Genomic DNA, 72,089 nt, shown 5'->3' on the forward strand with positions numbered 1-72,089 from the left:
TTTAGAGAACTCAATCTTTTTGTCTCCCCCCTCTTTCTTCTGGGGGAAACCCTGTCCGCCTTTCGAGCCATCTCCCCCGGGGCCCTCGTGAGACACCCGGGTGCTCACCCAAATATCTGCCTCCTCCGCAAGCTCACGGGGATCCATCAACTTGCGGTCCACCAGATGTTGGCGCAGCTCCGGAAAGCACTTATCCAAGAGGTGCTCCCGTAAAAAAAGATTGTACACCCCTTGGTAGTCCTGCACCTCGCTGCCACGCACCCAACCATCTATTGCCTTTCTCGCATAATCAAAAAAATCCACCCATGTCTGTGTGGACAGCTTATGGCTGCCACGGAACTTCTGCCTGTACCTCTCGGGGTTAAGACCAAACTTTTTCAGTAAAGCCTCTTTCATGGGGGCATACCTGACCTGATCCGCCTTGGCCAAATATAGCAGGGTGTCCCTGACATTGGGAGGTATATACCGATATAAACCACCTCCCCAATTACTCTCGGGTACCCCATGGGCAGTCAAGGCTACCTCATATGCCTCCAACAATTTAGCAATGTCGTCCCCCACTGTGTAATTGGCAATGACTTCCTTAGGTAGGTAGAATTTTGACTCGTGAGACTCTTTAGGTATGCTGCCACCATTGTCCTTATTGGACGCATTCAATTGGAGGGCGCGCAGCTCCAACTCTTTCAGCTGAAGCTCGTGCGCCAGCTTCTTTTCCTCCATTGCCCATCTCCTGTTTTCTCTCTCTTGTTCCAATTTGGCCAGCTCCCACTTTAACTGCCTCTCCTCCCTCCTGTCCTCATACTCCTCTGGAGACGCGCTCCTCCTAGACCCTGTCCTACTACTGGCCCCAGAACGTCTCCCTGGGGGCACATTTTCAGACATATCCACATTAAGTATGTCTAGTACTTCTTGGGTGCTCTCCTCCTGAGGTGCATCTGGCGCCTCCTGTCCCTCATCCTCTGTCCCTTCTGGGTGGGCCTCTACCCATGCCCTTATGGCGGTACGGAGTTCCGGTCCTTTGGCCCTCCGCACCCCAGGCACCCCCATCCCCTGCCCGAACTCTCTCAGTTGCTTCACCGAGTACCCCTCGAGGTCAGCTAACCGGAATTCCATCTTGACAGGTGGGGACCTAGATACTAAGGAAGAAATTCCTAGGATATGGGTGACAGTTACCAGCTAACCAGGATTCTTTTACACTCTCAGCCTGGACAGTGGAATCAATAAATACAGCCAATAATAGTTGCAGAGCTTTGAAACAACAGGCATTTAATTGTGGCGCCCTCCGCTTCACGGAAGGGTGCTGTATGGTCACAGGTCCTAATATCCCACCGCTCGCCAACAATGTAAGACCTGGGGTCTCCAGGCCCTAAGGGGGTAACGTGACACGAGCGGCTGGGCACCCAAAGGCTTGTGTGTAAAGCGACCATACAACACACAAATCCACTGAAGCCAGGAACGCACACAATAAGGGACGCCACACTGTAGAGATTTATGCAAATAACTCAAGTTTATCCAAGCAGTTTGAGATAAATGCAGTTCATGGGATAACAAGGCAATTCATAAGATATATATGCACTTCAGGAGATATAAATTCAGTTAAGGAGATGACAATGGCAATTCACTTATGTTAGCGTTTGATCCGCCAGCACCATATTCACCAGTATGATATTCACCAGTATGATATTCATCAGTATGATATTCACCAGTATGACATTCACCAGTATGATATTTTACTCCTCGTGGTAGGGTTTGGGGATTGTAGCGCCACTCCTAGGGGCGTGCAGAGACCCAGGGCAGACCTCGCGGGCCTCCCGTTACCTTGGGACAAATCTGACGAACACCTTCAGAGCAGAGCATTAGAACATAGCGCCACTCGTAACCAGGACGCAGTGCATTCTTCAGAGCAGAGCATTAGAACATAACGCTACTCGTAATCAGTAAGCAGTGAATACGTCAGCACTAAGCATCGGAACATAACGCTACTCGTAATCAATAAGCAGGGAATACGCCAGCACTGAGCATTCGAACATAACGCTTCTCGTAACCACTGGCAATGTATACTTCAGAACGGAGCATTTAGAACATAGCGCTTCTCGTAATCACCAGCAATGTATACTTCAGAACGGAGCATTTAGAACATAGCGCTTCTCGTAATCACTAGCAATGTATACTTCAGAACGGAGCATTTAGAACATGGCGCTTCTCGTAATCACTAGCAATGTATACTTCAGAACGGAGCATGTAGAACAGCGCAGTACTCGTAATCAGTAGCAATGAGTACTTCAGAACGGAGCAGTTCACGGAGCACAACAAGCCGCGCGAAGTGAGCCTCTCGTACTGCGGTGCCGTTCGGGAGGCACAAAGTTCCGGAATAGTCAGTGGGGAACAAGAGGCGAATCACTCGGAGGCGTCTCTCTTTCGTGGTGACCAGGGGACTCCCACGGAGAGGGAACCCGGGCTCAGGGTGCGGTGTGGCTCCCAGCCTGTAGGGGGCGCACCGGGGTCAGTCCCAAGCCTCCGGGCTTACCTTGCTCGACGTCGGAAGGCGCCACACCGGCTCCGAAGTCCGCAGGCGATCCTGTTGCGACGGGGGCCGGCCACGGCCTCACGCACCTTCACCACAGCTGCGACGGCAGGGACGGGGCCCCGGGCTTCTCCTCGGGCCTCGCGACAATGAGGGGCACTCTTCCGGCGTCCGGGCCGCAGCGGTGAGCGCGCTTCAGCCTCCACACCACAGGGGGGGCTTAAATTAGGCTAGGGGCTCCGCGCTTAACGGAGCACGCTGCCGGGGATCCCAGGCCAGGTCAGGGAGCGCAGGGGTCACAGCGCTAAGACCTGGTTGATCCTCAGCGATACCACAATCGGTTAGGTATGTAGTTTCAAGGTTCAGTCTGGACACGCAGTCTCAGCATTCAGTTCTGGCAATCAGTTGCTCTCGAAAGTCTTGATGGCGCAGATGTATCTGGCGCCCTTAAGGGGTTCTGTTACAGGGGGGTAGGGGGTGAGTTGGCGACTAGGTCCTTCCTAGTCAGGCTGGGCAGAGGTTCCCTGGGTCCTCCTACTGCTGGGCAAGATCAGTGGGTTTCACAGGATCCCTCACTCACTTAAGAGGCAGCACCTAAATCCTGTCACTCTCAGAGGCATAAGTCCCTGGCTAGGCCCTACCGCCTACACTCCTGCATGGATTCTCCAGCTCTGCTTTACCCCACTGGCCAACTGACTAGAAAAAGTTCCCCCTCTCACTTATGTATCCCTAGGTCAGGTGACCTCTAGCCAAGGCGGCAAAAGTAAAACCACACCTCCCTTCTAGAAGGTTCCAGCACATTCCAGGAGCTTCCCCATTCTACCTATGGGACAAAAAAGGCGGGCTGGTGTCGCAACATTGTTGTGGGGTTCCAGCCAGCTCCTGGCAGCTAGGGTGCTACTAATAAAGACCACTCTGCAGTAGCAGGGGCCTGTGGCAGCCATCTTGGGAGAAGGGAGCACCTGCACCTTAACACTGATTGGCAATGAAAAGGCGCCCGGAGACCTAAGTCCAACATCAAAATGAGGGTGGAAAAATGAGGCACGATCAAAAATAAATGGGGAGAGCACCCTAGGGCTGACAGGTCCAACACTACTGCTTGCTCTCTACTACTTGCTCTCTACTACTCACTCTCTACTACTCTCTACCACTCACTCTACTACTCACTCTCTACCACTCACTCTACTACTCACTCTCTACTACTCACTCTCTACTACTCCACTACTCTCTGCTACTCTACTACTCTCTCTACTACTAACTCTCTACTACTCACTCTTTACTACTCTCTACTACTCACACTCTACTACTCTCTACTACTCACTCTCTACTACTCTCTCTTTACTACTCTCTACTACTCACTCTCTACTATTCACTCTACTACTCAGTCTCTACTACTCAGTCTCTACTACTCACTCTCTACTACTCTCTCTCTACTACTCTCTACTACTCACTCTACTACTCACGCTCTACTACTCTCTACTACCCTCTCTCTGCTACTCACTCTCTACTACTCACTCTCTACTACTCACTCTCTACTACTCACTTTCTACTACTCTCTACTACTCACTCTCTACTACTCACTCTACTACTCACTCTCTACTACTCACTCTTTACTACTCTCTACTACTCACTCTCTACTACTCTCTCTCTACTACTCTCTACTACTCACTCTACTACACACTCTCTACTACTCTTTCTCTGCTACTCACTCTCTACTACTCACTCTCTACTACTCTCTACTACTCTCTACTACTCACTCTCTGCTACTCTACTACTCACTCTCTACTACTCACTCTTTACTACTCTCTACTACTCACTCGACTACTCACTACTACTCTCTACTACTCACTCTCTGCTACTCTCTTTATTACTCTCTACTACTCTCTACTACTCACTCTCTACTCTCTGTTACTTACTCTCTACTCTCTACCTCTCTACCTCTCTCGCTACTACTCTCTACCTCTCTACCTCTACCTCTCTACCTCTACATCTCTACCTCTCTACCTCTCTCTACCACTTTGTACACCCACACATATGCACATTATCTACTGGCGGTCGCCAGTAGATAGTTATAGTTAGGACCGTGTTTCCATAGGAAATCTCAAAATTCTATTTTGAATAACTTTGGCGCCGGTTGACGAATCCTCGCGAAATTTTCAAAACTAATGGGGCGCTCCGCTCAGCTCCTACCCTGAAAGTCTCGGGGGGATTTGTCAAGCGGGGGCTGAGAAAAAAGGGGGGTCCCAAAACGCGTTTTCCCCATGCATTTTCCCATAGGACCTTTAGTCGTAGGTACAGACCGAACGGCTGAACAGAATTACTTGAAATTTGGCAGAGAGGTAGTCCTCAGGTCAGGGATGTGCCTTTTGCATATATGGAGTCAATCTGTTCAGTAGTTCCTGAGAAAATTGCAGTTAAAAGCACATACATATCTATAGCCGCGCACTGTGCGCGCACCGTGCGCGCACCTTAACGTGCGCGAGCGTAATTCTGATTGGTTGTTACATGTCAGTCAACGTTCGAATCGGTCGAAATCAGGAAGTGTCGGCCACCATTTTGTTTGTTTTCAGTGCGAGAGTGGAAAAGGAAGGTGGCGAACGTGAAAAGGGGGCAGGGTAGAGAGTTCCTGACCCCCTAGCCTTTGTCAGGGGGTCCCTGAAGGACCCCGAAGGCAGAAAAAAACATTTACATTTTTGTAAAAAAAAATCGCGGGGGTGCGCGCTCCGTGCGCGCACGGTGAAAAACAATAAAAAAAAAAAAAATTAATATGTAGTTTATTGTAAAATAAATATATGAAAAAAATAATAATACATACATAACTTAGCATTTAAAAAACCGTACAAATTCACTGAAAAAACCATAGGTTTCACACACGTTATAGTTAGGAATTAGCATTTAAAAAACCTTGCAAATTCACTTAAAAAACCATAGGTTTCACACATGTTATAGTTAGGTGGATATTTCACTCGTAAAAAACCAATGAAATTCCCCCGTTATAGTTAGTTGAGATAACTATAACTCGCGCGACCGCCACTCTATCACAAGGATGATGTCATCAGTGATGTCATGAGTGATGCCACTGACCATGTCATGAGTGATGTAATATGTGACGTCATGAGCAGAGGATTGCGGGCGCGCGAGTTATAGTTATCTCAACTAACTATAACGGGGAAATTTCATTGGTTTTTTACGAGTGAAATATCCACCTAACTATAACATGTGTGAAACCTATGGTTTTTTAAGTGAATTTGCAAGGTTTTTTAAATGCTAATTCCTAACTAGAACGTGTGTGAAACCTATGGTTTTTTCAGTGAATATATATATGCATATATATGCATTTATATATATGTATGTGTATATATATTACCTACTGGCGGTAGCCAGTAGGTAGATATAGTTAGGACCTATTTTCCATAGGAAATTCGCAACATTCTATTTGGAATAACTTTGGCGCCGATTGATGAATCTTCGCGAAGTTTTCTAAACTTTTGGCCAGCTCCGGTCCGCTCCTATCCTGAAAGTTTCACGGTGATTCGTCAAGCGGGGGCTGAGAAAAATGGGGGGTCTCAAAACGCGTTTTCCCCATGCAATTTCCCATAGTACCTTTAGCCGCAGCTACAGCCCGAACTGCAGAACGGAATTACACCAAATTTGGCAAAGAGGTAGTCCTTAGTTCAGACTCATGCCTTTTGCTTAAATAGTATAAATCCGTTCAGTAGTTCCTGAGAAAATGACATTTGAAAGTACATATATATCTATGGCCTCGGAGGGTCCGCGTACCCTAAGGGCACCCTGCCGTGCACAAGTTCCATTCTAATTGCCTGTCAACACTCCAAATCAGGAAGTGTTGGCAGCCATCTTGTGCCTCGGTAGAACCGAGGCCCAAGAAACCTAAGAAACAAACACGCAAAACGCGAAAAGGGGGCAGGGTAGAAACACCCTGACCCCCTAGGCCTGCTCAGGGGGTCCCACAATGACCCCCAGGGCCAAAAAAAAGCATTTCTTTAAAAAGAAAATCGGCGAAATTCGCGCACCCAGCGTGAATTTCGGCCAAAAAAAAAAAAAAAAACGAAGCGCGGGCTTCCGCGCTTCGTTGCTATTTAGCCCCCGGGTGGGCCAAATCCCGGGGGCAAAGTTTTAATTGTTATGGGGGGTCCAAAGGGGCCCCCCAGCCCAGGGGACTGCCACCCCTGGGGCTTTTTGCTAATGTATGCAGGGGGCTCATGGCCCCCCGCAGTCCCGGGGACCGCCACCCCGGGCTTAATATGATCATTTTTGGGGGCCCTCTAAGGCCCCCCAAGTACCAGGGACTGCCACCCCCCGGGGCTCTATGTAATTAACATTGTGGGGAAGGCACAATGCCCCCCGCAGCCCTGGGGACCAGCACCCCCTGGGGCTTTGAAGAAGGTGGGAAGGGGGCCGCGTGGCCCCCCTCCTGGAGCCCTCGAGGGCCCTGGGGACCACCACCCCCCAGAGACGGCTCCTGCAGTGTCCCAGGGTGCCCACCCCCCGGACCACTGTAGTTTGCTATGGCAGGGTGGGAGCGGCTCCCACCCTTCCATAGCAAACTGCTTTGCTATTTGGAAGAGAAAGCAGGGAAACCTGCTCTCTCTTCCAAATAGTAAAGCAGATTGCTTTTCCACAGGGGGAGCAACATGTTAGCTGCTCCCTGTGTGGAAAAGCAACGCCGGCTCCCGCAGGATGCGGGGAGCCGGCTGGGACCATGGGGGAATTGGGGACCCCCACAAGGTCCCCAACGAAGAGGGAAAGCCCCGGGGAATGGGGTCCCTGGGGCTAGAAATGGCCCGGGAGGGGGGCCACGCACCGCCTCCCCAAAATGGGATTTAAAAAAAGAATAACATTTTTTAAAAAGGCCTACGGAGGGGGGCAAGGCAGCCCCCCTCCTAGAAGTAAACTTTTTTTTCAAAAAAGGGCCATGCCCCGGGGGATGGGGTCCCCGGCCGATTATGGCCTGTGGAGGGGGGCCACGAGGCCCCCTTCCAGAATTTTTAATAAAAAATAAATAAAAATAGGGGCCAGGCCCTGGGGGATGGGGTTCCCAGGGCCAAAATATTAGGAAAAGAAGGGGGGCCACACAGCCCCCCTTCTTAAGTCCAAAAAAAAAGAAAAAGACCGGCATCGCCCGGAGGCCACGCCCCCTACCAGCCCCCTGGCGCGTTTGCAGAGGGGGAATGAATACACCTTGAATACTGGGGGTCCCTGGGGGCCAACTAGCCTGCCAGGTACTTCCAGTATGCGCCAGGGAGCTGCATTGCAGAGAGGTGTTCTAAGGCCACGCCCCTTTTTACACCTCTCTGCAACGCAGCTCTGTGGCGCTTACTGGAGGTAGCTGGTGGGCTACTTGCACCCCAGGGACCCTCAGTATTCAAGGGGAGTTAATCCCCCAACTTAAAACACGCTACGGGGTGTGTTTGCACAGTGGTGAAGGGAGGGGGCGGGCCTGAGTTCACATGTGTGCAAACACGCCCTGTGGTGCGGTTTAAGTTGGGGAATTAATTCCTTGTCAATACTGAGGCTCCCTGGGGGCCAACTAGCCCACCAGGTACCTCCAGTAAGCGCCACGGAGCTGCGTTGCAGAGTGTTGTAAAAAGGGGCGTGGCCTCTGAACACCTCTCTGCAATGCAGCCTCCTGGCGCATACTGGAGGTACCTGATGGGCTACTTGGCCCCCAGGGACCCACAGGATTGAGGAGGAATTAATTCTCTAACTTAAAACGTGCCACAGAGTGTGTTTGCAGACATATCACCTCAGGCCACGCCCCCTTCCTTCACCACTGTGCAAACGCGCCCTGTGGTGCGTTTTAAGTTGGGGAATTAATTCTCTTTCAATACTGAGGGTCCCTGAGGGCCAAATAGCCCAACAGGTATCTCCAGTATGCACCAGGGAGCTGCGTTGCAGACAGGTGTTCAGAGGCCACGCCCTATTTTACACCTCTCTGCAACGCAGCCTTGTGGCGCTTACTGGAGGTACCTGGTGGGCTAGTTGGACCCCCAGGATTCAAAGGGACTTAATCCCCCAGCTTAAAACGCGCCACAGGGCGCGTTTGCACAATGGTGAACGTAGGGGGCGGGGCCTGAGGTGATATGGGTGCAAACATGTTCTGTGGCGCGGTTTAAGTTGGGGAATTAATTCCTTGTCAATACTGAGGGTCCCTAGGTGCCAACTAGCCCACCAGGTACCTCCAGTAAGCGCCACGGAGCTGCGTTGCAGAGTGTTGTAAAAAGGGGCGGGCCTCTGAACACCTCTCTGCAACGCAGCTCCCTGGCGCATACTGGAAGTACCTGGTGGACTAGTTGTCCCCCAGGGGACCTCAGGATTGAAGAGGAATTAATTCCCCAACTTAAAACGCGCCACAGGGCGTGTTTGCACACATGTCACCTCAGGCCCCGCCCCCTTCCTTCACCATTGTGCAAATATTCCTCTAAAGTCAGCCGAACTACGAATTCCGATTTACTCACCTGTTATCAGGAGAGAACCCAGTGCTGCATCTTTTAGCCCAGCACTGAACCTGAAAAGTAATTCTAAGCGTACTTACCAGTAACTTGTATTTCCTTCCATAGGAATCCATTGTGTGGTTTTCAGCAGAAAAGTTTCCAAGTGTCTATTTTCACAAACTAAAAATATTCCTAAAAAATCGTCTGTATGACTTAAACACATTCTTTCAACTATTTACATGAGATTCACCAGTGCTGGATCCAGGATCCACCACTGAGTAAGAAAAAGTAACAATAACACTACTTACCTGCTAAGTGAATTTTGTGCCATAGGATAACATTGGTGATTATATGTGAAAACATTTCTAAGTGTCAACTTTTTAAATACAATAATATTCCTTAAAAATCACTACTGTAACCAAAATGCTTTTGCTCAACTGTTTACAGGAGATGTCCAAGGACTGAATCTAGGATCCAGTCCTGTGGTTAGAAAAGTAATCCATAAAGTAACTAATTGCATTTGACTAGATATTCACATTGAGCTCAATGTTGCATTGTGTTTGAAATTGTGTTGCCCATTGCAACAACTGTAACTACTGTACTAAAAAGTCTATTGCCTATTTGCAAAGTATTTAAACTAAAGTAATTCATTCTGAGAAAGTATATTTTGTATTGTAATGTATAATGTAATTATAATGTAATTAAAAAAATAAAATATCTAAAAATAAATAGTTAAAAAAATGCAGTAAATCAGTATCAGAAAAATCAGTATAACAATTAATACATTAAAAAATGTCAATTACAAAACCTTTGACATTCACTGAAAAAACCATAGGTTTCAGGCCTGATATAGTTAGGAATTAGCATTTAAAAAACCTTTGAAATTCACAGAAAAATCCATAGGTTTCAGGCCTGATATAGTTAGGAATTCGCATTTAAAAAACCTTTGAAATTCACTGAAAAAACCATAGGTTTCAGGCCTGATATAGTTAGGAATTAGCATTTAAAAAAACCTTAGAAATTCACTGAAAAAACCATAGGTTTTAGGGGTGTTATAGTTAGCTGGACATTTCACTCGAACAAAATCATTGAAATTCCTCCGATATAGTTAGTTGTACTAACTACATCTTGCGCGCACGCAATCCACTGCTGATGATATCACATATTACATCATTCATGACATGGTCAGTGACATCACTGATGATATCTCAAATGACTCTCTACTACTCACTCTCTACTACTCCACTACTCTCTACTACTCACTCTACTACTCACTCTCTACTACTCACTCTCTACTACTCTACTACTCTCTACTACTCACTCTCTACTACTCCCTACTACTCACTCTCTACTACTCTCTACTACTCACTCTCTATTACACACTCTCTACTATTCTCTACCACTCACTCACTACTACTCTACTACTCACTCTCTACTACTCTCTACTACTCTCTCTCTACTACTCCCTCTCTACTAGTCACTCTCTACTACTCACTCTCTATTATTCACTCTTTAATATTCATTCTCTACTACTCACTCTCTATTACTCGCTCCCTACTACTCTCTACTACTCACTCTCCACTACTCACTCTCCACTACTCACCCTCTACTACTCGCTCTCTACTACTATCTACTACTCACTCTCTACTACTCACTTTATACTACTCTACTACTCTCTACTACTCACTCTCTACTAATCTACTACTCACTCTCTACTACTCTCTACTACTCTCTCTCTACTACTCACTCTCTACTACTCACTCTACTACTCTCTACTACTCACTCTCTACTACTCTCTCTCTACTACTCACTCTCTAGTACTCTCTACTACTCACTCTCTACTACTCACTCTCTACTACACACTCTCTACTACTTGCTCTCTACTACTCACTCTCTACTACTCTCTCTACTACTCACTCTACTACTCACTCTCTACTTATCACTCTCTACTACTCCACTACTCTCTACTACTCACTCTCTACTACTCCCTACTACTCACTGTGCTACTCACTCTCTACTACTCACTCTCTACTACTCTCTACTACTCACTCTCTATTACTCTCTACTACTCACTCTACTACTCACTCTCTACTACTCTCTACTACTCTCTCTCTACTACTCTCTACTACTCTCTCTACTACTCACTCTACTACTCACTCTCTACTACTCACTCTCTACTACTCTCTACTACTCTCTCTACTACTCTCTACTACTCACAATACTACTCACTCTCTACTACTCTCTACTACTCTCTCTCTGCTATTCACTCTCTACTACTCACTCTCTACTACTCACTCTCTACTACTCTCTACTACTCACTCTACTACTCACTCTCTACTACTCTCTACTACTCACTCTCTATTACCCACTCTCTACTACTCTCTACTACTCACTCTCTACTACTCACTCTCTACTACTCTTTACTACTCACTCTCTGCTACTCTCTCTGCTACTCTCTACTACTCACTATCTACTCTCTATTACTCATCCTCTACTCTCTACCTCTCTACCTCTCTCTACCTCTCTCTCTACTACTCTCTACCTCTCTACCTCTACCTCTCTACCTCTACCTCTCTACCTCTCTCTACACGCACACATATGCACATATTTATATGCATATATATGCATATGCATTTATATATATGTATGTGTATATATATATATATACATACATATATAAACATATATAATCTGCATATCTATATAATACAAATATAAATGCATGCATACATATACATATACATATATGCATACATATGCATGTTATGTACATGAAAGTTTGAAAAACACTAATAAAAGCAAAGCTAAAAAGCCACCTACTTACAAACAGAATTGCTTTAACTTAAACGAGGACGAGACCTGTTGCACTTTCAATGCTTGTTTACTTTGGTTCCATCAAGAAGGCATTCAGATGTGTCACACATTTGCCATAAATTCTGAATGTTAGCACTCTAGTTGCTCATTAGATCACTGTAGTAAAGCTACTGCTCACCAGGGAAGTCTGCTGCTGGTATTGAAAGTGCATGTTTCAGTCTGCATGTCAGAATTTTTTTATGAAATAGAAGAGGAGTTGAGAAGTCACTCAAACTGTGCCTTATTTTTTCTTTCTGCAGCACTAATCATACTTTCTATGGCAAAATGAACCCCCTCATTTTGTTCTTTTTGAAATTAAATGTTTTAAGATTTACCACTTTATTCCAATCAAGATGGCTTCAGGTGTGCCATACGTTTGTCATAAGTAGGACTGCTAGCAATCTAGTTGTTCTTTAGAACACTCTGGGAATCTGCAGTAGAACACAAAGGAATCAACTGACAGTCTCTGCCCTTGTTGGATGTACATGTTTTACTGAGAATGTCAGACTTCATTCTCACATGACTGAGAAAGATAATGTGAATTTACAGAAAATATGCTCTCAGTTTAGCTTAAAGATCACCTTCCAAACCTCTGTGCGAAAAGCATGAGAAAATAGTTTTCTCTCACACATGATTCATGATATCCGAGCAGAAGGCTTTTTCACATGGTAAAATCACCTTAGAACACACCACAATTCCTCAAATGAGTATGGTACCATCAACAAATGATTTATAATGTAACTAAAGTCTTAAAACCGTCTATTAACTGCAATGCTTTTTAATGAGGTGCTATCATGTATATTGGTCCCAAGATGGCTGCCAACACTTCTTGGATGTCAGCACAATCAGATCTCACGATTAGATGTGTGGTTAGGCTCTGCCCAGATATATCTATGATTTTACTTTTAATTTTCTCAGGAACTACTGAACGGATTTACGCCATTTAACCAAAAGGCACAAGTGTGAACCAAGGGCTACCCTTTTGCCAAATTTGGTGTAATTCCGTTCAGCAGTTCGGGCTGTAGCTGCGATTAAAGGTTCCTATGGAAAATTGTTTGAGGAAAACACGTTTTGGGACCCCCTTTTTTCTCGGCCCCTGCTTGACGAATCACCCAGAGACTTTCAGGATAGGAGCAGACCGGAGATCCCCACCAGTTTTGAAAATTTCGCAAAGATTCGTCAACCGGCGCCAAAGTTATTCCAAATAGAATGTTGTGGATTTCCTATGGATAATAGGTCCTAACTATAATTACCTACTGGCGACTGCCAGTAGGTAATATATATATATATATATATATATATATATATATATATATATATGTATATATATATATATAGCAATCCTCTATCCAAAAGTCCAAAATACGTGCGCTCTCAGTCCACAAACCACGCTCTCTCAGTAATGATGTGACTAGAAATTTATTACACGACGCGTTTCGACTGTATCCACAGCCTTGCTCACGTGAATGGTGCACTGACTCGAAAACTCACATTAAGTAATAACGGAAATCTCGTCATCATCAATAGACATAAAGGAAGGACATTTCTTGTAAACAAAGTAGCAGCCATGTTGAAAGTAATATCACAGTACATAAGATATACAAGATACATCAAGATCCATGTGGAACACTAAAGAGGGGGGGAATGTACTGGCTGTTGTTTACAAAGATTCCTCACACTGAAACGAATACCAGAATTCTTCCGCACTAGTATATATCAAATGGCTGCCAGAGGCACTGACACGTAATGACCGTATAATTCGTAAAGACCAATGAAAATACCCTCATGCCTCAAATGGCAGGATAGGGGAACATGCTATCATAGTGCGTTTGCAAGAAAAGGCTTACTAATTGTAGTCTGCAATGTAAACGGAAGCGTGGGCAAGTGCCCAAACATTACAGCTTGCAAGTAGATGTTGACAATGAGCAGAACTACAAAATAAGCAGGCAAAATACATTTCTTATGTAAGAAAAAGGGGGTGAAACATACCGGCGTAGTGCGCTAGAGGTTAATAGTCTCCCTTTTTGTAATCTGTAGTGTGAACCAACTGAGGGCAAATGCCAGAGCACTGCAAATAATAACTTGATGTAAACAGAAGAGCAAAGCAACCCGATGTAAAGACATCAATATGCAATGAATGCATATACAATCATTGTTAGTTATGTAACATTTTAGAGATATCTTATTAAGATTACTGCAATTGCTTAAACTCTGCTGTGCCTAATGCAACAAGATCCCCTAGTCCGAAGCTTGAACTGGTCTATATATACAAAGTGCTAAGGCGTGTCAAAACCATATCTAGACAACCAACAAGAGGAACCACCTAGTTACCAATGTATAAGTGGAATACTTGCTGCCTTCCTCCAATGTAATGAATACTTTTTGTCCGTGGTACAAACATGAGTGCCAGAGTCATCACATGTCTCACTTAGTGATAACAAAAGGTGAAATCGAAGAAAAGGTTGGGCAACCTGTGTAGTGATTAGGTGCCTTCCTTCCCTCCTGCAAAAGAAACAAAATAAATAAAGTTATACTTCAAAAAAAGTAAAAAAAAAACACAGTTTCAAATGCACTCATATCATGGATACAGGAGGCTATCCAATATAAAACTTGATCTACTATCACAAGATACTCAATAAAAGTCTCTTAAGTCCGAAGATTAGAACAGTAAGGAACACAGAAGGGGAGAAAACAGAGTTACAACATGTAGGAGAAACTTATTCTTTTCTAAGATGTATCAACAGTTCTTCGTCCTGATTCATTCCTCCAAGAATCTGTAGGTGTAAAATATACCTGGACTCTTTCTGCCTAAGTCTTAATGTTCTATTGCCTCCCCTATGATCCATCCGGATCTGCTCAAAAATAAAATATTTCAATAGCGCGGAGTTAGAAAAATGTCTATCTTGGAAATGGCGAGCCACTGGGTATTTTGGATCTTTATTGGTAATGGCTCGTTTATGCTCTAAAATCCTCTTTTTTGCCATCAGAGCGGTACTCCCAATGTAATATAGCCCACAAGGACATTCAATGGCATATATTACGAATGTGGTACTGCAGGTTAGAAATTATGTGATTTCTCTCTGACTTTGGCCACTAGTGTACTCCTTACGGAAAGTGCTAGCCGGACAGGCTTTGCAGTGCCCACATGGGAAGAAACCTCTAAGATTCTGTATGCTGTTATCCTGGATCTGAGGGATGTCACTATGTACTAGAAGATCTCTGAGGTTTCTCCCCCTTCTGTAAGTGATACTGGGTCTGTCTTTGATGGTATGACCTATACTCCCATCATATTTAAGTGTGTTCCAATTACGTGCTAGAATCCGTTTGATGTTGTCCGATTCAGCATTGTACGTGAGGATAACCCTGGTGTCAACATCCATGGTGTCTGCAGATTCAGATGTTTTGTCTAGAAGAGTATCACTCCTTTCAATACCCTCTACTCTGTCAATAGCTTTTTTAAGGACCCACGTAGGATACCCTTTCAGTCTGAACCTTTCAATCATTTCTGCACTTTCTTTGTCGAAAGCAACTCTGCTGCTGCAATTCCTTTTTGCCCTCAGGAGCTCCCCATAGGGGATACTCCACTTCAAAATTTCTGGGTGGCCACTGAGGGCATGAAGGATGCTGTTGCCTGCGGTGGCCTTACGAAAAAGGTTTCCCCCCCTTTTTCTTACATAAGAAATGTATTTTGCCTGCTTATTTTGTAGTTCTGCTCATTGTCAACATCTACTTGCAAGCTGTAATGTTTGGGCACTTGCCCACGCTTCCGTTTACATTGCAGACTACAATTAGTAGGCCTTTTCTTGCAAACGCACTATGATAGCATGTTCCCCTATCCTGCCATTTGAGGCATGAGGGTATTTTCATTGGTCTTTACGAATTATACGGTCATTACGTGTCAGTGCCTCTGGCAGCCATTTGATATATACTAGTGCGGAAGAATTCTGGTATTCGTTTCAGTGTGAGGAATCTTTGTAAACAACAGCCAGTACATTCCCCCCCTCTTTAGTGTTCCACATGGATCTTGATGTATCTTGTCTATCTTATGTACTATGATATTACTTTCAACATGGCTGCTACTTTGTTTACAAGAAATGTCCTTCCTTTATCTCTATTGACGATGACGAGATTTCCGTGATTACTTAATGTGAGTTTTCGAGTCAGTGCACCATTCACGTGAGCAAGGCTGTGGATACAGTCGAAACGCGTCGTGTAATACATTTCTAGTCACATCATTACTGAGAGAGCGTGATTTGTGGACTGAGAGCGCACGTATTTTGGACTTTTGGATAGAGGATTGCCAGCCGCTCCGCTGGCGTGTACGCCACTTTCCACGGGTGCCAGCTGTCCGGAAGGGGCTTTGTTTTGGAGGATTAAAAAGAGGACAGCGCTGCACCGGCCGTAAGAAGTTGACCGCAATGGATTTCAGCACGCATCGAACAGGCTGTGTACCAGTTTCTGTGTAGAGGTAAGCCCGCCCTTAGTATCTTCCGTCCCTTGAGTTAATTGGGGTGAACGCGCATTGGAGGATGAGCGTAACAGCTCGATCTACCGGGGCAGCGGGGACCTTTGGCGGGTGGTTACCGTCTATGCGGCATGGGCACAAATACTGACATATGAAGATTTTGAACAAATGATCAAGATTGAAGAGATACCGACTAAGGCGTACGAGTAGGAAATTCCGCTCTAAACACGTTTTTCGTACTGTCTGCTGTGTGTTTTGGTTTCTCAACCCCCCCCACCCCCCCTCTTAAACTTCTCTCTGACCATCAGAGTATACTCCGGTGAGAACGCTATTAACACTCTCAACACACAGATTCATGTAACACTAAAAACTTGATTATCTTCCGAGTTATCGGCAACTTTATATCGCATGCCTGTGACGATGTATTTTGATTACAATATAATTTAAGAGTCCTCGTTCGGCAGAAAGAACCCTGTATTCTCAACAGGGGGTCCATTCCACACTTTTCTCTCTTTGAATTTTCACGGCGTGACTAGTAGGGGTACGATGGAGGAGGAGGCAGAAAGGAGAGCGGCTGCTCTCACGTTGTTCGCCAGAAAGCCGGGGCAGAAAATACAAACAGAAAACCTCAACCCCGAAATCAGATCAAAGGAAGAGAAACTAAGAAAATTTGAGAAACTGAAGAGGGCAGAGATATCCAAATGGTGGGAGGCCATCTCATTACAAAATTATGTTGATCAAGAGATGGCGCCTAGAGGTTTGAGGATTTTCATCACTCCCTCTTATGAGAAACCCAACCCAAAAATGTTAGAAGAATGGTCTCTCAATTCAGCATTGAGCTCCAGACACATGTTGGAGATACTTATCAAGTATGCCTGGAGCGACCGAGAGAGCCTACTACAGGACATCAAAGACTTGCAGGATGACCTTCTGAAAACTATGGGGACTGAGACGTACAATAAGGCCATGGCTGATATCAAGGAACGTTTGATAAAACATGAAGAGGACATAAAGGGACGCAAGCAGAGGAAATTAAACAGAGATTATGCGGATTACGAGAGTGGCCGTATTTTAACATTTAGCCACAAATACGACCACCTGTACAAAGAAAAATACATTGTGATAACCACAAATACCATCACTCCTGAAGGGGACATATCGGAAGCATCTACAGCCAGTGAAACCGAATCGGATGTGTCAAGAGGAGAAACGTTTGGAGAAGAACGCAACACCCGTGCGATTACTTTTTTAGACGAATACAGGACAATGCGCCAAACGCGACAAACAACGAGAGAGACAGAAACAGCGAAAACGAGAGGTCAGAGAGGACGAGGTCGAGTTCGAGGCCGAGGAAACGGAGAAACAGACGCCAACGAATCCGACAACAGTGGCAGAAGAGGCAGAGGAAGGGGCAGCATGGGAAACAACAAGCCGCGCTCCAAAAGAACATACTAATGGACCTCACCATGGTTAATAAGACTATTATTAATCTTTCAAAAAGACAACTAAGCGATGTAGAGAAGTATACATTGTGTCTAGGGTTATCCTTCTGTCCTTCCACTAGTTTCAACTATGTAGAAACTCGTATAGATCTTTTTAAATATGTGAGAAAGTTGAAACTTAAAAAGTGGCATGCTCTACGTCAATCTAGACCTAGAACAGTCTCCAGCACAGAAGCACAAGATGTAGGTAATTATGATTTGAATATTGGAGACATGACCACACTCACTACTATGTTTGAGCTCCAGAGCGATACCATCTTCAACACAGTGGAGATTGACAATGCAGATACCTCAGCCTCGATAGGTATAACATATGACTCTGCGGCATCAACAGGTTTCAGACCTCCGTCTACCTTCCTACCCACCCTACCCCACGATGGTATTGACACATTTCATGATAATGTCACTAAGGCTCTCATAGATTTGAGACATAGACAACACACTAAAAAGTTTAACAACAACAGGACATATGAACAAAGACAGCTGTTAAAATCGCTAGCTGACGATCATGATATAGTGATACGTCCTGCGGACAAGGGTGGGAACATAGTCATGCAAGATAGGGAGCAGTACATCAAAGAGGCCCTTAGACAACTGGATGATGGTGCATCCTATATGCAAATCACCAAAGAAACTTACAACGACAGTATCATCACCATATGGGACAAACTTGCTATTTGGAGAGACAAGGGTATCTTGGAGTGGGAGGAGTACTGCTATTTAAAAAGGGATTTCCCGAAGTTACCGGTACTATACTTACTACCCAAGGTTCATAAGAATGCAGAGATACCACCTGGCCGGCCCATTGTGTCTTCTATAGGCAGTGTGACCGAACACATCTCCAAATATGTGGATTTCTTTCTCAGGGAATATGTCACCAAACTCCCGAGTTATGTAAGAGATACCAAAGATTTCCTTAGCAAACTAGGAGAGATCAATTGGACAAGTGGCTGTCTCCTTATAACATTGGATGTACAGTCTCTGTACACAATCATTGACCACCAACAAGGTTTGGCTACTTGCACACATTTTCTCAAACAGAGAAATATGAAATACTGGGAAATGACAGAATTTTGTCTCAAAAATAACATCTTTCTATTTAATAGTATTCTTTACAAACAGCTGGTCGGAACTGCGATGGGTTCATGTCTGGCGCCTAGCTTTGCGAATCTGTTCATGGGCCTCTGGGAAGAAGAATTATTTTCTGGGGTGATTACCATAAAAAACCTTGACAAGATCGTACTCTGGCTTAGATATATAGATGACCTTTTCATCATATGGAAAGGCAGCCACACAGAGGCCCGAGAATTTATACATGAACTCAATGATAATAATCGCAACATACACCTCACAGGGAACATCAGTGAGAATGAGGTGGAATATCTAGACGTCAAAGTGGAGATCAGACAGAACACCATACACACTTCCCTTTTTCGTAAGGCCACCGCAGGCAACAGCATCCTTCATGCCCTCAGTGGCCACCCAGAAATTTTGAAGTGGAGTATCCCCTATGGGGAGCTCCTGAGGGCAAAAAGGAATTGCAGCAGCAGAGTTGCTTTCGACAAAGAAAGTGCAGAAATGATTGAAAGGTTCAGACTGAGAGGGTATCCTACGTGGGTCCTTAAAAAAGCTATTGACAGAGTAGAGGGTATTGAAAGGAGTGATACTCTTCTAGACAAAACATCTGATTCTGCAGACACCATGGATGTTGACACCAGGGTTATCCTCACGTACAATACTGAATCGGACAACATCAAACGGATTCTAGCACGTAATTGGAACACACTTAAAAATGATGGGAGTATAGGTCATACCATCAAAGACAGACCCAGTATCACTTACAGAAGGGGGAGAAACCTCAGAGATCTTCTAGTACATAGTGACATCATTCAGATCCAGGATAACAGCATACAGAATCTTAGAGGTTTCTTCCCATGTGGGCACTGCAAAGCCTGTCCGGCTAGCACTTTCCGTAAGGAGTACACTAGTGGCCAAAGTCAGAGAAAAATCACACAATTTCTAACCTGCAGTACCACATTCGTAATATATGCCATTGAATGTACTTGTGGGCTATATTACATTGGGAGTACCACTCTGATGGCAAAAAAGAGTATTTTAGAGCATAAATGAGCCATTACCAATAAAGATCCAAAATACCCAGTGGCTCGCCATTTCCAAGATAGACATTTTTCTAACTCCTCGCTATTGAAATATTTTATTTTTGAGCAGATCCGGATGGATCATAGGGGAGGCAATAGAACATTAAGACTTAGGCAGAAAGAGTCCAGGTATATTTTAGACCTACAGACTAGAGCTCCTGGAGGAATGAATCAGGACGAAGAACTGTCGATACATCTTAGAAAAGAATAAGTTTCTCCTACATGTTGTAACTCTGTTTTCTCCCCTTCTGTGTTCCTTACTGTTCTAATCTTCGGACTTGAGAGACTTTTATTGAGTATCTTGTGATAGTAGATCAAGTTTTATATTGGATAGCCTCCTGTATCCATGATATGAGTGCATTTGAAACTGTGTTTTTTTTTACTTTTTTTGAAGTATAACTTTATTTATATTGTTTCTTTTGCAGGAGGGAAGGAAGGCACCTAATCACTACACAGGTTGCCCAACCTTTTCTTCGATTTCACCTTTTGTTATCACTAAGTGAGACATGTGATGACTCTGGCACTCATGTTTGTACCACGGACAAAAAGTATTCATTACATTGGAGGAAGGCAGCAAGTATTCCACTTATACATTGGTAACTAGGTGGTTCCTCTTGTTGGTTGTCTAGATATGGTTTTGACACGCCTTAGCACTTTGTATATATAGACCAGTTCAAGCTTCGGACTAGGGGATCTTGTTGCATTAGGCACAGCAGAGTTTAAGCAATTGCAGTAATCTTAATAAGATATCTCTATAAGGTTACATAACTAACAATGATTGTATATGTATTCATTGCATATTGATGTCTTTACATCGGGTTGCTTTGCTCTTCTGTTTACATCAAGTTATTATTTGCAGTGCTCTGGCATTTGCCCTCAGTTGGTTCACACTACAGATTACAAAATGGGAGACTATTAACCTCTAGCGCACTATGCCGGTATGTTTCCCCTCTTTTTCTTACATAAGAAATGTATTTTGCCTGCTTATTTTGTAGTTCTGCTCATTGTCAACATCTACTTGCAAGCTGTAATGTTTGGGCACTTGCCCACGCTTCCGTTTACATTGCAGACTACAATTAGTAAGCCTTTTCTTGCAAACGCACTATGATAGCATGTTCCCCTATCCTGCCATTTGAGGCATGAGGGTATTTTCATTGGTCTTTACGAATTATACGGTCATTACGTGTCAGTGCCTCTGGCAGCCATTTGATATATACTAGTGCGGAAGAATTCTGGTATTCGTTTCAGTGTGAGGAATCTTTGTAAACAACAGCCAGTACATTCCCCCCCTCTTTAGTGTTCCACATGGATCTTGATGTATCTTGTATATCTTATGTACTGTGATATTACTTTCAACATGGCTGCTACTTTGTTTACAAGAAATGTCCTTCCTTTATGTCTATTGACGATGACGAGATTTCCGTGATTACTTAATGTGAGTTTTCGAGTCAGTGCACCATTCACGTGAGCAAGGCTGTGGATACAGTCGAAACGTGTCGTGTAATACATTTCTAGTCACATCATTACTGAGAGAGCATGGTTTGTGGACTGAGAGCGCACGTATTTTGGACTTTTGGATATATATATATATATATATATATATATATATATATATTTTTAATAACAATGGCCCGAAAGCATTGGCAGTGCACTCGGCGGACGGCCATCCATTCGGATTTCCAATTGACGCTCCTTCACATCGTGAAAATTCGTAAAGTCGCCTGACGCGTTTCGATGTTTCCATCTTCTTCATAGGCTTGCTAATTCGATCAGCAGATAAGGCTCTCTTTTATTTCCACCTCAGTTTACATGCTTTGATTAGTTCATTGCCCTTAGTGGGCGTGGTTGGAAATATCCTCCATTACAGGGTGTCATGGGACATGTAGTCCCTCTTGGAGCCTAGTAGTTTCCCCTTCGTAGGTTTCTGCCATTAAATCCTATGTATAGCTTCATTAACTTCCTTAAGTAGGACTCACAAAGTTAAGGAGCATCTTTATTGCTTTAGGCTGTCCGCGCTACGTGGCTTGCAGAACAGTTCTTGCCACAGCCCCTCCTTTATTTGCAGAGGTGGTGCATCGCCCGTGGCAGGGCAGCCACGTAATATTTATATTACCTACCTACCTAGGTAGTTAGGACCTATTTTCCATAGGAAATCCACAACCTTCTATTCCCAATAAGTCTGGCGCCGGTTGAAGAATCTTCGCGAAATTTTTCAAACTTTTGGCTAGCTCCGGTCCGCTCCTATCCTGCAAGTTTCGTGATGATTCGTCAAGCGGGGGCCGAGAAAAAAGGTGGGTCCCAAAACACGTTTTCCCCATGCAATTTCCCTTAGGACCTGTTGACGCAGCTACAGCCCGAACTGCTGAACGGAATTACACCAAATTTGGCAAAGAGGTAGTCCTCAGTTCAGACTCGTGCCTTTTGCATTAATGGTGTAAATCCGTTCAGTAGTTCCTGACAAAATTAGAGTTAAAAAGATAGATATATCTATGGCCTTGGAGGATCCGCGTACCCTATGCGCACCCTGAGCGCACCTTCTGCGAACCGAGCGCGCACCCTCCCGATCACGCACTGAATGCTAATTGGCTGTCAAGTGTCTGTCTACATTCGAAACCAGGAACTGTTGGCAGCCATTTTGTGCCTCGGTAGAAGCGAGGCTGATTAAGTAAGGGAAATAAGTGTGTGAAAGATGTAAAGGGGGCAGGGTAGAAATACTCTGACCCTCTAGTGTTGCTTAGGGTGTCCCAGAAGGACCACCTTTTTTTTGTTTTGTTTTTTAAACGGCAACATGCGCACAGGGTGCGCGGATCCGGCCAGGAAAAAAAAAACGAAGCGCGGCCCTCCGCGCTTCCTTAATACGGGGGCTACAAAATAGACAGGGTGGGGGGGCTGAGCGGCCCCCCAATCCCCAGGGACCACCCCCCCAGGGCTTTATTGTTTTGGGAGGGGGGCTGCGTGGCCCACCTCCTGGAGCCCTCGAGGGCCCTGGGGACCGCCACCCCCCAGGGCCAGCTCCTACAGTGTCCTGGGGTGCCCACCCCCAGGACACTGTTGTTTGCTAGAGGGCGGGAGTCTCCCGCCCTCCCATAGCAAACTTCGTTTGGATTTTGAAAGAGAGAGCAGGGAAACCTGCTCTCTCTTTCAAAATCCAAACGATATTGCTTTTCCACACGGGGAGCTGCATGTCAGCAGCTCCCCATGTGGAAAAGCAAGGACGCGGGGAGCCGGCTGGGACCGGGGGGTGTTAGGGTTCCCCCCACGGTCCCCTTTTTTTTCATAAACCGCGGGGGATGGGGTCCCCGGGGATTATAAAAATTAGTGATAGGGGCTATTTTTTTTTTACAGTAAAATTAGGAGTCGCGCATCCTAATGCATTGGGTGCACGATTTCTCTCGCGTAGGGTGCGCGGTTCCTAGCGCGTTGAGTGCGCGACTCCAAGGGAAAAATTTTACAAAAAAAATAAAGTATTCAAAATATAGTTTAAAAAATATTGAAAAAAATATAAAAAATAGTTTAAAAATAATTTCAATAAAAAAAAAAATCATTAAAAACAAATAATATTTTTTAATTTTTAAAAGAATTAATTGAAAAAAACTTTAAAAGATGGTGAAAAACAATATAAAAAAACATAATTAAAGGAATTGATACACTGAAATATAAAGATTTAGAAATCCTATGAAAATCATTAAACATCATAGCTTTAGAGATAAGTTATAGATAGGAATTAGCATTTAAAAAACCTTTGAAATTCACTTAAAAAAACATAGGTTTCAGGTATGTTATAGTTAGGAAATAGCATTTAAAAAACCTTTGAAATTCACTGAAATAACCATAGGTTTCAGGCACATTATAGTTAGGAATTAGCATTTAAAAAACCTTAGAAATTCACTGAAAAAACCATAGGTTTCAGGGGCGTTATAGTTAGCTGGACATTTCCATCGTTCAAAACCCTAGAAATTCACCCGTTATAGTTAGTTCAGCTAACTATAACTCGCGCCCCCGCAATGCACTGCTGATGACGTCACATATTACATCACTCATGACATGGTCAGTGACATCACTGATGACATCACTGATGACATTACTGATGATGTCATTCATGTGATCATTTGATGCTTCTTGTCACACCCTAATATAACCTTTGATACACCCACTCTAAATTACATACTGCCACTCTCAAAACCATAGACACTCCAACACCAATAAGTACATACCCAATCACAGAGTCTTACGTCTAAACACCCATCCACTCACTCACCTGTACAGTCACTCATAGTTATGGTCACTCAGTACAGGACTATCATATGCACTCATACACCTATATAGACACTCCCACACTGCTACTCATCCATAGAGTTACTCACACACATAGTCATGCAAGTAATTAATCACGCTGCCATTTACTCACCTATATAGTTATACACGCACAAGGTCAATTACTCATACAAATACTAGCACATTCTTATGGTCTTATACAATCAATGAAAACAAGCACACACTCATCCATGCAGCCACTCACACTATCATACACTCTCAGTTAAGTAATTTCTGTACTCCAACATACATATATACTGCCGTTCACATATGTAGTAAATTACACATGTACTAATGAAATATATATTCACACACTAACACAACCATACAGATATTCACCCACCCATAGAGTCCATTACAGACCTAGTGTTGAAACCATGCACCCAGTGAACCACCCACTGACACATCTATGCACAGTTACACACATCCCACCCACACAAACACTCAGGTACCCATACAGATACTCAGACACTCAGACAACCCATCAATAACTTATATAGACATTCAAGTACCTATTCACAAAACCATGCATCTGGTTACACACCAACAGACAGACGCATACAGTCATTCACACAGTTTAGTCATTAACTCATGCATTCAGTAACATGCATTTAATGACTCACTTATAGAGTCAGTCACGCACCTACAAAATCATCCATTCACACACTTATACACTCACTCATTCTTCAATATGCCTTTCCCTATATATAATAAACATATTTAAAGTTTATAGAAACACACAGACACTGGATGATGTCATCAGTGATGTCATTTGAGATGTCATTAGTGATGTCATTAGTGATGTCACTGACCATGTCATGAGTGATGTGATATGTGACGTCATCAGCAGTGCATTGCGGGGGCGCAAGTTATAGTTAGCTGAACTAAGTATAATGGGGGAATTTACAGGGTTTTGTATGAGGGAAATGTCCAGCTAATTATAACGCCCCTGAAACCTATGTTTTTTTCAGTGAATATATATATATTATCTACTGGCGGTCACCAGTAGATAGTTATAGTTAGGACTGTGTTTCCATAGGAAATCTCAAAATTCAATTTTAAATAACTTTGGCGCCGGTTGACGAATCTTCGCGAAATTTTCAAAACTAATGGGGCGCTCCGCTCAGCTCCTACCCCGAAAGTCTCGGGGGGATTCGTCAAGCGGGGGCCGAGAAAAAAGGGGGGTCCCAAAACATGTTTTCCCCATGCATTTTCCCATAGGACTTTAAGTCAAAGGTACAGCCCGAACGGCTGAACAGAATTACTTGAAATTTGGCAGAGAGGTAGTCCTGAGGTCAGGGATGTGCCTTTTGCATATATGGAGTCAATCTGTTCAGTAGTTCCTGAGAAAATTGCAGTTAAAGCACATAAATATCTATAGCCGCGCACCGTGTGCGCACCGTGCGCGCACCCTAACGTGCGCGAGCGTAATTCTGATTGGTGGTTACATGTCAGTCAACGTTTGAATCGGTCGAAATCAGGAAGTGTCGGCCGCCATTTTGTTTGTTTTCAGTGCGAGAGTGAAAAAGGAAGGTGGCGAACGTGAAAAGGGGGCGGGTAGAGAGTTCCTGACCCCCTAGCCTTTGCGCGCACGGTGAAAAAAAAAAAAATAATAAATACAATTTTCATACGTAGTTTATTGTAAAATAAATATATAAAAAAATAATAATACATACATAACTTAGCATTTAAAAAACCTTGCAAATTCACTTAAAAAACCATAGGTTTCACACATGTTATAGTTAGGTGGATATTTCACTCGTAAAAAACCAATGAAATTCCCCAGTTATAGTTAGTTCAGCTAACTATAACTCGCGCGTCGCCACTCTATCACAAGGATGATGTCATCAGTGATGTCATGAGTGATGCCACTGACCATGTCATGAGTGATGTAATACGTGACGTCATGAGCAGTGGATTGCGGGCGCGCGAGTTATAGTTATCTGAACTAACTATAACGGGGGAATTTCATTGGTTTTTTACGAGTGAAATGTCCACCTAACTATAACATGTGTGAAACCTATGGTTTTTTAAGTGAATATATATATATATATATATATATATATATATATATATATATATATATATATATATATATATATATATATATTTATATATATATATATATGTGCTCCAGGGTTGCCCCAACAAGTAAGCAGCACTCTAGCAACATCGTGCTATAAAAGCCTTTATTAGGTACGGACGGCGTGCCGACTTCCGATTCCTTTAGCAGCTATTCCGTCATTCAGCCTGACGCGTTTCGATGTCTGTAATCTTCTTTCTCAGAGGCTGACAGGAAAGTATGTGCAAGCCGGTCACAGTTCCCTTCATTTAAATAATACAAAATGGCACGCTGCTGGATGAGGGCGGTGTCCTTTGCGTCTTCAATTGCCAAAGCCGCTGAAGAGAAGTGGGGACACTTCAAAACGCGTCAGGCATGGCAAATTGAACTACTTAAGTTATCGTTGTGCTGGTGGATTGTGTACCATAAAGGCTCTTTATGGGCATGTTGCCGTTCGAGTGCTCCTTGCACGTTGGGTACTTTGGAGCTTGGATATATATATATAGCTAGAGTGCATCACCATATGAGGGACACACAGTGTTTTTTGTCATTTTTAATCCAGCGGCAGGCGAGGGGATGTACAGGTACAGTTATTACGGCTGCCAATTAACATTTTTAGCGATGGGAGCGCCATAGACATTGCATTAGGCAATAAGTAATGAAAACGGTGACGCCTCATTGCCGGCCCTTCATTGGCCAAGGATCCACCTACCATATGGCAGAACCGTTTAAAAGACTGTGTCATTTTATTGACGGCTTTTCCGCACTGATGAGGTACCTGGTGGCTTAGTTGGACCCCAGAGATCCTCAGGATTCAAGGGGACTTTATCCCTCAACTTAAAATGTTCCACAGGGCACATTTGCACAGTGGTGAAGGAAGGGGGCGGGGCCTGAGGTGACATGTGTGCAAATACGCCCTTTGGTGCGTTTTAAGTTGGGGAATTAATTCCCATTCAATGCTGAGGGCCCCTGGGGGACAACTAGCCCATCAGGTACCTACAAAAAGCGCCAGAGGCCTGCGTTGCAGAGAGGTGGTCCAGGCCATGCCCCTTTTTTACACCTGTCTGCAATGCAGATCTGTGGCGCTTACTGGAGGTACCTGGTGGGCTAGTTGGATCCTAGGGACCCTCAGGACTGAAGGGGACTTAATCCCCCAACTTAAAACGTGCCACGGGGTGCATTTGCACAGTGGGAAAGGGAGGGGGTGGGGCCTGATGTGACATATGTGCAAACACACCCTGTGGCGCATTTTAAGTTGGGGAATTAATTTCCCGTTCAATCCTGAGGGCTCCTGGGGTCCAACTAGCCCACCAGGTACCTATGGTAACTGCCAGAGGCCTGCGTTGCAGAGAGGTGGTCCAGGCCACGCACCTTTTTACACTTCTCTGCCACGCAGCTCTGTGGCACTTACTGGAGGTACCTGGTGGACTGGTTGGACCCCAGAGACCCTCAGGATTCAAGGGGACTTAATCCCCCAACTTAAAATGGCCACAGGGCGCATTTGCACAGTGGTGAAGGGAGGGGGCGGGGCCTTTCTGCACCTCTGACTTAGAGGTAGTTTTAATCCCCCTGCCCTATTATGTACTAGGGCCTTACAGAGGAGTTTATGCTAATCACAGGGGTACCCCAACGCATAGTGTTCCCTAGTGTATGTAGGTGTTTTCACTGTATTCTAAGTGTCTTTTAGCATAGCACTGGCTCTAGGCCTGGTTAGTCAGAGTCAGTTACCACCAGTACCCGTCTGAAAAAATTGTGGGCACAGTATGATTTTGCAACAAGGCCTCTTTCTGCTCCTCTGTTGGTTCTTTCTGCACATGTCTTGCTTCTTCCTTTACTTTTCTTCGTCTTTGTGGACTTTTGTTGCTTCTTTCTGCATTTCTTTTGCTTCTTTCTGTGCATTTTTTCTTCTTTCTTCACATGTCCTACCTCTGTAGGCATAGGTAGAAACTAGCATTTGAAAAACATTTGAAATTCACTGAAAAAAACATAGGTTTCAGGCACATTATAGTTAGAAATTAGCATTTAAAAAACCTTTGAAATTCACTGAAAAAACCATAGGTTTCAGGCACGTTATAGTTAGAAATTAGCATTTATAAAACCTTTGAAATTCACTTAAAAAACCATAGGTTTTAGGGAAAGTTATAGTTAGTTTGACATTGCACTCGTACAAAACCCATGAAATTCCCCCGTTATAGTTAGTTCAGCTAACTATAACTCGCGCCCCCGCAATGCACTGCTGATGACGTCACATATTACATCACTCATGACATGAACAGTGACATCACTGATGACATCCCTGATGACATCTCAAATGACATCACTGATGAAATCACTGATGACATCATCCAGTGACTGTGTTTTTCTGTAAAGTTGAAACAATGTTTAATATACATAGGTAAAGGCGTATTGAAGAATGAGTGGATGTATAAGTGTCTGAATGGATGTTTTACTAGGTGCGTGACAGACTCTATAAGTGAGTGGTTAAACATATGTTACTGAATGCATGGGTTAGTGACTAAACTGTGTGAATCTCTGCATCCGTCTGTCTGTTGGTGTGTAAGTGACTGCATGGGTTTGTGAATAACTACATAAGTGTCTATATGAGTTATTAATTAGTTGTGTGAGTATCTGTATGGGTGCCTGAGTGTTTGTGTGGATGGGGTGTGTGTGACTCTGTGCATAGATGTGTGAGTGGGTGATTCACTGGGTGCATGGTTTCAAGAGTGCATCTGTGATGGACTGTATTGGTGGGTGAGTGTATGTATGAGTGTGTTAGTGAGTGAATGTATATCTCAGTGGTACATGTGTGAATAACTACATATGTGAAAGGTAGTATATATGTGTGTTAGAGTATATAAATGTCTATAAGTGAGAGTGGCTGCATGGATGAGTGTTTGCTTGTATCAGTGATTGTATAAGAACGTAAGAATGTGCTGGTATTTGTATGACTAAGTGAGCTGGTGTGTGTATAACTGTATAGGTGAGTAAATGGGAGTGTGATTAATTATTTGCATGACTGACTAGGTGTGTGAGTACCTCTATGGATGAGTGGTGGTGTGTGAGTGTTTATATAGGTGTATGAGTGCATATGATAGTCCTGTACAGAGTGACCATAAGTATGAGTGACTGTACGGGTGAGTGAGTGGATGTGTGTGTAGACCTAAGAATCAGTGAGTGGGTATGTAGTTTTTGGTGTTGGAGTGTCTATGGTTTTGAGAATGGCAGTATGTAATTTAGAGTGGGTGTATCTAAAGTTATGTTAGGGTGTGAGAAGATGCATGAAATTATCACATGGATTATGTCATCAGTGATGTCATCAGTGATGTCATTTGAGATGTCATCAGTGATGTCACTGACCATGTCATGAGTGATGTAATATGTGACGTCATCAGCAGTGCATTGCGGGGGGCGAGTTATAGTTAGCTGAACTAACTATAACGGGGTAATTTCATGGGATTTGTACGAGTGCAATTTCCAACTAACTATAACTTTCCCTAAAACCTATGGTTTTTACAGTGAATATATACATACATACACACACACATATATGTATATCTATCTATCTATCTATCTATCTATCTATCTATCTATCTATCTATCTATCTATCTATCTATCTATCTATCTATCTATCTATCTATCTATCTATCTATCTATCTATCTATCTATCTATCTATCTATCTATCTATCTATCTATCTATCTATCTATCTATCTATCTATCTATCTACGGGAGTGGACTTTGCAGCAGCCAGGGTCTGGAAGAGGAATTTTTCCTGCGCACATCATGCTTTGAGATTACATCGTGAAAGGCAAGTGATAAACTGTGAAAGACATCTGGTGGTAGCGAAACATTTTTGTTGAAAATAGTGCCCGTTTTATGGAACTTTTCCGGATTGAAGCAGTGATTACACTCGGTGCACTAGTCAGCATAAGTAGTTTTGCCACCAGCCAACATTGAATACTAAACGGGAGATAAGCAGGTATAAAGCATTATGGGAAATGTGGTCCCAAAACTACGAGACATTGCAATTATGAATAGCAATAAAAAGGGAAACGTGTATGGAATGAACACTAATGTTCAAAGGATTAAACCTGAAGAATTGGAAGAACTTTACTACCCTTTTTGGCATAAATTAAAAGAGTCTACAGCAAGAAAATAACTGCACCTTTAAAGAAACCAGTTTTGTGGACACTAGTCCGTTTTTAATGTTGATGAGTCACGTTTATTTAAAAAACTAACGAACCCACCAGTACACAGTGGCATATGATTAAGACTCATGCGAGTCGAAACGCGTAATGCCTATCCATTTTATGTGGAATAAAGAAGCCTTAACAAGCGTGAATGGAGTGGCCTGTTTCTGCGTTGCTGAAGAAGAACGTGGTTTCCTTTGAAATGTTACAGGTGTCTGACACACCTTAAACAGGCCCCGAGGAGGCGCTCCTGTTTGTCAGAGAGGTGTTTGGGATATATATATATATATATATATATCAAGGTTCACACTGTGCTCACAGCTCGGGCGCACTCTACATCCAGCTTGTATCAGGTCAAGGAAGAGACCAGGTCACTCGGCGTTAGCAGAGACCTAACGCGTTTCAGGCATGCGCCCTTCGTCAGAGGCATATCTGCTACCAAATTGACTGCTCACTTCAGGCATCCATTGTATCTCCCTCATTTTATTTCGGTTCAATCACACTCAGGTGAGTATACAATCAGAATGAATTCTGGGAACAGAAGTCCTGCATAATAATGCTCTAGTGAGCTGGACGCAGTCAATTTCGGTAAAATGTCTTTAAATCACGGGTTCCCTTTTAACTCGTCCTCCATTCAGCCATATGCCAGATAGACCCGCATCGCCGATAATGCCACCAGCAGCAGGACCACTTGAATCCGCGGCGGTGCGCCCCCCGGCCGAGCAGGCCGTTTTACATCAAGGTTCACACTGTGCTCACAGCTCGGGGCGCACTCTACATCCAGCTTGTATCAGGTCAAGGAAGAGACCAGGTCACTCGGCGTTAGCAGAGACCTAACGCGTTTCAGGCATGCGCCCTTCGTCAGAGGTATATCTGCTACCAAATTGACTGCTCACTTCAGGCATCCATTGTATCTCCCTCATTTTATTTCGGTTCAATCACACTCAGGTGAGTATACAATCAGAATGAATTCTGGGAACAGAAGTCCTGCATAATAATGCTCTAGTGAGCTGGACGCAGTCAATTTCGGTAAAATGTCTTTAAATCACGGGTTCCCTTTTAACTCGTCCTCCATTCAGCCATATGCCAGATAGACCCGCATCGCCGATAATGCCACCAGCAGCAGGACCGCTTGAATCCGCGGCGGTGCGCCCCCCGGCCGAGCAGGCCGTTTTACATCAAGGTTCACACTGTGCTCACAGCTCGGGGCGCACTCTACATCCAGCTTGTATCAGGTCAAGGAAGAGACCAGGTCACTCGGCGTTAGCAGAGACCTAACGCGTTTCAGGCATGCGCCCTTCGTCAGAGGTATATCTGCTACCAAATTGACTGCTCACTTCAGGCATCCATTGTATCTCCCTCATTTTATTTCGGTTCAATCACACTCAGGTGAGTATACAATCAGAATGAATTCTGGGAACAGAAGTCCTGCATAATAATGCTCTAGTGAGCTGGACGCAGTAAATTTCGGTAAAATGTCTTTAAATCACGGGTTCCCTTTTAACTCGTCCTCCATTCAGCCATATGCCAGATAGACCCGCATCGCCGATAATGCCACCAGCAGCAGGACCGCTTGAATCCGCGGCGGTGCGCCCCCCGGCCGAGCGGGCCGTTTTACATCAAGGTTCACACTGTGCTCACAGCTCGGGGCGCACTCTACATCCAGCTTGTATCAGGTCAAGGAAGAGACCAGGTCACTCGGCGTTAGCAGAGACCTAACGCGTTTCAAGCATGCGCCCTTCGTCAGAGGTATATCTGCTACCAAATTGACTGCTCACTTCAGGCATCCATTGTATCTCCCTCATTTTATTTCGGTTCAATCACACTCAGGTGAGTATACAATCAGAATGAATTCTGGGAACAGAAGTCCTGCATAATAATGCTCTAGTGAGCTGGACGCAGTCAATTTCGGTAAAGTGACCTGGTCTCTTCCTTGACCTGATACAAGCTGGATGTAGAGTGCGCCCCGAGCTGTGAGCACAGTGTGAACCTTGATGTAAAACGGCCTGCTCGGCCGGGGGGCGCACCGCCGCGGATTCAAGCGGTCCTGCTGCTGGTGGCATTATCGGCGATGCGGGTCTATCTGGCATATGGCTGAATGGAGGACGAGTTAAAAGGGAACCCGTGATTTAAAGACAATTTACCGAAATTGACTGCGTCCAGCTCACTAGAGCATTATTATGCAGGACTTCTGTTCCCAGAATTCATTCTGATTGTATACTCACCTGAGTGTGATTGAACCGAAATAAAATGAGGGAGAAACAATGGATGCCTGAAGTGAGCAGTCAATTTGGTAGCAGATATACCTCTGACGAAGGGCGCATGCCTGAAACGCGTTAGGTCTCTGCTAACGCCGAGTGACCTGGTCTCTTCCTTGACCTGATACAAGCTGGATGTAGAGTGCGCCCCGAGCTGTGAGCACAGTGTGAACCTTGATGTAAAACGGCCTGCTCGGCCGGGGGGCGCACCGCCGCGGATTCAAGCGGTCCTGCTGCTGGTGGCATTATCGGCGATGCGGGTCTATCTGGCATATGGCTGAATGGAGGACGAGTTAAAAGGGAACCCGTGATTTAAAGACAATTTACCGAAATTGACTGCGTCCAGCTCACTAGAGCATTATTATGCAGGACTTCTGTTCCCAGAATTCAATCTGATTGTATACTCACCTGAGTGTGATTGAACCGAAATAAAATGAGGGAGAAACAATGGATGCCTGAAGTGAGCAGTCAATTTGGTAGCAGATATACCTCTGACGAAGGGCGCATGCCTGAAACGCGTTAGGTCTCTGCTAACGCCGAGTGACCTGGTCTCTTCCTTGACCTGATACAAGCTGGATGTAGAGTGCGCCCCGAGCTGTGAGCACAGTGTGAACCTTGATGTAAAACGGCCTGCTCGGCCGGGGGGCGCACCGCCGCGGATTCAAGCGGTCCTGCTGCTGGTGGCATTATCGGCGATGCGGGTCTATCTGGCATATGGCTGAATGGAGGACGAGTTAAAAGGGAACCCGTGATTTAAAGACAATTTACCGAAATTGACTGCGTCCAGCTCACTAGAGCATTATTATGCAGGACTTCTGTTCCCAGAATTCATTCTGATTGTATACTCACCTGAGTGTGATTGAACCGAAATAAAATGAGGGAGAAACAATGGATGCCTGAAGTGAGCAGTCAATTTGGTAGCAGATATACCTCTGACGAAGGGCGCATGCCTGAAACGCGTTAGGTCTCTGCTAACGCCGAGTGACCTGGTCTCTTCCTTGACCTGATACAAGCTGGATGTAGAGTGCGCCCGAGCTGTGAGCACAGTGTGAACCTTGATGTAAAACGGCCTGCTCGGCCGGGGGGCGCACCGCCGCGGATTCAAGCGGTCCTGCTGCTGGTGGCATTATCGGCGATGCGGGTCTATCTGGCATATGGCTGAATGGAGGACGAGTTAAAAGGGAACCCGTGATTTAAAGACAATTTACCGAAATTGACTGCGTCCAGCTCACTAGAGCATTATTATGCAGGACTTCTGTTCCCAGAATTCATTCTGATTGTATACTCACCTGAGTGTGATTGAACCGAAATAAAATGAGGGAGAAACAATGGATGCCTGAAGTGAGCAGTCAATTTGGTAGCAGATATACCTCTGACGAAGGGCGCATGCCTGAAACGCGTTAGGTCTCTGCTAACGCCGAGTGACCTGGTCTCTTCCTTGACCTGATACAAGCTGGATGTAGAGTGCGCCCCGAGCTGTGAGCACAGTGTGAACCTTGATGTAAAACGGCCTGCTCGGCCGGGGGGCGCACCGCCGCGGATTCAAGCGGTCCTGCTGCTGGTGGCATTATCAGCGATGCGGGTCTATCTGGCATATGGCTGAATGGAGGACGAGTTAAAAGGGAACCCGTGATTTAAAGACAATTTACCGAAATTGACTGCGTCCAGCTCACTAGAGCATTATTATGCAGGACTTCTGTTCCCAGAATTCATTCTGATTGTATACTCACCTGAGTGTGATTGAACCGAAATAAAATGAGGGAGAAACAATGGATGCCTGAAGTGAGCAGTCAATTTGGTAGCAGATATACCTCTGACGAAGGGCGCATGCCTGAAACGCGTTAGGTCTCTGCTAACGCCGAGTGACCTGGTCTCTTCCTTGACCTGATACAAGCTGGATGTAGAGTGCGCTTCGAGCTGTGAGCACAGTGTGAACCTTGATGTAAAACGGCCTGCTCGGCCGGGGGGCGCACCGCCGCGGATTCAAGCGGTCCTGCTGCTGGTGGCATTATCGGCGATGCGGGTCTATCTGGCATATGGCTGAATGGAGGACGAGTTAAAAGGGAACCCGTGATTTAAAGACAATTTACCGAAATTGACTGCGTCCAGCTCACTAGAGCATTATTATGCAGGACTTCTGTTCCCAGAATTCATTCTGATTGTATACTCACCTGAGTGTGATTGAACCGAAATAAAATGAGGGAGAAACAATGGATGCCTGAAGTGAGCAGTCAATTTGGTAGCAGATATACCTCTGACGAAGGGCGCATGCCTGAAACGCGTTAGGTCTCTGCTAACGCCGAGTGACCTGGTCTCTTCCTTGACCTGATACAAGCTGGATGTAGAGTGCGCCCCGAGCTGTGAGCACAGTGTGAACCTTGATGTAAAACGGCCTGCTCGGCCGGGGGGCGCACCGCCGCGGATTCAAGCGGTCCTGCTGCTGGTGGCATTATCGGCGATGCGGGTCTATCTGGCATATGGCTGAATGGAGGACGAGTTAAAAGGGAACCCGTGATTTAAAGACAATTTACCGAAATTGACTGCGTCCAGCTCACTAGAACATTATTATGCAGGACTTCTGTTCCCAGATTTCATTCTGATTGTATACTCACCTGAGTGTGATTGAACCGAAATAAAATGAGGGAGAAACAATGGATGCCTGAAGTGAGCAGTCAATTTGGTAGCAGATATACCTCTGACGAAGGGCGCATGCCTGAAACGCGTTAGGTCTCTGCTAACGCCGAGTGACCTGGTCTCTTCCTTGACCTGATACAAGCTGGATGTAGAGTGCGCCCCGAGCTGTGAGCACAGTGTGAACCTTGATGTAAAACGGCCTGCTCGGCCGGGGGGCGCACCGCCGCGGATTCAAGCGGTCCTGCTGCTGGTGGCATTATCGGCGATGCGGGTCTATCTGGCATATGGCTGAATGGAGGACGAGTTAAAAGGGAACCCGTGATTTAAAGACAATTTACCGAAATTGACTGCGTCCAGCTCACTAGAGCATTATTATGCAGGACTTCTGTTCCCAGAATTCATTCTGATTGTATACTCACCTGAGTGTGATTGAACCGAAATAAAATGAGGGAGAAACAATGGATGCCTGAAGTGAGCAGTCAATTTGGTAGCAGATATACCTCTGACGAAGGGCGCATGCCTGAAACGCGTTAGGTCTCTGCTAACGCCGAGTGACCTGGTCTCTTCCTTGGCCTGATACAAGCTGGATGTAGAGTGCGCTTCGAGCTGTGAGCACAGTGTGAACCTTGATGTAAAACGGCCTGCTCGGCCGGGGGGCGCACCGCCGCGGATTCAAGCGGTCCTGCTGCTGGTGGCATTATCGGCGATGCGGGTCTATCTGGCATATGGCTGAATGGAGGATGAGTTAAAAGGGAACCCGTGATTTAAAGACAATTTACCGAAATTGACTGCGTCCAGCTCACTAGAGCATTATTATGCAGGACTTCTGTTCCCAGAATTCATTCTGATTGTATACTCACCTGAGTGTGATTGAACCGAAATAAAATGAGGGAGAAACAATGGATGCCTGAAGTGAGCAGTCAATTTGGTAGCAGATATACCTCTGACGAAGGGCGCATGCCTGAAACGCGTTAGGTCTCTGCTAACGCCGAGTGACCTGGTCTCTTCCTTGACCTGATACAAGCTGGATGTAGAGTGCGCCCCGAGCTGTGAGCACAGTGTGAACCTTGATGTAAAACGGCCTGCTCGGCCGGGGGGCGCACCGCCGCGGATTCAAGCGGTCCTGCTGCTGGTGGCATTATCGGCGATGCGGGTCTATCTGGCATATGGCTGAATGGAGGACGAGTTAAAAGGGAACCCGTGATTTAAAGACAATTTACCGAAATTGACTGCGTCCAGCTCACTAGAGCATTATTATGCAGGACTTCTGTTCCCAGAATTCATTCTGATTGTATACTCACCTGAGTGTGATTGAACCGAAATAAAATGAGGGAGAAACAATGGATGCCTGAAGTGAGCAGTCAATTTGGTAGCAGATATACCTCTGACGAAGGGCGCATGCCTGAAACGCGTTAGGTCTCTGCTAACGCCGAGTGACCTGGACTCTTCCTTGACCTGATACAAGCTGGATGTAGAGTGCGCTTCGAGCTGTGAGCACAGTGTGAACCTTGATGTAAAACGGCCTGCTCGGCCGGGGGGCGCACCGCCGCGGATTCAAGCGGTCCTGCTGCTGGTGGCATTATCGGCGATGCGGGTCTATCTGGCATATGGCTGAATGGAGGACGAGTTAAAAGGGAACCCGTGATTTAAAGACAATTTACCGAAATTGACTGCGTCCAGCTCACTAGAGCATTATTATGCAGGACTTCTGTTCCCAGAATTCATTCTGATTGTATACTCACCTGAGTGTGATTGAACCGAAATAAAATGAGGGAGAAACAATGGATGCCTGAAGTGAGCAGTCAATTTGGTAGCAGATATACCTCTGACGAAGGGCGCATGCCTGAAACGCGTTAGGTCTCTGCTAACGCCGAGTGACCTGGTCTCTTCCTTGACCTGATACAAGCTGGATGTAGAGTGCGCTTCGAGCTGTGAGCACAGTGTGAACCTTGATGTAAAACGGCCTGCTCGGCCGGGGGGCGCACCGCCGCGGATTCAAGCGGTCCTGCTGCTGGTGGCATTATCGGCGATGCGGGTCTATCTGGCATATGGCTGAATGGAGGACGAGTTAAAAGGGAACCCGTGATTTAAAGACAATTTACCGAAATTGACTGCGTCCAGCTCACTAGAGCATTATTATGCAGGACTTCTGTTCCCAGAATTCATTCTGATTGTATACTCACCTGAGTGTGATTGAACCGAAATAAAATGAGGGAGAAACAATGGATGCCTGAAGTGAGCAATCAATTTGGTAGCAGATATACCTCTGACGAAGGGCGCATGCCTGAAACGCGTTAGGTCTCTGCTAACGCCGAGTGACCTGGTCTCTTCCTTGACCTGATACAAGCTGGATGTAGAGTGCGCCCCGAGCTGTGAGCACAGTGTGAACCTTGATGTAAAACGGCCTGCTCGGCCGGGAGGCGCACCGCCGCGGATTCAAGCGGTCCTGCTGCTGGTGGCATTATCGGCAATGCGGGTCTATCTGGCATATGGCTGAATGGAGGACGAGTTAAAAGGGAACCCGTGATTTAAAGACAATTTACCGAAATTGATCGCGTCCAGCTCACTAGAGCATTATTATGCAGGACTTCTGTTCCCAGAATTCATTCTGATTGTATACTCACCTGAGTGTGATTGAACCGAAATAAAATGAGGGAGAAACAATGGATGCCTGAAGTGAGCAGTCAATTTGGTAGCAGATATACCTCTGACGAAGGGCGCATGCCTGAAACGCGTTAGGTCTCTGCTAACGCCGAGTGACCTGGTCTCTTCCTTGACCTGATACAAGCTGGATGTAGAGTGCGCCCCGAGCTGTGAGCACAGTGTGAACCTTGATGTAAAACGGCCTGCTCGGCCGGGGGGCGCACCGCCGCGGATTCAAGCGGTCCTGCTGCTGGTGGCATTATCGGCGATGCGGGTCTATCTGGCATATGGCTGAATGGAGGACGAGTTAAAAGGGAACCCGTGATTTAAAGACAATTTACCGAAATTGACTGCGTCCAGCTCACTAGAGCATTATTATGCAGGACTTCTGTTCCCAGAATTCATTCTGATTGTATACTCACCTGAGTGTGATTGAACCGAAATAAAATGAGGGAGAAACAATGGATGCCTGAAGTGAGCAGTCAATTTGGTAGCAGATATACCTCTGACGAAGGGCGCATGCCTGAAACGCGTTAGGTCTCTGCTAACGCCGAGTGACCTGGTCTCTTCCTTGACCTGATACAAGCTGGATGTAGAGTGCGCCCCGAGCTGTGAGCACAGTGTGAACCTTGATGTAAAACGGCCTGCTCGGCCGGGAGGCGCACCGCCGCGGATTCAAGCGGTCCTGCTGCTGGTGGCATTATCGGCAATGCGGGTCTATCTGGCATATGGCTGAATGGAGGACGAGTTAAAAGGGAACCCGTGATTTAAAGACAATTTACCGAAATTGACTGCGTCCAGCTCACTAGAGCATTATTATGCAGGACTTCTGTTCCCAGAATTCATTCTGATTGTATACTCACCTGAGTGTGATTGAACCAAAATAAAATGAGGGAGAAACAATGGATGCCTGAAGTGAGCAGTCAATTTGGTAGCAGATATACCTCTGACGAAGGGCGCATGCCTGAAACGCGTTAGGTCTCTGCTAACGCCGAGTGACCTGGTCTCTTCCTTGACCTGATACAAGCTGGATGTAGAGTGCGCCCCGAGCTGTGAGCACAGTGTGAACCTTGATGTAAAACGGCCTGCTCGGCCGGGGGGCGCACCGCCGCGGATTCAAGCGGTCCTGCTGCTGGTGGCATTATCGGCGATGCGGGTCTATCTGGCATATGGCTGAATGGAGGACGAGTTAAAAGGGAACCCGTGATTTAAAGACAATTTACCGAAATTGACTGCGTCCAGCTCACTAGAGCATTATTATGCAGGACTTCTGTTCCCAGAACTCATTCTGATTGTATACTCACCTGAGTGTGATTGAACCGAAATAAAATGAGGGAGAAACAATGGATGCCTGAAGTGAGCAGTCAATTTGGTAGCAGATATACCTCTGACGAAGGGCGCATGCCTGAAACGCGTTAGGTCTCTGCTAACGCCGAGTGACCTGGTCTCTTCCTTGACCTGATACAAGCTGGATGTAGAGTGCGCCCCGAGCTGTGAGCACAGTGTGAACCTTGATGTAAAACGGCCTGCTCGGCCGGGGGGCGCACCGCCGCGGATTCAAGCGGTCCTGCTGCTGGTGGCATTATCGGCGATGCAGGTCTATCTGGCATATGGCTGAATGGAGGACGAGTTAAAAGGGAACCCGTGATTTAAAGACAATTTACCGAAATTGAATGCGTCCAGCTCACTAGAGCATTATTATGCAGGACTTCTGTTCCCAGAATTCATTCTGATTGTATACTCACCTGAGTGTGATTGAACCGAAATAAAATGAGGGAGAAACAATGGATGCCTGAAGTGAGCAGTCAATTTGGTAGCAGATATACCTCTGACGAAGGGCGCATGCCTGAAACGCGTTAGGTCTCTGCTAACGCCGAGTGACCTGGTCTCTTCCTTGACCTGATACAAGCTGGATGTAGAGTGCGCCCCGAGCTGTGAGCACAGTGTGAACCTTGATGTAAAACGGCCTGCTCGGAGGGGGGGCGCACCGCCGCGGATTCAAGCGGTCCTGCTGCTGGTGGCATTATCGGCGATGCGGGTCTATCTGGCATATGGCTGAATGGAGGATGAGTTAAAAGGGAACCCGTGATTTAAAGACAATTTACCGAAATTGACTGCGTCCAGCTCACTAGAGCATTATTATGCAGGACTTCTGTTCCCAGAATTCATTCTGATTGTATACTCACCTGAGTGTGATTGAACCGAAATAAAATGAGGGAGAAACAATGGATGCCTGAAGTGAGCAGTCAATTTGGTAGCAGATATACCTCTGACGAAGGGCGCATGCCTGAAACGCGTTAGGTCTCTGCTAACGCCGAGTGACCTGGTCTCTTCCTTGACCTGATACAAGCTGGATGTAGAGTGCGCCCCGAGCTGTGAGCACAGTGTGAACCTTGATGTAAAACGGCCTGCTCGGCCGGGGGGCGCACCGCCGCGGATTCAAGCGGTCCTGCTGCTGGTGGCATTATCGGCGATGCGGGTCTATCTGGCATATGGCTGAATGGAGGACGAGTTAAAAGGGAACCCGTGATTTAAAGACAATTTACCGAAATTGACTGCGTCCAGCTCACTAGAGCATTATTATGCAGGACTTCTGTTTCCAGAATTCATTCTGATTGTATACTCACCTGAGTGTGATTGAACCGAAATAAAATGAGGGAGAAACAATGGATGCCTGAAGTGAGCAGTCAATTTGGTAGCAGATATACCTCTGACGAAGGGCGCATGCCTGAAACGCGTTAGGTCTCTGCTAACGCCGAGTGACCTGGTCTCTTCCTTGACCTGATACAAGCTGGATGTAGAGTGCGCCCCGAGCTGTGAGCACAGTGTGAACCTTGATGTAAAACGGCCTGCTCGGCCGGGGGGCGCACCGCCGCGGATTCAAGCGGTCCTGCTGCTGGTGGCATTATCGGCGATGCAGGTCTATCTGGCATATGGCTGAATGGAGGACGAGTTAAAAGGGAACCCGTGATTTAAAGACAATTTACCGAAATTGAATGCGTCCAGCTCACTAGAGCATTATTATGCAGGACTTCTGTTCCCAGAATTCATTCTGATTGTATACTCACCTGAGTGTGATTGAACCGAAATAAAATGAGGGAGAAACAATGGATGCCTGAAGTGAGCAGTCAATTTGGTAGCAGATATACCTCTGACGAAGGGCGCATGCCTGAAACGCGTTAGGTCTCTGCTAACGCCGAGTGACCTGGTCTCTTCCTTGACCTGATACAAGCTGGATGTAGAGTGCGCCCCGAGCTGTGAGCACAGTGTGAACCTTGATGTAAAACGGCCTGCTCGGAGGGGGGGCGCACCGCCGCGGATTCAAGCGGTCCTGCTGCTGGTGGCATTATAGGCGATGCGGGTCTATCTGGCATATGGCTGAATGGAGGACGAGTTAAAAGGGAACCCGTGATTTAAAGACAATTTACCGAAATTGACTGCGTCCAGCTCACTAGAGCATTATTATGCAGGACTTCTGTTCCCAGAATTCATTCTGATTGTATACTCACCTGAGTGTGATTGAACCAAAATAAAATGAGGGAGAAACAATGGATGCCTGAAGTGAGCAGTCAATTTGGTAGCAGATATACCTCTGACGAAGGGCGCATGCCTGAAACGCGTTAGGTCTCTGCTAACGCCGAGTGACCTGGTCTCTTCCTTGACCTGATACAAGCTGGATGTAGAGTGCGCCCCGAGCTGTGAGCACAGTGTGAACCTTGATGTAAAACGGCCTGCTCGGCTGGGGGGCGCACCGCCGCGGATTCAAGCGGTCCTGCTGCTGGTGGCATTATCGGCGATGCGGGTCTATCTGGCATATGGCTGAATGGAGGACGAGTTAAAAGGGAACCCGTGATTTAAAGACAATTTACCGAAATTGACTGCGTCCAGCTCACTAGAGGATTATTATGCAGGACTTCTGTTCCCAGAATTCATTCTGATTGTATACTCACCTGAGTGGGATTGAACCGAAATAAAATGAGGGAGAAACAATGGATGCCTGAAGTGAGCAGTCAATTTGGTAGCAGATATACCTCTGACGAAGGGCGCATGCCTGAAACGCGTTAGGTCTCTGCTAACGCCGAGTGACCTGGTCTCTTCCTTGACCTGATACAAGCTGGATGTAGAGTGCGCCCCGAGCTGTGAGCACAGTGTGAACCTTGATGTAAAACGGCCTGCTCGGCCGGGGGGCGCACCGCTGCGGATTCAAGCGGTCCTGCTGCTGGTGGCATTATCGGCGATGCGGGTCTATCTGGCATATGGCTGAATGGAGGACGAGTTAAAAGGGAACCCGTGATTTAAAGACAATTTACCGAAATTGACTGCGTCCAGCTCACTAGAGCATTATTATGCAGGACTTCTGTTCCCAGAATTCATTCTGATTGTATACTCACCTGAGTGTGATTGAACCGAAATAAAATGAGGGAGAAACAATGGATGCCTGAAGTGAGCAGTCAATTTGGTAGCAGATATACCTCTGACGAAGGGCGCATGCCTGAAACGCGTTAGGTCTCTGCTAACGCCGAGTGACCTGGTCTCTTCCTTGACCTGATACAAGCTGGATGTAGAGTGCGCCCGAGCTGTGAGCACAGTGTGAACCTTGATGTAAAACGGCCTGCTCGGCCGGGGGGCGCACCGCCGCGGATTCAAGCGGTCCTGCTGCTGGTGGCATTATCGGCGATGCGGGTCTATCTGGCATATGGCTGAATGGAGGACGAGTTAAAAGGGAACCCGTGATTTAAAGACAATTTACCGAAATTGACTGCGTCCAGCTCACTAGAGCATTATTATGCAGGACTTCTGTTCCCAGAATTCATTCTGATTGTATACTCACCTGAGTGTGATTGAACCGAAATAAAATGAGGGAGAAACAATGGATGCCTGAAGTGAGCAGTCAATTTGGTAGCAGATATACCTCTGACGAAGGGCGCATGCCTGAAACGCGTTAGGTCTCTGCTAACGCCGAGTGACCTGGTCTCTTCCTTGACCTGATACAAGCTGGATGTAGAGTGCGCCCCGAGCTGTGAGCACAGTGTGAACCTTGATGTAAAACGGCCTGCTCGGCCGGGGGGCGCACCGCCGCGGATTCAAGCGGTCCTGCTGCTGGTGGCATTATCGGCGATGCGGGTCTATCTGGCATATGGCTGAATGGAGGACGAGTTAAAAGGGAACCCGTGATTTAAAGACAATTTACCGAAATTGACTGCGTCCAGCTCACTAGAGCATTATTATGCAGGACTTCTGTTCCCAGAATTCATTCTGATTGTATACTCACCTGAGTGTGATTGAACCGAAATAAAATGAGGGAGAAACAATGGATGCCTGAAGTGAGCAGTCAATTTGGTAGCAGATATACCTCTGACGAAGGGCGCATGCCTGAAACGCGTTAGGTCTCTGCTAACGCCGAGTGACCTGGTCTCTTCCTTGACCTGATACAAGCTGGATGTAGAGTGCGCCCCGAGCTGTGAGCACAGTGTGAACCTTGATGTAAAACGGCCTGCTCAGCCGGGGGGCGCACCGCAGCGGATTCAAGCGGTCCTGCTGCTGGTGGCATTATCGGCGATGCGGGTCTATCTGGCATATGGCTGAATGGAGGACGAGTTAAAAGGGAACCCGTGATTTAAAGACAATTTACCGAAATTGACTGCGTCCAGCTCACTAGAGCATTATTATGCAGGACTTCTGTTCCCAGAATTCATTCTGATTGTATACTCACCTGAGTGTGATTGAACCGAAATAAAATGAGGGAGAAACAATGGATGCCTGAAGTGAGCAGTCAATTTGGTAGCAGATATACCTCTGACGAAGGGCGCATGCCTGAAACGCGTTAGGTCTCTGCTAACACCGAGTGACCTGGTCTCTTCCTTGACCTGATACAAGCTGGATGTAGAGTGCGCCCGAGCTGTGAGCACAGTGTGAACCTTGATGTAAAACGGCCTGCTCTGCCGGGGGGCGCACCGCCGCGGATTCAAGCGGTCCTGCTGCTGGTGGCATTATCGGCGATGCGGGTCTATCTGGCATATGGCTGAATGGAGGACGAGTTAAAAGGGAACCCGTGATTTAAAGACAATTTACCGAAATTGATTGCGTCCAGCTCACTAGAGCATTATTATGCAGGACTTCTGTTCCCAGAATTCATTCTGATTGTATACTCACCTGAGTGTGATTGAACCGAAATAAAATGAGGGAGAAACAATGGATGCCTGAAGTGAGCAGTCAATTTGGTAGCAGATATACCTCTGACGAAGGGCGCATGCCTGAAACGCGTTAGGTCTCTGCTAACGCCGAGTGACCTGGTCTCTTCCTTGACCTGATACAAGCTGGATGTAGAGTGCGCCCCGAGCTGTGAGCACAGTGTGAACCTTGAAGTAAAACGGCCTGCTCGGCCGGGGGGCGCACCGCCGCGGATTCAAGCGGTCCTGCTGCTGGTGGCATTATCGGCGATGCGGGTCTATCTGGCATATGGCTGAATGGAGGACGAGTTAAAAGGGAACCCGTGATTTAAAGACAATTTACCGAAATTGACTGCGTCCAGCTCACTAGAGCATTATTATGCAGGACTTCTGTTCCCAGAATTCATTCTGATTGTATACTCACCTGAGTGTGATTGAACCGAAATAAAATGAGGGAGAAACAATGGATGCCTGAAGTGAGCAGTCAATTTGGTAGCAGATATACCTCTGACGAAGGGCGCATGCCTGAAACGCGTTAGGTCTCTGCTAACGCCGAGTGACCTGGTCTCTTCCTTGACCTGATACAAGCTGGATGTAGAGTGCGCCCCGAGCTGTGAGCACAGTGTGAACCTTGATGTAAAACGGCCTGCTCAGCCGGGGGGCGCACCGCAGCGGATTCAAGCGGTCCTGCTGCTGGTGGCATTATCGGCGATGCGGGTCTATCTGGCATATGGCTGAATGGAGGACGAGTTAAAAGGGAACCCGTGATTTAAAGACAATTTACCGAAATTGACTGCGTCCAGCTCACTAGAGCATTATTATGCAGGACTTCTGTTCCCAGAATTCATTCTGATTGTATACTCACCTGAGTGTGATTGAACCGAAATAAAATGAGGGAGAAACAATGGATGCCTGAAGTGAGCAGTCAATTTGGTAGCAGATATACCTCTGACGAAGGGCGCATGCCTGAAACGCGTTAGGTCTCTGCTAACGCCGAGTGACCTGGTCTCTTCCTTGACCTGATACAAGCTGGATGTAGAGTGCGCCCCGAGCTTTATATATATATATATATATATATATATATATATATATATATATATATATATATATATATTACCTACTGGCGGTCGCCAGTAGGTAGTTATAGTTAGGACCCTGTTTCCATAGGAAATCCGCAACATTCTATTTGGAATAACTTTGGCGCCGGTCGACGAATCCTCGCGAAATTTTCAAAATAGGTGGGGCGCTACGCTCCGCTCCTACCCTGAAAGTCTCGGGGGGATTCGTCAAGCAGGGGCCGAGAAAAAAGGGGGGTCCCAAAACGCGTTTTCCCCATGCATTTTTCCATAGGACCTTTAGACACAGCTACAGCCCGAACGGCTGAACAGAATTACTTAAAATTTGGCAGAGAGGTAGCCATAAGGTCAAGGAAGTGCCTTTTGCAGGTCTGGTGTAAATCTGTTCAGTATTTCCTGAGAAAATAGCATTTAAAAGCATATATATATGTGGGCGGAGCCTAACCACACATCTCATCCTGAGATCTGATTGGCTGTCAGCACTTCATCCAAGAAGTGTTGGCAGCCATCTTGGGACCAATATACATGATAGCACCTCATTAAAAAGCATTGCAGTTAATAGAAGGTTTTAAGACTTTAGTTACATTATAAATCATTTGTTGATGGTACCATACTCATTTTAGGAATTGTGGTATGTTCTAAGGTGATTTCACCATGTGAAAAAGCCTTCTGCTGGGATATCATGATTGAGAGAAAAATATTTTCTCATGCTTTTACCACAGAGGTTTGGAAGGTGATCTATAGGCTAAACTGAGAGCTTATTTTCTGTAAATTCACATTATCTTTCTCAGTCATGTGAGAATGAAGTCTGACATTCTCAGTAAAACATGTACATCCAACAAGGGCAGAGACTGTCAGTTGATTCCTTTGTGTTCTACTGCAGCTTCCCAGAGTGTTCCAAAGAACTACTAGAGCGCTAACAGTCCTACTTATGATAAACGTATGGCACACCTGAAGCCATCTTGCTTGGATTAAAGTGGTAACTCTTAAAACATTTAATTTAAAAAGGAACACAATGAGGGGGTTCATTTTTCCATAAAAAGTATGATTAGTGCTGCAGAAAGAAAAATTAGGGCACATTTTGAGTGACTTCTCAAATCCTCTTCTATTTCATTAAAAAATTCTGACATGCAGACTGAAACATGCACTTTCAATACCAGCAGCAGTTTTCCCTGGTGAGCAGTAGCTTTACTACAGTGATCTAATGAGCAAAAAGAGTGCTAACATTCTGAATTTATGGCAAATGTGTGACACATCTGAATGCCTTCTTGATGGAATCAAAGTAAAAAACTGAAAGTCTTTCCTACTGAGGAGACTGCAGTAAATGAGGAAATTAGGAAACTTCATAACAAATAAGTCTCCCAAGATGGCCACCAGAGACAAAAGAGCCCAAATGTAGCCCAAATATCACCCAGATGTAGCCCAAGTATAGCCCAATGACAGAATGTCCCAGAATGTTCTTAAAAACAACTAGAGCGCTTACTGTCTTCATTATGACAAAAGTATGGCACACCTGAAGCCATCTTGATTGGAATAAACTGGTAACACTTAAAACATTTAATTTAAAAAGGAACACAATGAGGAGGTTCATTTTGCCATAGAAATTATGATTAATGCTGAAGAAAGAAAATGAGGGCACATTTTGAGTGACTTCTCAAATCCTCTTCTATTTCATTAAAAAATTCTGACATGCAGACTGAAACATGCACTTTTAATACCAGGAGCAGACTTCCATGGTGCAGTAGTTTTACTACAGTGATCTAATGAGCAAATAGAGTGCTAACATTCAGAATTTATGGCAAATGTGTGACATATCTGAATACCTTCATGATGGAATCAAAGTAAAAAACTGAAAGCATTTCCTACTGAGGAGACTGCAGTACATGAGGAAATTAGGAAACTTCATAACAAATAAATCTCCCAAGATGGCCACCGGAGACAAAAGAGCCCAAATGTAGCCCAAAATCACCCAGATGTAGCCCAAATATAGCCCAATGACAGAAGTGTGCAAAACACTTATTATTTTGTGTTTTTGCAGTGTTATATAGTGCAGACTTGTCAGGTATTGGAGTGCTTTACATGAGCATTGGTTACATCACACAAGAACAAATTCATTTTGGTTGTAGACATGGGGAGACTAAGTGATTTGACCAGAATCACAGAATGTCGAGCTGAAGCAGAAACTTCAACCTGGTTCCCCAGTTGCAAAGTCTGCAGTTCTGGAAGTAACACCACATCCTCTCCCCTAAGTGCAACATTTAATCAAGTGGTCAACTGGATAAAAAAACATAAAGACCCTCTCATATATGTAATTTCTAAAGGAAATGCTCTAGGTATTACAGTTTTGATTACATCAAGATGATGTCAGGCATTCCACACTTTTGTAATAAATATAGAATGTTAGCAATCTAGTTGTTCATTAGGATACTGTTGAGAGGCAGAGGCCAGGGGCACGGACTCTGAAAATTGAAGGCAGGTAGGAGGGTGCAAAGGCAACAATTTAACCACACTGAGCAGGCAGGAAGGGCCGTGGAAGCACAACAGACTATGGAGGGCAGTGGAAAGGGGGGCAGGGGCAACAAACCAACAATACAGGACTTGCAAGAGAGGCTGTTGGAGGGAAGATCTATTACGGGTCAAGGAAGCTAGGGGCGGTCCCCAGATCCCCGGGAGCCACCACAGAACTGAGCAGGAGAGTGAGTCAGGGACAAAAGGGGCACCTTAATTTGAGCCGGGGTGCCTAGGAACGCTTGCTCCAAAAATGAAGAAAACAGACATATGAGACATGGAATTGGAGGCAGAATACAATGGCAGTTTAATGAGAAGATGCAACTTCAAAGAAACTGCAGAATAGAGACATAAAGTACAAAATACAGAATCCAGATAATCATACAGCTGTCATAATATTCTCTGTATCTCAATTAATGTACTGACAGAGAGAGAGAGAAAACACATCTATAAATGCATCATGGGAAACAAGTTACACCAAGGAAAATGTTACCTTGGAACACTCACGTTTACTCTTAGAGCAAGCATTCCTGCAATTACAATACAAAATCTTTTAAATGCAAAAGTAAAGAGAACAATGGTTAAACATAACATGACATTTCATATAGGTAAAATAGAATAAGATACTTCAAGCAAAGCAGAGCAAGACATTTTAAGCAAAGGAAGACAAGAGCTCCCAGCTCTTGGGGAAAACCTGCACTGCCTGTTAACCTACATACAGACGGCGAGGTAGTCCGTCGATATCTGTGGGTGCTCCCTTTTTATATCATTTTGTGGGCTCCTTTGCACGCTACATCTACCTACGTATGCTACGTATGCTACCCAAAAGCTTCGTCTGCAGATTTTACCAGACATTTCGTCATTTACCCACTTAATGCTGACAATGGACTGGGTGAAAAGGTCAGTCTCTCAGGCCAATCGCTTATCGTAAGTTCCATAGAGCAAGCAGAAAATAATGGGTATTGTACGGGAATTCAATATATTCATGTATAAATACATGTATTCATGTATAAAATCTCCTCAGTTCTCCTAACTTGACGCTCTGCGGTTGCCACTTCCTTAAAAGCGGGAAACCTGCCCAGGAAGCAGGAAGCCCAGGAAGCAAGTACCAGTCCAGGATGCAGCCTACTGTATGTCGACAGATTCAGGGGGATGTTGAACTTTGATACCGAGCACGGAGCACTCGGGTAGGGTGGGGGCTACTAGTTTGGATCAGAAGGCCTCGCAGACCTGCCTTCAGACTGCTATACACTAAAATTGCAGAGCTATGGTCAATTTAACAAAGAGGCCTACATATTGAACAGAAGGGCCTACACAGGGGTTTTATGCTGGCTGAGTGGTAAGGATGTCTCAGGATAATTATATAGCAACACAGGACCCGCTGGTCAATTTAATATGGCCTACAAATGCAGCTGGCAGGGCAAGGACAAGGGTCTCATACTTCAGGTGTGGACAGAACGGGCCAGGGGCCCCCTGTGATACAAAATCTACCCTCCTTCAAGGCTGTGGCAATGTAATAGACCATTGTGGGCAGAAGGAAGAGGCAATGGTAGTACAACCATACATGCCAACAGACCCGATTCAGCCAGGAAACGTCCAATGTTTTTAAGCTCAAATGGGCTTTATTTGATCTGTCTCCTGTCTACAATATCCTCTTTTTCAATGTAACTCAAAGGGGAAAATCAATACCCCAGTTTTTTTTCAAAATCTCCCTCTTACCAAGTTCAAAATGTTCGCAAGTATGGTACATTGGATCATGGAAGGAAATGGGATAGGGACATGGACTTGGATAACAGAGGACAGGAGGGACATGGAGAGGTGCACCAAACTGACCCTGCAGGGCAGGCATCAGGGTTTGCAGCAGCACAATACACCACACAGGGCATGCAGGACGGGAGTGCAGCACAACAATCCATAGAAAGCAAGAGGGAGGGTCAGGACCATGCACATGGACAACAGAGAACAGAGGGGCAAGAGGCAATGGTAGCTAGCTGACCATAATGGACAGACAGGAGAGAAAGCTGCAGCATAACAGACCATAAAGGGCAGGAGGGACGGATCAGGGGCATTACAATGGAACAGACAAGCCAGGAGGGAGGGAGTAGGGCTGGGGGCAAGGGGGCAAGGGGGCAGGGCAGGAGCAGCAAGATAGCCATGGAGGTCAGGCAGGATGGGCACTAGAAGCAAGACACACCATGAAGAGCAACAGTGAGACTGTGATGGCATACACACAGACCATGGAGGGAAGGTGGGAGGGGGTCAGGGGCAGCTAACTGACCACACAGGGAAGGTGGGAGGGGCCATGGCAGCACAGAAGACCATGCATGGCAAGTGGGAGGGTTAGTGGCAGCACAATGGCTATGATGGGCAAGAAGGAGGATGGAGGGGCATGCACAAAGGACGATGGAGGATAGAAGGGAGGGTCAGGACCTGTGCACAGACAAGAAAGTTCAGGGGAAGGGACCTCACAACAGACCACACAGGGCAGGCAGGAGGAGCAGTTGCAGCACAACAGACCAGGGAGGGCAGAAGGGTGTGGCAGTACAATGGACCATGTAGGACAGGAGGAAGAGGATAGGGGCATGGCATGTGGACAGGCAGGGTGGAGGTGGCAGGGACAGGTTACAGTCATCTGACAATGCTAGGCAGGTGGGAGGGGAGTGGCAGCTCAACAGAACACTCAGAGTAGATAGGAGTGGAAGGTCCATGGGACATGGTGGGCAAAAAGGATGGAGCAGGGGCATGCACAAAGACATCGGAGGGCAGGGGGAAGGAGAATAGGGGCAGCAAGCTAAGCACAAAGTTTAAGCAGGAGGTCAATGATGGGGCATAGAATTGGGCAATGGAGGGCAGGAGGAGTGGACTGGTACATCATACTAAATTGAGGGCAGTGGCAGCACATCAGACCATGCATGGCAGGAGGGAGGAGGCTAGTCCATGGATTCACACAACAGAGGATAGGGAGGAAGGGGATGGGGCAGCAAGCTAACTGTTCAGAGAAGGCGGGTATTAGGAACTTTATTGTTTTTAAAACATTGTGTCTGTGCGAACTACTTAAAATATGAACAAGTATGCAGCATAATCTCACTTTTATTCAGGAAGAAGAGAACGTTTGTGACTGTGACTCCGGGCTCACTTGGCAGAAACACCCCCTGACCCTCCACCCCCTATCGCAAAATGTAATGCCCGTGAAAAAGGTAGGTGAACACAGTGTTATATAGAACATAGTCCTGAGAGCACGATTGAAAATGAAAACTAGATATAGTGTATGGTATAAACTATGCACCAAAAAGTGTGATATAAGATGAACCGGGCGTGAAATATAATATGCAATACATTGTGCGCAATGACAGATTCATTGGAGAGCGCGAGATAGCACAGGCACTAGCGCGTGCTATGCGATATGCGCCTTGGAGTGTAATATGCACAGGGCAGTGTTGTGTAACCTAACTAGTCTCTAAAGTTGTAATATAAAATATGTGCTGGGGAGTGTAACGTTGCATATGCACTGTGACAAAGATATGGATCCCAGATTGTAATATGTATGGCATAGCACTGTGCGTTATAACATAGGCATCGAGAAAGGCACGTTAGATGGGGCAATATAACCCGTGCGAAGACAAGTGTGGCATGACATATTCACGGGGTGGTGTTACAGTGCACATGGGCTAGAGAGTGTCATAGCATATGCACTAGCTAGTGGAATACAACACAGAGGTGTGTGGCACTCGGCAGGCAATGGTGGGTGTAACACAGCATTGGGCTCTGTCAGGAGCACGCTGTGACTCTCAAGTGATGTTCGTCCCCTTTCCAGAGAGTAAAATAAAAAGTATTACACATCCGGCAGTGGATGTGTGTTTTATTAACCGTGAGGGGGGTTTCTTGCATAGTTTTGGTCGAATTTTTGTCGAATCCCCTTTGAATGGCTTGGTGTGCATGTGTATTAAATGTGCCCGTCAATAGCTACCCATGTTTGTATAAATAAACGACAAGGGTGTCTACCAGGATTAGGCACGGTAGGGCATCAGACATGTCAGAGCTTCACTAGTGGTGTAAATACATTCCACGTGGATTCATTGCATGCATAGTCGCCTTTTAATGAATATCACGCAAATCGTCATGGTGATAGGTACGTACGGTTTGTCCAGCATGTCCTAGGTGTGTCTATAAATATATATTTTTTAAAAATAATAAAAAACAGTGGCCGGCCCTGGGGATTGGGGTCAAAAAAATATAATTAGGAGACTGGCCCTGGGGGATAGGGTCATCAGGGCCAATAAATTAGAATAAGAAGGGGAACCAAACAGCCCCCCTTCTTAAAAAACTAAAATAAATAAAAGACTGGCATCGTGCCGGAGGCCATGCCCCCTCCGTGCAGCACTCTGCAAACGCGCCCCCAACAGGCATCTCCAGTATGCGCCAGGGAGCTGCGCTGCAGCCAGGTGTTCTGAGGCCAAGCCCCTTTTTACACCTCTCTGCAACGCAGCTCTGTGGCGCTTACTGGAGGTACCTAGTGGTCTAGTTTGACCCTAGGGACCCTTAGGATTCAAGGGGACTTAATCTCTCAACTTAGAACAGCCACAGGGCACGTTTACACAGTGGTGAAGGGAGGGGACGGGGCCTGAGGTGACGTGTGCAAACACGCACTATGGCACGTTTTAAATTGGGGATATAATTTCCCTTCAATACTGAGGGCCCCTGGGGGCTAACTAGCCCACCAAGTGCTTCCAGTAAGCGCCACTGAGCTGCATTGCAGAGAGGTGGTCCAGGCCGTGCCACTTTTTACACCTCTCTGCAACGCAGCTCTGTGGCACTTACTGGAGGTACCTAGTGGGCTAGTTGGACCCTAGGGACCCTCAGGATTCAAATGAACTTAATCTCCCAACTAAAAATGGACACAGGGCGTGTTTACACAGTGGTGAATGGAGGGGACGGGGCCTGAGTTAACGTGTGCAAAAACGCCCTGTGGCCTGTTTTAAGAGGTAGTTTTAATCTCCATGCCCTATTATATACTAGGGGCTTACAGAGGAGGTCATGCTAATCACAGGGGGACCCCAACGCATAATGTTCCCTAGTGTATGTAGGTGTTTTCATTGTATGCTAAGTGTCTTTTAACATAGCACTGGCTCTAGGACTGGTTAGTCAGACTCAGTTACCACCAGTATCCGTCTGAAAAAGTTGAGGGTACAGGATGATTTTGCAACAAGGCTTCTTTCTGCTCTTCTTTTTGTTCTTTCTGCACGTTATCCTTCTTCCTGCACTTATCTTCGTATTTGAGGACTTCTGTTGCTTCTTTCTGCACTTCTTTTGTTTCTTTCTGTGCATTTTTTCTTCTTTCTTCACATGTCCTATCTCTGTAGGCATAGTTAGAAATTAGCATTTAAAAAACCTTTGAAATTCACAGAAAAAACCATAGGTTTCAGGCACGTTATAGTTAGGAATTAGCATTTAAAAAACCTCAGAAATTCACTGAAAAAACCATAGGTTTCAGGGGTGTTATAGTTAGCTGGACTTTTCACTTGTAAAAAACCATTGAAATTCCCCCGTTATAGTTAGTTCAGCTAACTATAACTCGCGTGCCCGCAATGCACTGCTGATGACGTCACATATTACATCACTCATGACATGGTCAGTGACATCACTCATGACATCACTGATGACATCTCAAATGACATCACTGATGACATCACTGATGACATCATCCTTGTGATAGAGTGGCAGACCTCCTCTCACCCTAATATAACCTTTGATATACACATTCAAAAATAGAGACTAAAATTTTCAAAACAATGGACATACCAATACCAGTTACAACAACCTCTTCAGTAATTCTAAGATCAACATACACATCCACTCATTCACCAACAGTCCTATACAGTCACTCATACATGTACTCACTCATCATATGTACTCATACACCTATACATCCTGTTACACAATGCCACTCATCCATAGAGTTACTCACACACATAGTCACTCATGCTAATAAAGAATCAAACATACATTTACTTGCGTATACAGTTATACACACACCACCATACTTACTTCTACGGAAACTTACACATACTTAGTCTTTTAAACAATCACTTATAGAAACACATACTTATTCATACAGGAACTCTTTCAATCTCTCACTCTCACATATACTCACATATATACACCAATAGTCACATATACTAGTTTAAAACATATGTAGTTACTCATAAAGACACTATTGAGACAGTCATTCACTCACTAACACACCCATACACACACTCATCCACCCATACAGTCCTGCACACATGCTGTGTTCAACACATACAAACAGTGAGTCACTCATTCATGCACCTATGCACTACGTAATACCCCCCACCGAACCATGCAGACACTCAGACTGATACTCAAAAAACCAACTAATAACCTATATAGACACCCATGTAGCTACTCACCAACCCATGCAGCCACTTATACACAAAGTGAGAGACTGATACAGATATTTACATATTTAAACATTACTCACTAAGCCATGTATTCACTATGATACACTTAATCAGTCAGTTACACAATCAATTTTTCAAAAACAAATCATCCATTTAGACACTTATATACCCATTTATTCTTCCATCGACCTTGAGATATACATATATAAAACATATTTAATTTTCAGAAAAACACACATTCACTGGATGATGTCATCAGTGATGTCATTTGAGATGTCATCAGTGATGTCATGAGTGATGTCACTGACCATGTCATGAGTGATGTAATATGTGACGTCATCAGCAGTGCATTGCGGGCACGCGAGTTATAGTTAGCTGAACTAACTATAACGGGGGAATTTCAATGGTTTTTTACAAGTGAAAAGTCCAGCTAACTATAACACCCCTGAAACCTATGGTTTTTTCAGTGAATTTCTGAGGTTTTTTAAATGCTAATTCCTAACTATAACGTGCCTGAAACCTATGGTTTTTTCTGTGAATATATATATATATATATATATATATATATATATATATATATATATATATATATATATATATATATATATATATGCAAAAAAGAAGCAGAAAACTATGGGGAGCTCTCAAGTTCAGGTGGAAAGCAGCTCCTGTATAGAGCACTCTCAACACCAGTGACACTCTAGATTTGCTCACCTCAAATGTCTGCTTTTCTATCAAAGTATTTAAGCATAGAATTAGCACAGTGCCATCCACGCTGAGATATAAAGGGACAAAGTCTTTTGCCATTTCTACAGCAAAGTCTTTAAGCATAGGACTAGCACAGTGCTGTCCATGCGGAGCTGTAAAATGACAAAATCCAAGTACCACTCCAGGCACAGTATCACAGCTTTGAATTGGTAAAATACCAACCAAGCCAACCTGATACGAGTAGGAGCAACCCCTGACACAGTGTTTACTTAGAGCTCTTCAGAGAGGTATAGCTTTGTCCAGACGCAAGGGAGCACCCAGTATACGTCAAAACAATACCCTTTCAGGCATAGAGTGTAAATGTGCGATTGCATCAGAAATGGAAATGCTTTTTACAAGTTTGCGTTGAATATTGTTGTCATGAGACTGCCTGCCAATATCAAAATGAACTATATAAAGAAAATGAAATCTGCGAGTATTCTGCCAGTAAATAATATGTATTTTACACTTATCATGAAAAGACTGCTGTTTCAAAAGTGCTATAACTTTGTTGTCCATAGATGTTTTGTTGATAAAAGGACTGTGCCTTTATTCAAGTTTAAAAAATACGGCAGTAGTTGATGCTGCAACACGTGTGGGCAGTGTTTACAAGCACTGATGCAATCGCACATTAACAGGTGGGCAAAGGCTGTAACAACAGCCAAAACGCGTTCCTGGTTTGAAGCAAGTGCTGTTAAAATAAATGATTTTATCCATAACTCGAGTGCGGGCTCCTTTTGGATTGAAGGGGAGTGTTCTTTGATACTTAAGAGGCGTGCGTGGTATTCGCTCTGACCTGCACCACCGGCGTTCAGGATGCTCACAACATAGCCACACCAAGGACTATATATATATATACATATATATATATACCCTCAAAACAAATCACGAATAAGCGCGCTCTCAGTAAAGGAAGACTCTGTGTTTGTCAATATCCACCATTGTTTATTCACAACGCGTTTCGCTTTACCAGAAAGCTTGATCACGTGATCTTCCATTACTGAGAGCGCGCTTATTAGTGATTTTGTCTGAGGATTGATACTGCCGGTGAACTTCGCCGGCATGCGTGCCACTCTCCATGGGTCCCATGTAGTCTGGAAGGAGTGCATTTGACTTTGGATATATATATATATATATATTCACAGAAAAAAAACATAGGTTTCAGGCACGTTATAGTTAGGAATTAGCGTTTAAAAAACCTCAGAAATTCACTGAATAAACCATAGGTTTCAGGGGTGTTATAGTTAGCTGGACTTTTCACTTGTACAAAACCATTGAAATTCCCCCGTTATAGTTAGTTCAGCTAACTATAACTCGCGCGCCCGCAATGCACTGCTGATGACGTCACATATTACATCACTCATGACATGGTCAGTGACATCACTCATGACATCACTGATGACATCTCAAATGACATCACTGATGACATCATCCTGTGAATGTGTGTTTTTCTGAAAATTAAATATGTTTTATATATGTATATCTCAAGGTCGATGGAAGAATAAATGGGTATATAAGTGTCTAAATGGATGATTTGTTTTTGAAAAATTGATTGTGTAACTGACTGATTAAGTGTATCATAGTGAATACATAGCTTAGTGAGTAATGTTTAAATATGTAAATATCTGTATCAGTCTCTCACTTTGTGTATAAGTGGCTGCATGGGTTGGTGAGTAGCTACATGGGTGTCTATATAGGTTATTAGTTGGTTTTTTGAGTATCAGTCTGAGTGTCTGCATGGTTCGGTGGGGGGTATTACGTAGTGCATAGGTGCATGAATGAGTGACTCACTCTTTGTATGTGTTGAAGACAGCATGTGTGCAGGACTGTATGGGTGGATGAGTGTGTGTATGCGTGACTATTGGTGTATATAAGTGAGTATATGTGAGAGTGAGAGATTGAAAGAGTTCCTGTATGAATAAGTATGTGTTTCTATAAGTGATTGTTTAAAAGACTAAGTATGTGTAAGTTTCCGTAGAAGTAAGTGTGGTGGTGTGTGTATAACTGTATATGCAAATAAATGTATGTTTGATTCTTTATTAGCATGAGTGACTATGTGTGTGAGTAACTCTATGGATGAGTGGCATTGTGTAACAGGATGTATAGGTGTATGAGTACATATGATGAGTGAATACATGTATGAGTGACTGTATAGGACTGTTGGTGAATGAGTGGATGTGTATGTGGATCTTAGAATTACTGAAGAGGTTGTTGTAACTGGTATTGGTATGTCCATTGTTTTGAAAAGTTTAGTCTCTATTTTTGAATGTGTGTATCAAAGGTTATATTAGGGTGAGAGGAGGTCTGCCACTCTATCACAAGGATGATGTCATCAGTGATGTCATCAGTGATGTCATTTGAGATGTCATGAGTGATGTCACTGACCATGTCATGAGTGATGTAATATGTGAAGTCAACAGCAGTGCATTGCGGGCGCGTGAGTTATAGTTAGCTGAACTAACTATAACAGGGGAATTTCAATGGTTTTGTACAAGTGAAAAGTCCAGCTAACTATAACACCCCTGAAACCTATGGTTTATTCAGTGAATTTCTAAGGTTTTTTAAACGCTAATTCCTAACTATAACGTGCCTGAAACCTATGTTTTTTTCTGTGAATTTCAAAGGTTTTTTAAATGCTAATTTCTAACTATGCCTACAGAGATAGGACATGTGAAGAAAGAAGAAAAAATGCACAGAAAGAAAAAAAAGAAGTGGAGAAAGAAGCAACAGAAGTCCTCAAAGATGAAGAAAAGTGCAGGAAGAAGGATAACGTGCAGAAAGAACAAAAAGAAGAGCAGAACGAAGCCTTGTTGCAAAATCATCCTGTACCCTCAACTTTTTCAGACGGATACTGGTGGTAACTGAGTCTGACTAACCAGTCATAGAGCCAGTGCTATGTTAAAAGACACTTAGAATACAGTGAAAACACCTACATGCACTAGGGAACATTATGCGTTGGGGTCGCCCTGTGATTAGCATGACCTCCTCTGTAAGCCCCTAGTATATAATAGGGCAGGGGGATTAAAACTACCTCTTAAAACAGGCAACAGGGCGTTTTTGCACACGTTAACTCAGGCCCCGTCCCCTCCCTTCACCACTGTGTAAACACGCCCTGTGTCCGTTTTTAGTTGGGAGATTAAGTTCATTTGAATCCTGAGGATCCCTAGGGTCCAACTAGCCCACTAGGTACCTCCAGTAAGTGCCACAGAGCTGCGTTGCAGAGAGGTGTAAAAAGTGGCACGGCCTGGACCACCTCTCTGCAATGCAGCTCAGTGGCGCTTACTGGAAGCACTTGGTGGGCTAGTTAGCCCCCAGGGGCCCTCAGTATTGAAGGAAAATTATATCCCCAATTTAAAACGTGCCATAGTGCGTGTTTGCACACGTCACCTCAGGCCCCGTCCCCTCCCTTCACCACTGTGTAAACGCCCCCTGTGGCTGTTCTAAGTTGAGAGATTAAGTCCCCTTGAATCCTAAGGGTCCCTAGGGTCAAACTAGACCACTAGGTACCTCCAGTAAGCGCCACAGAGCTGCGTTGCAGAGAGGTGTAAAAAGGGGCTTGGCCTCAGAACACCTGTCTGCAGCGCAGCTCCCTGGTGCATACTGGAGATGCCTGTTGGGCTAGTTGGCCCTCAGGGACTCTCAGTATTGAAGAGGAATTAATTCCCCAACTTACAACTCGCCAGGGGGCGCATTTGCAGAGTGCTGCAAGGAGGGGGCGTGGCCTCCGGCACGATGCCAGTCTTTTATTTATTTTAATTTTTTAAGAAGGGGGGCTGTGTGGTTCCCCTTCTTATTCTAATTTATTGGCCCTGATAACCCCATCCCCCAGTGCCTGTCTCCTAATTATATTTTGTTGACCCCAATCCCCAGGGCCGGCCACTGTTTTTTATTATTTTTAAAAAATATATATTTATAGACACACCTAGGACATGCTGGACAAACCGTACGTACCTATCACCATGACGATTTGTGTGATATTCATTAAAAGGCGACTATGCATACAATGAATCCACGTGGAATGTATTTACACCACTAGTGAAGCTCTGACATGTCTGATGCCCTACCGTGCCTAATCCCGGTAGACACCCTTGTCGTTTATTTATACAAACATGGGTAGCTATTGACGAGCACATTTAATACACATGCACACCAAGCCATTCAAAGGGGATTCGACAAAAATTCGACCAAAACTATGCAAGAAACCCCCCTCACGGTTAATAAAACACACAGTCACTGCCGGATGTGTAATACTTTTTATTTTACTCTCTGGAAAGGGGACGAACATCACTTGAGAGTCACAGCGCGCTCCTGGCAGAGCCCAATGCTGTGTTACACCCACCATTGCCTGCTGAGTGCCACACACCTCTGTGTTGTATTCCACTAGCTAGTGCATATGCTATGACACTCTCTAGCCCATGTGCACTGTAACACCACCCCGTGAATATGTCATTCCACACTTGTCTTCGCACGGGTTATATTGCCCCATCTAACGTGCCTTCCTCGATGCCTATGTTATAACGCACAGTGCTATGCCATACATATTACAATCTGGGATCCATATCTTTGTCACAGTGCATATGCAACGTTACACTCCCCAGCACATATTTTATATTACAACTTTAGAGACTAGTTAGGTTACACAACACTGCCCTGTGCATATTACACTCCAAGGCGCATATCGCATAGCACGCGCTAGTGCCTGTGCTATCTCGCGCTCACCAATGCATCTGTCATTGCGCACAATGTATTGCATATTATATTTCACGCCCGGTTCATCTTATATCACACTTTTTGGTGCATAGTTTATACCATACACTATATCTAGATTTCATTTTCAATCGTGCTCTCAGGACTATGTTCTATATAACACTGTGTTCACCTACCCTTTTCACGGGCATTACATTTTGCGATAGGGGGTGGAGGGTCAGGGGGTGTTTCTGCCAAGTGAGCCCGGAGTCACAGTCACAAACGTCCTCTTCTTCCTGAATAAAAGTGAGATTATGCTGCATACTTGTTCATATTTTAAGTAGTTCGCACAGACACACGTTTAAAAAAAGTTCCTAATACCCGCCTTCTCTGAACAGTTAGCTTGCTGCCCCATCCCCCTCCTCCCTATCCTCTGTTGTGTGAATCCATGGACTAGCCTCCTCCCTCCTGCCATGCATGGTCTGATGTGCTGCCACTGCCCTCAATTTAGTATGATGTACCAGTCCACTCCTCCTGCCCTCCATTGCCCAATTCTATGCCACATCATTGACCTCCTGCTTAAACTCTGTGCTTAGCTTGCTGCCCCTATTCTCCTTCCCCCTGCCCTCCGATGTCTTTGTGTATGCCCCTGCTCCATCCTTTTTGCCCACCATGTTCCACGGACCTGCCACTCCTATCTACTCTGAGTGTTCTGTTGAGCTGCCACTCCCCTCCCACCTGCCTAGCATTGTCAGATGACTGTAACCTGTCCCTGCCACCTCCACCATGCCTGTCCACATGCCATGCCCCTATCCTCTTCCTCCTGTCCTACATGGTCCATTGTACTGCCACACCCTTCTGCCCTCCCTGGTCTGTTGTGCTGCAACTGCTCCTCCTGCCTGCCCCGTGCGGTCTGTTGTGAGGCCCCTTCCCCTGAACTTTCTTGTCTGTGCACAGGTCCTGACCCTCCCTTCTATCCTCCATCGTCCTTTGTGCATGCCCCTGCACCCTCCTTCTTGCCCATCATAGCCATTGTGCTACCACTAACCCTCCCACTTGCCATGCATGGTCTTCTGTGCTGCCATGGCCCCTCCCACCTTCCCTGTGTGGTCAGTTAGCTGCCCCTGAACCCCTCCCACCTTCCCTCCATGGTCTGTGTGTATGCCATCACAGTCTCACTGTTGCTCTTCATGGTGTGTCTTGCTTCTAGTGCCCATCCTGCCTGACCTCCATGGCTATCTTGCTGCTCCTGCCCTGCCCCCTTGCCCCCAGCCCTCTGTTTACATGTGCAGACCCCTACTCCCTCCCTCCTGGCTTGTCTGTTCCATTGTAATGCCACTGATCCATCCCTCCTGCCCTTTATGGTCTGTTATGCTGCATCTTTCTCTCCTGTCTGTCCATTATGGTCCTGCCTCTTGCCCCTCTGTTCTCTGTTGTCCATGTGCATGGTCCTGTCCCCTCCCTCTTGCTTTCTATGGATTGTTGTGCTGCACTCCCGTCCCGCATGCCCTGTGTGGTGTATTGTGCTGCTGCAAACCCTGATGCCTGCCCTGCAGGGTCAGTTTGGTGCACCTCTCCATGTCCCTCCTGTCCTCTGTTATCCAAGTCCATGTCCCTACCCCATTTCCTTCCATGATCCAATGTACCATACTTGCGAACATTTTGAACTTGGTAAGAGGGAGATTTTGAAAAAAACTGGGGTATTGATTTTCCCCTTTGAGTTACATTGAAAAAGAGGAGATTGTAGACAGGAGACAGATAAAATAAAGCCCATTTGAGCTTAAAAACATTGGACGTTTCCTGGCTGAATCGGGTCTGTTGGCATGTATGGTTGTACTACCATTGCCTCTTCCTTCTGCCCACAATGGTCTATTATATTGCCACAGCCTCTCTTGCAAGTCCTGTATTGTTGGTTTGTTGCCCCTGCCCCCCTTTCCACTGCCCTCCATAGTCTGTTGTGCTGCCACGGCCCTTCCTGCCTGCTCAGTGTGGTTAAATTGTTGCCTTTGCACCCTCCTACCTGCCTTCAATTTTCAGAGTCCGTGCCCCTGGCCTCTGCCGCTCAACAGTATCCTAATGAACAACTAGATTGCAAACATTCTATATTTATTACAAAAGTGTGGAACGCCTGACGTCATCTTGATGTAATCAAAACTGTAATACCTAGAGCATTTCCTTTAGAAATTACATATATGAGAGGGTCTTATTGGCATCAAAATTATGGTTAGTGCTCTAAAAGACTAAAATAAGGACATATTTTCTGAGTTTTTAAATAGCGAGAAAGCACTTTTAAATTATTTGTTACCTTTATGTTTTTTTATACAGTTGACCACTTGATTAAATGTTGCACTTAGGTGAGAGGATGTGGTGTTACTTCCAGAACTGCAGACTTTGCAACTGGGGAACCAGGTTGGAGTTTCTGCTTCAGCTCGACATTCTGTGATTCTGGTCAAATCACTTAGTCTCCCCATGTCTACAACCAAAATGAATTTGTTCTTGTGTGATGTAACCAATGCTCATGTAAAGCACTCCAATACCTGACAAGTCTGCACTATATAACACTGCAAAAACACAAAATAATAAGTGTTTTGCACACTTCTGTCATTGGGCTACATTTGGGCTCTTTTGTCTCCGGTGGCCATCTTGGGAGATTTATTTGTTATGAAGTTTCCTAATTTCCTCATGTACTGCAGTCTCCTCAGTAGGAAATGCTTTCAGTTTTTTACTTTGATTCCATCATGAAGGTATTCAGATATGTCACACATTTGCCATAAATTCTGAATGTTAGCACTCTAGTTGCTCATTAGATCACTATAGTAAAACTACTGTTCACCATGGAAGTCTGCTCCTGGTATTAAAAGTGCATGTTTCAGTCTGCATGTCAGAATTTTTTAATGAAACAGAAGAGGATTTGAGAAGTCACTCAAACTGTGCCCTCATTTTCTTTCTTCAGCATTAATCATAATTTCTATGGCAAAATGAACCCCCTCATTGTGTTCCTTTTTAAATTAAATGTTTTAAGTGTTACCAGTTTATTCCAATCAAGATGGCTTCAGGTGTGCCATACTTTTGTCATAATGAATACAGTAAGCGCTCTAGTTGCTTTTAAGAACACTCTGGGACATTCTGTCATTGGGCTATACTTGGGCTACATCTGGGTGATATTTGGGCTACATTTGGGCTCTTTTGTCTCTGGTGGTCATCTTGGCAGACTTATTTGTTATGAAGTTTCCTAATTTCCTCATTTACTGCAGTCTCCTCAGTAGGAAATACTTCAGTTTTTTACTTTGATTCCAAAGGCATTCAGATGTGTCACACATTTGCCATAAATTCAGAATGTTAGCACTCTTTTTGCTCATTAGATCCCTGTAGTAAAGCTACTGCTCACCAGGGAAAACTGCTGCTGGTATTGAAAGTGCATGTTTCAGTCTGCATGTCAGAATTTTTTAATGAAATAGAAGAGGATTTGAGAAGTCACTCAAAATGTGCCCTATTTTTTCTTTCTGCAGCACTAATCATACTTTTTATGGAAAAATGAACCCCCTCATTTTGTTCCATTTTAAATTAAATGTTTTAAGAGTTACCAGTTTAATCCAAGCAAGATGGCTTCAGGTGTGCCATACGTTTATCATAAGTAGGACTGTTAGCGCTCTAGTTGTTCTTTGGAACACTCTGGGAAGCTGCAGTAGAACACAAAGGAATCAACTGACAGTCTCTGCCCTTGTTGGATGTACATGTTTTACTGAGAATGTCAGACTTCATTCTCACATGACTGAGAAAGATAATGTGAATTTACAGAAAATAAGCTCTCAGTTTAGCTTATAGATCACCTTCCAAACCTCTGTGGGAAAAGCATGAGAAAATATTTTTCTCTCAATCATGATATCCCAGCAGAAGGCTTTTTCACATGGTGAAATCACCTTAGAACATACCACAATTCCTAAAATGAGTATGGTACCACCAACAAATGATTTATAATGTAACTAATGTCTTAAAACCTTCTATTAACTGCAATGCTTTTTAATGAGGTGTTATCATGTATATTGGTCCCAAGATGGCTGCCAACACTTCTTGGCTGAAGTGCTGACAGCCAATCAGATCTCAGGATGAGATGTGTGTTAGGCTCCGCCCACATATATATATGATTTTACTTTTGATTTTCTCAGGAACTACTGAACAGATTGACACCAGACCTGCAAAAGGCACATCCCTGACCTGAGGACTACCTCTCTGCCAAATTTCAAGTAATTCTGTTCAGCCGTTCGGGCTGTACCTTGGACTAAAGGTCCCTATGAAAAATTGCATGGGGAAAACGTGTTTTGGGACCCCCCTTTTTTCTCAACCCCCGCTTGACAAATCCCCCCGAGACTTTCAGGGTAGGAGCGGAGCGGAGCGCCCCACCTATTTTGAAAATTTCGCGAGGATTAGTCAACCGGCGCCAAAGTTATTCCAAATAGAATGTTGCGGATTTCCTATGGAAACACGGTCCTAACTATAACTATCTACTGGCGACCGCCAGTAGATAATATATATATATCATCGGCCCAGAGAAGATGCATGGTGGGAGCTGTAGGACTTACCGTTAAGCAGCAGGTGAACGAGCACATGACAGGGGAGGTGTGGCCTTCCAATTAGGAGGACTGCAGATTGATTTAAAACTGAGGCGTGGGGCTGTTTTCAGTGTGGCGCCGGCATCTGAGGAAGACGATTCTGTCGAAATGCATTATGCCCAAATCCGCTTTTCCAATTAAGGGGGCACCGTTCTGCAAAGTTGGCTGGAGGCTTCACTGGTGTCTGCGTAAGCAGTTTTTTTTTTTTGCCGAGGTATCGGATTGCTCCAGCACACCTCTTTAAGCACTGGCAAAGCAAGGGACACTGTCACCCGACAGATTGTGATTTCACAAAGTGGCTGGGGTTATTGAAGTCAGCCCATCACCCGACTGAGCTGTGCCACGGAGGTTGGAACATTTGTGGGGACTCGAGGAGGCCGGAGGAAATTATTTACACAAGAGACAGCGCGCCCTGTTCTGCAGCACACTATTTCCACATGGATTCTATTCATGAAATTTCCCCTCGTATCATCGGCCCAGAGAAGATGCATGCTGGGAGCTGTAGGACTTATCGTTAAGCAGCAGGTAAACGAGCACATGACAGGCGAGGTGTGGCCTTCCAATTAAGAGGACTGCAGATTGATTTAAAACTGAGGCGTGGGGCTGTTTTCAGTGTGGCGGCGGCATCTGAGGAAGACGATTCTGTCGAAATGCATTATGCCCAAATCCGCTTTTTCAATTAAAGGCTTTTTCCTGTGAAAACCCCATGTGGCCCCTTCCTTCTGCTTCGCTGGAGGTTTCTGTGCATATATATATATATATATATATATATATATATATATATATATATATATATATATATATATATATTATCTACTGGCGGCCAGTAGATAGTTATAGTTAGGACTGTGTTTCCATAGGAAATCTGAAAATTCTATTTTGAATAACTTTGGCGCCGGTTGACGAATCTTCGCGAAAGTTTCAAAACTAATGGGGCGCTCCGCTCAGCTCCTACCCAGAAAGTCTTGGGGGGATTCATGAAGCGGGGGCCGAGAAAAAAGGAGGGTCCCAAAACGCGTTTTCCCCATGCATTTTCCCATAGGACCTTTAGTCGAAGGTACAGCCCGAATGGCTGAACAGAATTACTTGAAATTTGGCAGAGAGGTAGTCCTCAGGTCAGGGATGTGCCTTTTGCATATATGGAGTCAATCTGTTCAGTAGTTCCTGAGAAAATTGCAGTTAAAAGCACATACATATCTATAGCCGCGCACCGTGCGCGCACCGTGCGAGCACCCTAACGTACGCGAGCGTAATTCTGATTGGTGGTTACATGTTAGTCAACGTTCGAATCGGTCGAAATCAGGAAGTGTCAGCCGCCATTTTGTTTGTTTTCAGTGCGAGAGTGAAAAAGGAAGGTGGCGAACGTGAAAAGGGGGCAGGGTAGAGAGTTCCTGACCCCCTAGCCTTTGTCAGGGGGTCCCTGAAGGACCCCGAAGGCAGAATGTTTTTTTAATTTTTTTTAAAAAAAATCGCTGGGGTGCGCGGCGAAAAACCAAAAAAAATAATAATAATTTTTTAACACGTAGTTTATTGTAAAATAAATATATAAAAAAATAATAATACATACATAACTTAGCATTTAAAAAACCATACAAATTCACTGAAAAAACCATAGCTTTCACACACGTTATAGTTAGGAATTAGCATTTAAAAAACATTGCAAATTCACTTAAAAAACCATAGGTTTCACACATGTTATAGTTAGGTGGATATTTCACTCGTAAAAAACCAATGAAATTCCACCCTTTATAGTTAGTTCAGATAACTATAACTCGCACGACCGCCACTCTATCACAAGGATGATGTCATCAGAGATGTCATGAGTGATGCCACTGACCATGTCATGAGTGATGTAATATGTGACATCATGAGCAGGATTGCGGGCGCGCGTGTTATAGTTATCTGAACTAACTATAACGGGGAAATTTCATTGGTTTTTTACGAGTGAAATATCCACCTAACTATAACATGTGTGAAACCTATGGTTTTTTAAGTGAATATATTATCTACTGGCGGTCGCCAGTAGATAGTTATAGTTACAACCTAGTTTCAAAACTAATGGGGTGCTCCGTTCAGCTCCTACCCTGAAAGTCTCGGGGTGATTCGTCAAGCGGGGGCCGAGAAAAAAGAGGGGTCCCAAAACACGTTTTCCCCATGCATTTTTCCATAGGACCTTTAGACACAGCTACAGCCAGAACGGCTGAACAGAATTACTTGAAATTTGGCAAAGAGGTAGTCCTCAGGTCAGGCATGTGCCTTTTGCATAGATGGTGTAAATCCGTTCAGTAGTTCCTGAGAAAATCAAAAGTAAAATCATATACATATCTGGGCGGAGCCTAACCACACATCTCATTGTGAGATCTGATTGGCTGTCAGCACTTCATCCAAGAAGTGTTGGCAGCCATCTTGGGACCAATATACATGATAGCACCTCATTAAAAAGCATTGCAGTTAATAGAAGGTTTTAAGACTTTAGTTACATTATAAATTATTTGTTGATGGTACCATACTCATTTTAGGAATTGTAGTATGTTCTAAGGTGATTTTACCATGTGAAAAAGCCTTCTGCTGGGATATCATGAATCATGTTTGAGAGAAAACTATTTTCACATGCTTTTCCCACAGAGGTTTGGAAGGTGATCTATAAGCTAAACTGAGAGCATATTTTCTGTATATTCACATTATCTTTCTCAGTCATGTGAGAATGAAGTCTGACATTCTCAGTAAAACATGTACATCCAACAAAGGCAGAGACTGTCAGTTGATTCCTTTGTGTTCTACTGCAGCTTCCCAGAGTGTTCCAAAGAACAACTAGAGCGCTAACAGTCTTACTTATGACAAAGGTATGGCACACCTGAAGCCATCTTGATTGGAATAAAGTGGTAACATTTAAAACATTTAATTTAAAAAGGAACACAATGAGAGGGTTCATTTTGCCATAGAATGTATGATTAGTGCTGCAGAAAGAAAAATTCGGGCACATTTTGTGTGACTTCTCAAATCCTCTTCTATTTCATTAAAGAATTCTGACATGCAGACTGAAACATGCACTTTCAATACCAGCAGCAGACTTCCCTGGTGAGCAGTAGCTTTACTACAGTGAGCTAATGAGCAACTAGAGTGCTAACATTCTGAATTTATGGCAAATGTGTGACACATCTGAATGCCTTCTTCATTGAATCAAAGTAAAAAACTGACAGTATGCCTACTGAGGAGACTGCAGTAAATGAGGAAATTAGGAAACTTCATAACAAGTCTCCCAAGATGGCCACCAGAGACAAAAGAGCCCAAATGTAGCACAAATATCACCGAGATGTAGCCCAAGTATAGCCCAATGACAGAAATCCCAGAGTGTTTTAAAGAACAACTAGAGCGCTAACAGTCTTACTTATGACAAAGGTATGGCACACCTGCAGCCATCTTGATTGGAATAAAGTGGTAACATTTAAAACATTTAATTTGCAAAGGAACAAAATGAGGGGGTTCATTTTGCCATAGAAATTATGACTAGTGCTGCAGAAAGAAAACTTAGGGCACATTTTGACTTCTCAAATCCTCTTCTATTTCATTAAAAAGTTCTGACATGCAGACTGAAACATGCACTTTGAATACCAGCAGCAGACTTCCCTGGTGAGCAGTAGCTTTACTACAGTGATCTAATGAGGAACTAGAGAGCTACCATTCAGAATTTATGGCAAATGTGTCACATCTGAATGCCTTCTTGATGGAACCAAAGTAAACAAGCATTGAAAATGCAATAGGTCTCGCCCTCGTTTAAGTTAAAGCAATTCTGTTTGTAATTAGGTGGCTTTTTAGCCTTGCTTTTATTAGTGTTTTTCAAAATTTCATGTAAATAACATGCATATCTGTATATGTATGCATGCATTTATATTTGTATTTATATAGATATGCAGATTATATATATGTTTACATATGTATGTATATATATACACATACATATATATAAATGCATATATGTGCATATGTGTGCGTGTAGAGAGAGGTAGAGAGAGGTAGAGAGGTAGAGATGTAGAGGTAGAGAGGTAGAGGTAGAGAGGTAGAGGTAGAGAGTAGTAGAGAGAGAGGTAGAGAAAGGTAGAGAGGTAGAGAGTAGAGGATGAGTAATAGAGAGTAGAGAGTAGTAGAGAGAGTAGTAGAGAGAGTAGTAGAGAGAGTAGCAGAGAGTGAGTAGGAGAGAGTAGTAGTGAGTAGTAGAGAGTGAGTAGTAGAGAGTAGTAGCGAGTGAGAAGTAGAGAGTAGTAGAGAGTAGTAGAGAGTGAGTAGTAGAGGGAGTAGTAGAGAGTAGTAGAGAGTGAGTAGTAGAGGGAGTAGTAGAGAGTGAGTATTAGAGAGTGAGTAGTAGAGAGTAGTAGAGAGTGAGTAGTGGAGACTGAGTAGCAGAGAGAGAGTAGTAGAGAATGAGTAGTAGAGAATGAGTAGTAGAGTGAGTAGTAGAGAGTAGTAGAGAGTGTGTAGTAGAGAGTAGTAGAGAGTGAGTAGTAGAGAGTGAGTAGTAGAGAGTAGTAGAGAGTAGTAGAGAGTGAGTAGTAGAGAGTGAGTAGTAGAGAGTGAGTAGTAGAGAGAGAGTAGTAGAGAGAGTGAGTAGTAGAGAGTAGTAGAGAGTGTGTAGTAGAGAGTAGTACAGAGTGAGTAGTAGAGAGTGATTAGTAGAGAGTAGTGGAGAAGTAGAGAGTGAGTAGTAGAGAGTAAGTAGTAGGGAGTAGTGGGGAGTAGTAGAGAGTGAGTAGTAGAGAGCAAGTAGTAGAGAGTGTGTAGTAGAGAGAGAGTAGTAGAGAGTAGTAGAGGGTGAGTAGTAGAGAGTGAGTAGTAGAGAGAGTAGTAGAGAGTAGCAGAGTAGTAGAGAGTGAGTAGTAGAGAGTGAGTAGTAGAGAGTAGTAGAAAGTGAGTAGCAGAGAGAGTAGTAGAGAGTAGTAGAGAGTAGTAGAGTGAGTAGTAGAGAGTGAGTAGTAGAGAGAGAGAGTAGTAGAGAGTGAGTGGTAGAGAGTAGTAGAGTGAGTAGTAGAGTGAGTAGTAGAGAGAGTAGTAGAGTGAGTAGTTGAGAGTGAGCAGTAGAGAGTAGTAGAGAGTAGTAGAGAGTAGTAGAGAGTGAGTAGTAGAGAGTGTAGTAGAGAGGGAGTAGTAGAGAGAGAGAGTAGTAGAGAGTAGTAGAGAGTGAGTAGTAGAGTAGTAGAGAGTGAGTGGTAGAGAGTAGTAGAGAGTAGTAGAGAGTGAGTAGTAGAGAGGGAGTAGTAGAGAGTAGTAGAGTAGTAGAGAGTAGTAGAAAGTGAGTAGTAGAGAGTGAGTAGTAGAAAGTAGTAGCGAGTGAGTAGTAGAGAGTGAGTAGTTTAATTTAAAAGGAACACAATGAGGAGGTTCATTTTGCCATAGAAATTATGATTAGTGAGGAAAAAAGAAAACTTAGGGCACATTTTGAGTGACTTATCAAATCCTCTTCTATTTCATTAAAAAATTCTGACATGCAGACTGAAACATGCACTTTCAATACCAGCAGCAGACTTCCCTGGTGAGCAGTAGCTTTACTACAGTGATCTAATGAGCAACTAGAGTGCTACCATTCAGAATTTATGGAAAATGTGGGACACATCTGAATGCCTTCTTGATGGAATCAAAGTAAACAAGCATTGAAAATGCAATAGGTCTCGCCCTCGTTTAAGTTAAAGCAATTCTGTTTGTATTTAGGTGGCTTTTTAGCTTTGCTTGTATTAGAGTTTTTCAAACTTTCATGTACATACCATGCATATGTATGCATATATGTATATGTTTGCATGAATTTATATTTATATAGATATGCAGATTATATTTATATGTTTATATATTCACTGAAAAAAACATAGGTTTCACACACGTTATAGTTACGAATTAGCATTTAAAAAACCTTGCAAATTCACTTAAAAAACCATAGGTTTCACACATGTTATAGTTAGCTGGACATTTCACTCGTAAAAAACCAATGAAATTACCCCGTTATAGTTAGTGCAGGCAACTATAACTCACGCGACCGCAATCCTCTGCTGATGACGTCAGATATTACATCACTGTATTTAGACACTTATTTACCCATGTCTTCTTCCATTAATCTTTAGCTATACATATATTACAAATATTTATTTTTCATAAAGACACATATGTCATCAGTGATGTAATATCTGACGTCATCAGCAGAGGATTGCGGTCGCGTGAGTTATAGTTGCCTGCACTAACTATAACGGGGGAATTTCATTGGTTTTTTACGAGTGAAATGTCCAGCTAACTATAACATGTGTGAAACCTATGGTTTTTTAAGTGAATATATATATATATATATATATATATATATATATATATATATATATTACCTACTGTATGGTACCATCAACAAATGATTTATAATGTAACTGAAGTCTTAAAACCTTCTATTAACTGCAATGCTTTTTAATGAGGTGCTATCATGTATATTGGTCCCAAGATGGCTGCCAACACTTCTTGGCTGAAGTGCTGACAGCCAATCAGATCTCACGATGAGATGTGTGGTTAGGCTCCGCCCAGATATATATGTTATTTTACTTTTGATTTTCTCAGGAACTACTGAACGGATTTACACCATTTAACCAAAAGGCACGACTCTGAACCAAGGGCTATCTTTTTGCCAAATTTGGTGTAATTCCGTTCAGCAGTTCGGGCTGTAGCTGCGACTAAAGGTTCCTATAGAAAATTGCATAGGGAAAACACGTTTTTGAACCCCCTTTTTTCTCGGCCCCCGCTTGATGAATCACACCGAGACTTTCAGAATAGGAGCGGACCGGAGCTGGCCAAAAGTTTTGAACATTTCGTGAAGATTCGTCAACAGGCGCCAAAGTTCTTGAGAATAGAATGTTGCGGATTTCCTATGGAAAATAGGTCCTAACTATAACTACCTACTGGCGACCGCCAGTAGGTAATATGTATGTATATATATATATATATATATGTGTCTAGGGAAAAGGGTTGCAGTATGCTGGCATGCTGCCAAATCGCTGGTGTGCACGGAAAACAGCGCCAAAGCTAGAAATATCCCCAAAAATATCCCGAAACTTCTTTATGAGAAAGAGAACTGGCACTCATAGTCAGTGGTATTAAACCTGTTCTTTATATGTATATATATATATATACATATATATATATATATATATATATATATATTACCTACTGGCGGTCGCCAGTAGGTAGTTATAGTTAGGACCACGTTTCCATAGGAAAACCTCAACATTCTATTTTGAATAACTTTGGCGCCGGTCGACGAATCCTCGCGAATTTCTCAAAATAGGTGGGGCGCTACGCTCCGCTCCTACCCTGAAAGTCTCGGGGGGATTCGTCAAGCGGGGGCTGAGATAAAAGGGGGGTCCCAAAACGCGTTTTTCCCATGCATTTTTCCATAGGACCTTTAGAACGAGCTACAGCCCGAACGGCTGAACAGAATTACTAGAAATTTGGCAGAGAGGTAGTCCCTAGGTCAAGGAAGTGCCTTTTGTAGGTTTGGTGTAAATCTGTTCAGTAGATTCTGAGAAAATAGCCTTTAAATCAATATATATATCTGAGCCCGCTTACGGTACGCTTACCGTACGCTTACCGTACGCTTACCGTAAGCTTACGGTGGCGTGCGCGAGCGCGATTCTGATTGGCTCTTAGATCTTAGTAAACATTCGAATCGGCCGAAACCAGGAAGCGGCGTCCGCCATTTTGTCTCTCGCACTGAGTGTTGTTTATCAAACATGATGGCCAAAAACATGTTACGGGGCTGTTTTGACAACTCCCTCCCACATAGTCATGTTGAGGGA

Source organism: Triturus cristatus, unplaced genomic scaffold (genome assembly GCF_964204655.1).
Source record: "Triturus cristatus unplaced genomic scaffold, aTriCri1.1 SCAFFOLD_105, whole genome shotgun sequence".
Taxonomy (NCBI): domain Eukaryota; kingdom Metazoa; phylum Chordata; class Amphibia; order Caudata; family Salamandridae; genus Triturus; species Triturus cristatus.